Here is a 72,089-nt window from a genome sequence, read left to right as displayed (position 1 = left end):
CCAATTGTATCAATATATATATATCGGATAATTCTCCATCCTTTCTTTAACAATAAAATATTTTAACTCCATGTGTCGATACGAGGTTGAGCTCTTGTTGTTATTTGAGAAGGACACAACTGCTTCATTGTCACAAAAGATCTTTAGTGTTCTCTCAATAGAATCTACAATACTAAGGCCCATAATGAAGTTTTTTATCTAAATGGCCTCAGATGAAGTCTCGTATACAACAATAAATTTTGCCTCTATAATATGAGCAGCAGTTGTAGACTGTTTTTCACTTCTTCATGAAATGACACCACATGCTAGTAGAAAGTTGTATCCATTAGTGAATTTTCTACTGTTGAGACATCCTTCTAAGTCTGCATAAGAGTATCCAATGACCTCTAGGTGGTCAACTTTTCTGTAAGTTAACATATAGTCCTTTGTTCATTGCAAATTGCGCATGACCTTCTTCGTTGTCTTTCAGTGTGCAATGTTTGGATTTGACTGATATCTTCCAAGCATTCTCACAGCAAATGCTATATCAGGTTGTGTGCAGGTCTGCGCGTACTGCAAACTCCCAACCGCTGAAGCATATGAGACAATTGCCATTTGAGCCTTTTCATTATCATCTTGAGGACAATCCTTTAGGCTTATTTTATCCCCTTTCACTATGGGTGCCAAACCAGGAGAACAATTCTTTATCCTATATCTTTAAAGAACCTTAAAGATATAAGATTTTTAAGAGAGGCTAAGGACACCTTTTGTTCTGTCGCAACAGATCTCGATTCTAAGGACATATGTGGCATCACCCATGTCCTTCATATCAAAATGAGAGAAAAAAATATTTTGTCTCATGTAATAGAATCAAATTATTAGTTGCAAGAAGAATATCATCAACATATAAAACCAAAATTATGAACTTACTCTCACTAGTCTTAATGTAAATGCACCGATCAATAATATTTTCAGTGAATTCAAAGTTCATAATTACCTGATTGAACTTCTTATACCACTGATGAAAATCAAAACTCATGCGGGGATGAACTTATGCTTTCTCCCACCTTGCTCCTCTCTGCCTTGTTCCCGATTTTCGTTAGTAAAATAACTAAAATACCTTAAATGATTTAATAAAATTGCATTATTTATATTCCAATTTTATAACCCTAAAGCTAAAGCGACCTTTTTTGGGTTGTCTTTTCTCTAGTAAGCTCTCCTTCGACACAATTGACCCTTTGATGATTTAACCTCTTGTTGGTGTAACCATGTAAACGCGTGCAGGTGCTCAACGTTCTACTAAGCCAGTTGATGCCTACGATGAGCACAGGCCTCAGGTCGACAGTGAGCAGGACCCTGAACCCAATAGATACCAGAATGTGGGCACTATATGGGGTTAGGGGGCTGATTGCTCTCATCATACGTACAATCCCTCTCTCCCTTTTATAAAGAGAGCAGTGGGTAGTTACGTGAATGTGGTCTCTCCACATTCACGTAACCTCCACCCACTTAAAGCTATTAACTCCCCGCTATTAGCAACTAGCCCACTACTTGTAGTGTCAAACCATGTCACATATGGGTTGGACCTAAACCCGAAATATTCAACATTTTCTCACTTGACTTCTTGACACTAAAAATGCACTAAATCAAGGTTTATACTATTATTTTGATTTAATGGGTTCATATGCTATCATATATCACAAGAATGAATCATATGAGTTATGAAGATGAACACATCTTTATGAAATGTCATATTTCTATATACTACAATATAATTCATTATCAATGTTTTAACATGCAAAAAAATTTACTTTAAGTTGGTCTCAAACCCATTCTATTAGTCCTTTAATATTGTTATTCTACTATTCTCTTTATCCAAATGAGAGATCCTTTATGCAAAATCAATAATACACAATTCTATTAATATTGTTATTCTGTTATTCTCTTTAACCAAATGAGAAATCCTTTATGTAAAATCAATAATATTCAAAGTCATAGAGAATCAATTCATTTTCATAAATGTGATCACATATAATGTATTGTCATACATCAGAAGGAATAAAAAAGACCTATCCCCTTTATATGTTGGGAATATAATCCCAATGTCAGCCCTTTAGTAAGGGGATCCACAATCATTTTTTTCTTTCCAATTGTATCAATATATATATATCGGATAATTCTCCATCCTTTCTTTAACAATAAAATATTTTAACTCCATGTGTCGATACGAGGTTGAGCTCTTGTTGTTATTTGAGAAGGACACAACTGCTTCATTGTCACAAAAGATCTTTAGTGTTCTCTCAATAGAATCTACAATACTAAGGCCCATAATGAAGTTTTTTATCTAAATGGCCTCAGATGAAGTCTCGTATACAACAATAAATTTTGCCTCTATAATATGAGCAGCAGTTGTAGACTGTTTTTCACTTCTTCATGAAATGACACCACATGCTAGTAGAAAGTTGTATCCATTAGTGAATTTTCTACTGTTGAGACATCCTTCTAAGTCTGCATAAGAGTATCCAATGACCTCTAGGTGGTCAACTTTTCTGTAAGTTAACATATAGTCCTTTGTTCATTGCAAATTGCGCATGACCTTCTTCGTTGTCTTTCAGTGTGCAATGTTTGGATTTGACTGATATCTTCCAAGCATTCTCACAGCAAATGCTATATCAGGTTGTGTGCAGGTCTGCGCGTACTGCAAACTCCCAACCGCTGAAGCATATGAGACAATTGCCATTTGAGCCTTTTCATTATCATCTTGAGGACAATCCTTTAGGCTTATTTTATCCCCTTTCACTATGGGTGCCAAACCAGGAGAACAATTCTTTATCCTATATCTTTAAAGAACCTTAAAGATATAAGATTTTTAAGAGAGGCTAAGGACACCTTTTGTTCTGTCGCAACAGATCTCGGTTCTAAGGACATATGTGGCATCACCCATGTCCTTCATATCAAAATGAGAGAAAAAAATATTTTGTCTCATGTAATAGAATCAAATTATTAGTTGCAAGAAGAATATCATCAACATATAAAACCAAAATTATGAACTTACTCTCACTAGTCTTAATGTAAATGCACCGATCAATAATATTTTCAGTGAATTCAAAGTTCATAATTACCTGATTGAACTTCTTATACCACTGATGAAAATCAAAACTCATGCGGGGATGAACTTATGCTTTCTCCCACCTTGCTCCTCTCTGCCTTGTTCCCGATTTTCGTTAGTAAAATAACTAAAATACCTTAAATGATTTAATAAAATTGCATTATTTATATTCCAATTTTATAACCCTAAAGCTAAAGCGACCTTTTTTGGGTTGTCTTTTCTCTAGTAAGCTCTCCTTCGACACAATTGACCCTTTGATGATTTAACCTCTTGTTGGTGTAACCATGTAAACGCGTGCAGGTGCTCAACGTTCTACTAAGCCAGTTGATGCCTACGATGAGCACAGGCCTCAGGTCGACAGTGAGCAGGACCCTGAACCCAATAGATACCAGAATGTGGGCACTATATGGGGTTAGGGGGCTGATTGCTCTCATCATACGTACAATCCCTCTCTCCCTTTTATAAAGAGAGCAGTGGGTAGTTACGTGAATGTGGTCTCTCCACATTCACGTAACCTCCACCCACTTAAAGCTATTAACTCCCCGCTATTAGCAACTAGCCCACTACTTGTAGTGTCAAACCATGTCACATATGGGTTGGACCTAAACCCGAAATATTCAACATTTTCTCACTTGACTTCTTGACACTAAAAATGCACTAAATCAAGGTTTATACTATTATTTTGATTTAATGGGTTCATATGCTATCATATATCACAAGAATGAATCATATGAGTTATGAAGATGAACACATCTTTATGAAATGTCATATTTCTATATACTACAATATAATTCATTATCAATGTTTTAACATGCAAAAAAATTTACTTTAAGTTGGTCTCAAACCCATTCTATTAGTCCTTTAATATTGTTATTCTACTATTCTCTTTATCCAAATGAGAGATCCTTTATGCAAAATCAATAATACACAATTCTATTAATATTGTTATTCTGTTATTCTCTTTAACCAAATGAGAAATCCTTTATGTAAAATCAATAATATTCAAAGTCATAGAGAATCAATTCATTTTCATAAATGTGATCACATATAATGTATTGTCATACATCAGAAGGAATAAAAAAGACCTATCCCCTTTATATGTTGGGAATATAATCCCAATGCCAGCCCTTTAGTAAGGGGATCCACAATCATTTTTTTCTTTCCAATTGTATCAATATATATATATCGGATAATTCTCCATCCTTTCTTTAACAATAAAATATTTTAACTCCATGTGTCGATACGAGGTTGAGCTCTTGTTGTTATTTGAGAAGGACACAACTGCTTCATTGTCACAAAAGATCTTTAGTGTTCTCTCAATAGAATCTACAATACTAAGGCCCATAATGAAGTTTTTTATCTAAATGGCCTCAGATGAAGTCTCGTATACAACAATAAATTTTGCCTCTATAATATGAGCAGCAGTTGTAGACTGTTTTTCACTTCTTCATGAAATGACACCACATGCTAGTAGAAAGTTGTATCCATTAGTGAATTTTCTACTGTTGAGACATCCTTCTAAGTCTGCATAAGAGTATCCAATGACCTCTAGGTGGTCAACTTTTCTGTAAGTTAACATATAGTCCTTTGTTCATTGCAAATTGCGCATGACCTTCTTCGTTGTCTTTCAGTGTGCAATGTTTGGATTTGACTGATATCTTCCAAGCATTCTCACAGCAAATGCTATATCAGGTTGTGTGCAGGTCTGCGCGTACTGCAAACTCCCAACCGCTGAAGCATATGAGACAATTGCCATTTGAGCCTTTTCATTATCATCTTGAGGACAATCCTTTAGGCTTATTTTATCCCCTTTCACTATGGGTGCCAAACCAGGAGAACAATTCTTTATCCTATATCTTTAAAGAACCTTAAAGATATAAGATTTTTAAGAGAGGCTAAGGACACCTTTTGTTCTGTCGCAACAGATCTCGGTTCTAAGGACATATGTGGCATCACCCATGTCCTTCATATCAAAATGAGAGAAAAAAATATTTTGTCTCATGTAATAGAATCAAATTATTAGTTGCAAGAAGAATATCATCAACATATAAAACCAAAATTATGAACTTACTCTCACTAGTCTTAATGTAAATGCACCGATCAATAATATTTTCAGTGAATTCAAAGTTCATAATTACCTGATTGAACTTCTTATACCACTGATGGAAGGTCTGCTTAAGTTCATAAATTGACTTCTTTAATTTACAAACCAAATGATTTGAGTCATCTACACTGAAACTAGAAGGTTGTTGTATGTATACCTCTTCTTCCATATCCTCATTTAGGAAGGCAGTTTTCACATCCATCTGATGTAGCTCTAAATCAAAATGAGCTACGAGGGCCATGATTATTCTCAATGATTCCTTAGTTGAGACAGAAGAAAAGGTCTCATTATAATTAATACCCTCTATCTGTGTGAAACCTTTTGCAACAAGCCTAACCTTATACCTCTCCACATGACCTTTAGAGTTTGTTTTGGTATTATAGACCTACTTAAAACCAACAAGTCTAACTCTATCAGGTCGATGTACAAGATCCCACAGTTGGTTCTTTATCATGAAGTCAAGCTCTTCTTTCATGACATTGATCACATGTATTGATCTTTCACTTTCAATAGCTTCTGCAAATATGAAGGGATCATCATCAATATCTATGAAATTATTAGACTCTTACAAATACACATAGTCCAGATGGATAGCAGATTTTTTGGTCCTCGTAGACCTCCATACAAGTGCCATAGGTGGTTCAAAATGAATTTTTGTATCATTTTGTTATTGTATATCCTCATCAATAATTAGCTCTATTTGGGATTGATGTTCATTGATCGAACTTTCTCTTACATTATTCAAAGGAACAATAATAGGAAAAATTGGGTCTTTATCCTTAACAGGTATGAAACTTGAATCCTGTATTTTCTCAAAATCAATATTTTGAGACATATCTATCCTAATTTCAAGAAATTTTGCTTTATCTGTTTCCACTATATGTGGTGTATGAGATAGACAATAAAACTTAAAGCCCTTTGACCTTTCTGGATAACCAATAAAAAATCCACTAGTCGTTCTAGGATCAAAAGCTTTTATATATGGGTTATACAATTTAACTTCAATTGGACATCCTCATATGCGCATAAACTGTATCCGATCTGATTCAATTTTAAATAGTATCTGGACCCTGTTACAGATCCAATCTGATTCAATTTAGATCCAAATTTGATCTATAACAATATTCGGGTTTGACTCGATCCAAACAAGATTCAGGTCTGACCCAATCCAAAACTGAATCTAGGTCTTTCAGATTAGATCCAGACCCAAATTCTTAGTGGGTCTGGATCATAACCTGGTAATTCTGGATCATAACCTGGTAATTCTGGAGCGGATCCAACCCCATGTTCGGATCATACCCTGGCCCTGAACCATAATGGGTTCGGGTCTGGTCCAAACCCACACATTAGATTCAGGTCGATTGGTTTCAGATAATGATGCGATTCAATTGGATCATACCAGACCTGAAGGCCAAATGGATCCAGTTTCGATCCAACAGGGTCAGATCCGATCATAGACCCATATCTTATGTGGGTTCGGATCCTACAGGAGGATTCAATCCCCAGTCTGGATCAGACCCAAACCCTTAACCATAATGGGTCCGGGTCCGATCCTGGAACATGACTTTTCTAAATGGGTTCGGGCAGACCCGATCCAACCAAATTGGTTCGGATCGGGACCGCCACCATGTCGGTATACCTGGTCCAATCCGGGTTACCCAACAACTAAAAGGTTGCATTCAATTTCTCAGAAATTGAATGACCACATCGCCCAACAATGACTTACGTCGCCCACCGGTGACCCACGTTGCCTTACGATGATAGGCGATCATCAACATCGATTGCCAACCATAAGGCCGCCAGCGATAGCGACCTCCACCGATGAATCAACGGGCTAAGGCCACCTCTTTCCGATGACGCATCCCAACAACACCTTTATGGCGTAAAACCCTTTGACAGAAACCCATCTAACGAGGGTTTCTGACGTCTGACAACAATCCAATGAAGGCTTATGCCAGTCAGCGACGCCGACTTTCAACAACCCCATTCACCGGCAAAAGCAAACAGTGAGCCATCAGCAGGTAACAAAATCTGACCCTATCCATCTTTTTTTATATATATACGGTCCCCTATCCCTTGGGTTTTCGATCTTGGTCCAGCGATGTGGGGCTCCAAGTGCAGAGTCACCAAATACAACAAAGATCCAGAGGCGATCATCGATCTGACCCTTGACTACTCGAGATCAAGCTCCCGGACCTTGCCGCTGACCTGATCAACGAGGTCCAGGTGGATCGGATGCACAAGTGCTTGTTTCGGCGTCCGCCCTTACGTTCTTCGTAATGTCGGAAATACCAAATCAAAGATAGTAATTGCGTACCTGTGTGGGTGCTTGACGTTCTCTTCAGCCAGTCGATGCCCACGATGACCCCAGGCCTTAGGTCAACAGTGAGTAGGACCCTGAACCCAGTAAATATAAGTATGTCGGCACTGTATGGGGTTAGGGGGCTGATTGCTTTCATCATACATATAGTCTCCCTCTTCCTTTTATAAAGGGAGCACTGGGCAATTACGTGAATGTGGTCTCTCCACATTCACGTAACCTCCACACACTTAAAGCTATTAACTCCCCACTATTAGCCACTAGCCCACTACTTGTAGTGTCAAACCGGATCATCGGTTGGACCCAAACCAAAAATGTTCAACACCTCATTCTTCTACTTTAAGGATGACAATGGATCATAGAGAAATGAAACCCCGTTTCGCATTGCCCCATTTGGACATGAAACATGGATGGAGGTTAAAAAAACCCGTGAGAGAGTGAAGGCGGGGATGGAGGGCAGAATTTTGAGACGAGGCCAAGGTGAAGACTTTGTCCCTAAGCAGAATTGAATGCCAGAATCGTTGTGGACGATGCTTCCAAACAAAATTTGATTACCTCCAACTCCCTCAAAATCATTTCCCTTGAATTTCAGTATTTTTATTTCCCCAAACTCCTTTCAAATCTCTCCAAGTACGCACTCCCAAACACAGCCTTATAGGATTTGAAGTCACTCATTCCCCTATGTGATTTGAATCCCCATAAAAATTCTTTCACTTATAATTTTTGTTCTCTCTCTCTCTCTCAAAATGTATATAAATAGGTTGGATAAGGAAATTGCCAAAATCAATTTAATCGGTCAGCCATGATTTAGATTTGATTTTGACTCAAGTATTTGTTGAGTCAAAAGACTCGAGAATTTATCGATTGAACATATTTTTTTAAAAGGAAAATTTGAACAGATAATTTTGCACAGAATATATTTAAATCTCGACTTTATCCTGATCGATAACTCAATGACTAATACTAGTTCCAACCCATTTGGATACGAAGTTGAATCCTGTTTGAAGAAAAACTTGGATCTCCAACTTATTAGGACATAAAACAAACGTAACAAACTGAATCATCTCTCCTCAAAACAAAATATCAGAAATCGATACATATGACTCTAATTAGCTGATTAGCATGACTCATTTTTCATATTACATTTACTTTTATTTGTGAAAATAAATTCTGTTTTTCCATGTGTGACCTTGTGGATGATAGAATTGCTCTGTTTGTACTCTTGGGCACGATTGATTCATTTTTTTTATTGTTATTTGTGTCTTTTGGAACTCGTTGCCTAAGTTAATTGTTACAAATGAACTTTCCACCCTGTGTTCTGCCCAAATCATGGTTTACCAAAGGGCACCTTAAAGATGAAATCATGAAGGGAACAAGGATGGAATATTTAATCCTCCTTTATATGCTAATAACATATACCAAAGAGATATTGATTCTTAACCTATATTTTTTGATCAAGCCCTAGAAACATGTTGTACATAGTTTGATTTTTGGTTCACTTGAAAGATGATGTATAAAGATTTTTTTTAGAATCACATTAAAAAAAGACTGTCCAAAATAGATAAAAAGAAGAAGAAACTCTTTAGTGAAAAAAAATCACTTTGGTGTGTGTGTGGGGTGTGTGTGTGTGTGTCTGGCAGGAGCAGTTAGTGTATGTCGCCTTGTGTTGGGACCAGTGGCAGAGCCAGAAGTTTTCGTTGGGTGGGCAGACTTCGGGTGGTGATGATCAACCTCTATCGGTGGTGCAATGACTCGAAGCCTCCATGGTGGTGAAGATCATAGATCGAGATCAAAAGCCTGTTTCGGCAGTTGAGCCACCTCCTTCTCGGTGGTGATCCAGCAGCAAGCCGAAGGTCTTCCAACTGAGGTGCCTCCTCAGCTCCCTCTCGAAGGGGACAGTCCTCGACACAACATGAGGCAGAGCAACTCCCTCGGCTGGCTCCATCCCATGTCCACCGTCTCCTGCGTCTGGGTGCCATAGGGTACTCTGTATTGTAGGGGTCTGCCTAACCCCTGCACCACCCTGCTCTGATCTTCTTTTCGACAAGCATTCGCAAGGAAAGAATGCAACCACCAAATCGTGTGGAATGAAGAAGAAGACCCGAGTCATATCATATTTCGACTCGGTTTCTAATTCTGGGGTGGGCGACCGCCCACCCATGCCCACCCCTGGATCCGCCACTGGTTGGGATGTTGCAAGTTCAAATCCCAAATGGTATGATTGTATAACTGGTAGGGGTCTGCCTAACCCCAGCTTTATCTTTAGATAAAAAAGAATCACGTTCTTCTATTAAACTATATTGGAAGTGATCAACGGGACTCCGAGTGGTTGGTAGGAGCTCTTAGTGCATGTCTCCTTGTGGTGGGACTTTGCAGGTTCAAACCCCTGTGATACGTTGAATAATCCTAGTTTAGGAGTTTTATGCTGCTGGTAGGATGACCGTAATACGTCGGGCTAACCCAGCGTGACCAGGTCTTCGTGCTCGGTGCGGTTTCTTTGGGTTATAAATTAAAAAAAAAATGTCATAAGATAAGATCCTTCCCAAAACACATAGCATAACCGTACTTGCCTTTCAAAAAAAAAAAGTATATTTTGGAAGTGGCTTTTAATAAACAAATGTTGAATATATCTAATGGACATAAACTATGTCACAATGACGTGTCATCTAGAGTGTGCGTCTTGTGTGACCGAAGTCGGGCATGTTATGGCTGGATCACATGATCCTGATTATTTTCATTGTTTTGATAAATTATGAATATTTTATCAAAAATGTCATGTTTATATGTTAAAATTTTAAAAAAATTATTGAATAAAAATTAAGAAGATGTGTCCTCGTGTCTTACTTCTCAAAAAACAATCCAAACTTGGATATAGATCGCAAGTGGCATGCAGGATATTATCCATATCTTTGTGACATGCAGGGATATCAACTGGTTGAATGTTATCTGACATTTAACCAGAATCCGAATCTGTTTAGTTGGATTCGGTAGCCAAAGTCAGATCCTAATAGTAATCGGGTCCGGATTTAGCACAAATTTTGCATCCAAAATCGAGTCTGATTCCAACTAAGATCCAAATATGAGTGTGTAAATGTCAGATTTTAAGTTAGTTGGATCTGGATTAGGTTTTAGATGATTCCATCTGAATCCGAATTTGATTACGTTGCATCCAATTAGTTTGGATCCTGTAATGCCTATATCCCAGCGGTTTACATTCTCAATAAGGAATAAGGCAAAGAATCGCCATGCTAGGATTTGCACCCATGAGATATTGCCATTCTCTTGTAAATTCATAACATAATTAACAAAGCAAATAAAACAATAAATAAAATCATAGTCACAAATATTAGCTGGTTTTTGAAAATCTACCGAAGGTTGTAAAAAAACAATATAATCCTGAAAAATCACGATATGTTAAAAATATTATTTATATGATATTTTAAAAATATTATCATTTTATCGTGACATTATCTTGTTATTGATGTTATATTTATATGTTTTTATATTTACAATGTTTTATATTTTTAACATTTCAATATTTAAAAATACGAAAAATTCCATAAGATTTTTGAAGAAAAAACGGATTTTTTTTTTATAAATATCTCGACGTTTTCCCCTGCCGAGAAACTCCCAATACCGAGTTTTTTGTGACAAATGAATAAAATATTTCCGAAATTCGTTGCTATGGTTTTGTTTTAGCAACCTTCGTAGGGAAGCAAGTAATAAGGATTGAGGAAGCTTCTTGGAGTACGAACAGCGAGAAGCCCTCACCCTCATTCCTCCCTCCCTCCGTCAGATCTGACAACAATCGCAAAAGAGGACCACCAAGATCGAGGGTAACTCGTCACGCGGCATCTCTCTCTCTCTCTCTTCACTGATTCAAAAGCCTCTGAAGTCTCAATTCCTCTCTCTCTCTCTCTCTCATCAGAAACCCCTAGAATCCCAAAGGAAAACCCTAGAATCCAATCGCCCATTTCAACTATTGAACCCACAACGATCGACCACTATCCTCGCTGCAACCCCAAATTCCCTTGTTCATCTGGTTGTTAATATAGATTGACCACCGCCACCATCGTCATCATCAATCCGATCGTTAAACGAGACTCTCTCTCTATCTCTCAAATTCATTTCCACCGCCGCCAGCACTGTTAATCGTTAATCTAATCATCACCTCTCTCTCTCTCTCTCTCATTTCCATTACCACCATCAATCTCAATCATTAATCTAATCATCATCATGGTTCCCCCAATGTATGGTGCCAATTCATCCCAGCTCTCGGTCCAATTCCTCAACAGCCTGCTCTCTCAGAGAGGCCCTTCCGCTCTGCCTTACAGCGAAGACGTGAAATGGTACATCAGGCAGCACCTCGTGGCTCTGGTTCAGGAGTATCCCAGCCTCCAGGCGAAGACGGCCGTGTTCACCCACAACGATGGGCGGACGGTGAACCTTCTCCAGGCCGAAGGGACGATCCCCATGTTCTACCAGCAGGTCACCTACAACATCCCCGTGGTCATCTGGTTGATGGAGTCCTACCCACGCCAACCCCCTTGTGTTTATGTTAATCCAACGAGGGACATGGTCATCAGGCGCGGGCACCCCCTTGTGAATCTATCCGGATTGGTCTCCGTTCCTTATCTGCACAGCTGGATCTTCCCCAGTTCGAATCTCGTCGACTTGGTGAAGAACATGAGCCATTCGTTCGGTCGGGATCCTCCCTTGTACACCAAGCAGCCCTCCGCTGCTGCTGCTTCTGCGGGGCACAGGATTCACAGCCCAACTCGAGGTTCTTCGTCTTCTGCGGTGGTCGGACCGGCCCCATCTCTTTCTTCTTCCTCTTCCTCGGCGTTGAATCCTCCGGGCCCTGTTGTAAGACCAAGTGCAGGTCCTATTCCCAATCGGCTTCTATCGCCCTATGGCCGGCCCATGCCGCCCTCTCCTCAACGACCGGTAACGGAAGACCCATCCGAGGTTTTCAAGAGGAATTCCATCAATAAGCTGCTGGAGATGCTGCATTCCGATATTGTTTCTTTGAGGAAGTCGAGGGAGGCAGAGATGGACTCACTTTTCAATGTGCAGGCGGCATTGAGGCAGCGGGAGGAGCAGCTCAATAAGGGGTTGAGGGAGATGCTGGATGAGAAGGAGGGGTTGGAGCAGTTACTCCAGATAGTGCTTATGAATGGAGATGTTCTTGAAGCGTGGGTGAAGGAAAATGGCAATAAGAAGAAGTCGGAGATCGATATATTTGATGATGTCTTTGAGCCCTACGATGCTCTGTCGAGACAGATGCTGGACTGCACTGTTGCTGATCTCGCTATTGAGGATGCTATTTATTCGTTGGATAGGGCAGTTCAGGAAGGCGTTATCCCCTTCGATGCCTACATGAGAAACATAAGAGCGCTCTCTCGTGAGCAATTCTTTCATCGGGCAACTTCTGCGAAAGTGAGGGCAGCACAAATGCAGGCTAGAGTTGCCAGTATGGCATCTAGGGCTCCTCCATATGGTGTTTGAATTCCGACCTTGGGTGGCTTGGGTAAACGTTTCCTACAAGTGTCTATGCTGTTGGGAAGAGAGGATTCATATGATGTCTGGTCCAAAAGAAATGAATCGAATGGTGGGAGATTGGATTCTTGGAGATATTTTCAGTTGCTTCGATGAGGCATACTTGTACAAAATTTCCTGCTTCTATTGGCTATTGAGGAATCTGTAGGATTTTGGTACTTGACGCTGCTGCTGCTTCAAGTATTCTCTGAGTCATCCTTTTTATTGTCAATCATATTGATGCTTTGACATATTTTTTTTGTGTTAACCGCTTATAGTACTTGAACAGCATGTATCTGAAAATATATTCTTTGAGACTCTTTGTCTTAGTTTGTCCTTAGAAATATGAATTTTATGATGTTAATTCAAATAAATATATCAGTGTCTTCTGCAGCATGCCAATGATATGTTGTTCTCCTTTTCTTTTATTTTTTCCCACTTATATGGACCCAAATGAAGCTTTGTAACTATCCTTTTGATTCTACAATATTTTCCACTGGTTTTATTATTTGTTTTCATCTGGGTGATTAATGATCAATAATCTCTTTTTTTTTTTAGATCACTAGGATTATCTTGGAGCTCATCATTATTGGCACAAGTGTCATCATTTAAGTTTAGAGCAGAATTTGGATTAGTTCTTCAAGAAGTCATCAACTCTAGTTCCTTCAATTTGCGTATTCTGTTTCCTTTTTACTTTCTGAATTATGGCATTGTTTTGCAATGTTTCTCATATTAAAAAGAAGTGCTGATTTGAGAATTCATCTGAGCTAGGAGATGTTCTGCTTTTGAGTGATTACAATATTGTTTGTATGGAACTTTTATTTTGGATTCTATTAGATGATTCCAATATTGTTTTAGGTTACTCCATATTCCTGCAGTGGGCTTCTTTCATGAATAATTTTGGCTTTCTAAATAAACACAGTGTTGCAAGACTATACTATAACCTGTGGGAAGGGCCTAAGATATATATATTTATGATGCCATGTTATATGATATTGTAATATCAAGCTGCACGAAAAAAATTAAAATTAGAAAAAATGAAAACATTGTAACTTAAACTCGTATTAAAAAATAAAATTTAAAAAATTAAAGTGTATATTTGACATTTTTACCACAAGAAGATGATAATTAATAAGCAGTTGATTTGAACACTCATAAGCGAAGTGGCATATTAACATATTATAGAAACTGAATTGGGGGAAGTTTTTTTTAAAGCCATTTTCTGTGATGTGTGAAAATTTCCATGTCACATTATCACATATATATGGCACTATTATCATTATCATCCTAGAATTTCCCCTTGTCTCTCTCTCTCTCTCTTATGGTTTTATTATAAAATTAGCATATCAAACTAATAACCAACAAACAAATTTAAACTTTATCAACAGCTAAAGCTTACCAATTCTTTTATGATGAAGAACTTCCTTTATGTTTATATACGTTAAAAGTTTGCTCATTTTATAGGTGTTGACTGATGCACCCAACTTAGCTGGCCGCCGCTACTAGTAGCATAACAACTGATACACCTTAGATTGGCCCAGTCACTGTCCATCTGCTTTGTATTCTGAATCTGTGGTGCCCTGCTTCTAGTTTTCTAGATGTGATCCATGTGCCTAAACTCCAGGGAGTAAGGCTTACTCTGCAGTTCAAGCAATCACTGAAACATGTAGACGGGAAAAAATATATGATCTTCTGCATCTCTTTCTGTCACATGGTTGTTTTGGTTCCGTCTTCTGATGAAGATAGTTGGTCTTCCTAAATGTTTGGTGCTGGTGGTACCTTGCAAGATTAATTTTAACTTTTGTATGTATGTAGTTTAGAAGATAATAGACCAGCATGGCCTTATGAATTACCTTTCACCCAAAATATAACATTTCGACCTGTATTTTTGACCTTGAATTTTAGTGGCATAAAAATGCTCTATCTTGTCCTTTTCAATGGGTACACAAAATCCCATGTCAAGTCATAATATTTTGTCTTGTGCTCCAGTTGCTATTACTATCTCTCTCATCAAGCATACAATTTTTTGTGCATGAATTGAACCTCTGTTTCTAGTTTCATAAATTGCACAATCAGACTAGGGAAAAACCCACAATATTGGATTTAGTGATAGCAAACCCTTAAAAGTCGGTGTAAATTTGGTTTTAAAGATTTTGATTTAGATCAAGTCTCTTACCTCACGGTTTTCACCTCTTCCTCCCTTAAGCCATATTTCTAGCATCTTCATGCATGAATCAACCTTCCAAATGTTGGAATATGACAGACCAGTAAAATCCACAAATTTTCAAGAGTTGAAATGTGTTAGAGGGAAAACTCTCTTCTTGTGATTTGGGTATGAAAATGAGGTTGATTTTCACCTCTTCCTCCATTAAATCCAGTTATCTAGTGTTCTCATATATGAACCGAGCATTCCAATGGTCCCATTAGGGTGATATTTCTGAAATATCTAAGCTCCAATAGGTAAAAAAAAACCTAAAACAAGAGGGAAAACTGTTTTCTCTTGTATAAATTAATAATGTCAAAATGAACCTATTTAATCTAAAAAGTTTGGTAAAAATGGTCAGAAATTTAAGAAAAGTATTTGACAAAAGGTCTTGGCTCCAGCAAGTATCAACTTGTACAATATATGCCAATACTGTATGATATACTATTCTTCCAAAAGGGTTGTACCATATCATGGTCTGATACACCACTATAGCATATCAAAGCACAGTTTCTTTGGATACATATGTTTGATTAAATTCTGTTAAAGAGAACCGACTGTGCTTTGTTGGTAGCCAGCCACTTCATTGAATTTCTGCGACCTCTTTTTTATGTACCAACAACTTTTTTGTATCAAGTCATGTTGGGCTGTTGTGCGTACAGTGTAAAAAGCTAGAATTGTGATAAGATTTGAGTGCTGAAAAAACTTAGACAGCCTGAACAGGTCTAACATATTCAACGTATGCTCGAGCAGACTGATTTGCCAATTCAAGCACATTCATCCAAAAGATTGCGATCCTTTTCCTTTTCAGTACTTTTTTTTACATATTTATGGAATTGTTGGAGTTTTATCTGTGAAAACAGCAAACTAGTTAGAGTATATAATATAGTAGGTCCCATACTTTGTTGCCATGAGACCCTATTTAGGGCCACACTTTGATTAATCAATGTATTCACATGCACTCTTCTGCTATTTCCGTTTTTTAATTCAGAAAAGGTTCAAACATGTGTTGTTTTCAAACCTAGATACCCTTATAAGGAAATTATTTAGTCTATTTGCCTTTGAACATCTTGATCTGGTCCACATTAATTAGGTTTTTGAAGTATTTTTTTCAAAGTTCCTATACACTGGAGGCACTAATGAAGGGTATTTCTTGAAAGGAAGAAAAGGAGTGTATGACGGATCATACTCCCCCTTCAAGATTGAAATAGTATGTCTGCCATGTGATCACCCATCTTGGGCATTGATAATTTTTTTTCATAACTGCATATCTCTCCTGCTAGGGAATAGGCTTATCTTTCTTTTCTTCAAATCATCAACTTGTCTAAACCATGCATGAACATAGTCCTTACAACTACGTTGCAGCAAGGGCCAAGATAAGCAACTGCTCAAGATGTCACCTCATCACCTTTTGTAGATGTAAGAAATAAGAAAGACAGAATATTGTACTTAATGTTCTAACATGATGTTTGGTCATCCTTATCCAGTTCAAATATTAAGAATAGAAATAAGAAGACAGGGACAAATATGTTCTAGCATCAAAGAAGGTCTGATTTGTGACACTTATTTCTACTCTTATTCCTGAACAAGTTTTTGTGGGGAGTATTCTTTCTACCAAACAGAGTTCTGGTTTACTTTCCATGGAAGATATTATAGCTTGTTTAAGTATCATACAGAATAAATGTCTCTTCAGTTTTCACTCAAATCAACTTACTCTCACCTTGGACCAACTTCTTTTGCAAAGGGTTGTCATCTCCTTACAGAGGGTTTATATACCAACCAACTTATTAGTGTTTAGCTGGGTATGGTCCCTTACATTATCTTGATTGTATAGATGGTTGAATTTGGATGTATATTCAACAGGAAAATCCTTTATTCAAATCTCAAGTAAAATGAGATATGTAATGGGTAAAAGGATAAACAGATCTGGATGTAACAAGTGTTTTTCCTATCCAAGTTCATATCCGAGTCTATATTCACTTGTACTATGTCTAATTACGCTAGATTTCGACCATTTAGTGTTAAACAAAGAATGAACTGTTAGCATCCTTGTCTCTAGGACTGATTCATGTCTTCGGCCTTCTATGAACCAATGATACCCATGTTTTTCTTGCTTGTGTTGCTAATTTGGATCCATCTAGGTTACTTCCCTTTCCATATCAGGTCATATCACAACCAAGATCTTTTCACTTTGAAAACATTTTTTATTCTATTTGAGAAAACATGAAGTCATACTAATTCTCCTCTGACCCACAAGCACACATTTATGATGCTTGGTCCCCCCATGGGAGATTATACACATAATAACAGCTAAATTGGCAACATGTACATCAACAATTTGGTGGTCTCAGGAACATCTACTCAAGGAAAAAAAAGGGTTGTTCCCAATAATCCAGCAGGCAGGCACCATGAGGGCCAACATTAATGATGACTTCATTAAGAACAAAAATCCGGAATAGAAAAATGTCTTCCCTGGACAGGACTGCTGATTTGCATCTGTGACTTCCCAAAGGTAATTCCCATGGGATACTTGACAAAAATTATGGGATTCTGGTGATAAGTACATCAATTTTAGGAGAGCTTAAGTGGATATCTGAAAACCATAATTTACAAGTTCAAAATGGGATTTCATGAGGAAATATCAAGTTAAAAGTTTAGAAAAATTTACGCTTCTTAAGAAGTTCATAGAATCAAACCAGATACAGCCAATGAACTAGAGAAAACTCAGATGAGCATTCATTTCTCATCCATGCAGTGTAGTACCAGTCATGTGCTTGTGCTGCTGTGCCTATCTATGAGGTCCTCGTACCCAATGGCCCTGGCTGGAGAAACCTGAATTCTCTGCCTGCTACAGCATCAGTTCTGCATCTTAGGGCGAGCGACCTTTATTCTTCCCATAATCATTTACAAAAAGTAATGAACCTGTGTTAAATGCTGCTTTTCCTCATGACAATAAATCTAAGATTGGGTTTTTCCCTGAATTAGAAGAGGCATCTCAAGATGCTCAAAGCGACAGCTGTCTCTAAACATCAGATGGATTTGTAATGATCCATTTTGGCTTGCCATATTTAATTGTCAATAGCTGATCTACTTGTCACTGAAACATTTAGATATGTCTTTACCAAGGTTGCCAGACTAGGAAGCGGAAGCGGAAGCGAGAAACAATACGGGAAGCGAAAGCGAGAAGCGATACATTTTAAAATGTATAGGAAGCGGGAAGCGAGGAATAATATATATATATATATATATATATATAAGAATTGAATGGGAATCAAAATAAAATGCAAATAAAAGCTAAGATAAAAGTGACTAATATTAAATTTCATGATTCTTTACTGTAAGAATTAAAATTTTAACAAAATCTAAAAGTGATGACTACCAATTTAGGGAAAGCACTTGGAAGTGAGTGAGAAGAGAGAGAAAACACATAAAAAACATGAAAAGTTGAGTAAGAGAACATATAAGAAGAATAGATAAAGCATGTGGAAAGCATAGGAGAAGCATGGGGGAATCAAGGTTCTCATCAAGTTTCGGAAGCGAGGAGTATCGCTCTTCCGAAGCAAGTTTCCGGGAAGCAGACTTCCCACCTATCTAAGAAGCTTCCAGTAACTCTGGTCTGAACAATCAGTTTAACAACAATTGAGGGTGAAGGAAATGCAGTAAAGCTGTAAATCCAAGTGTCTCTGCCATACTGATAGATCGTCTTTGATTTGATCGATCTTTGAGAGCAAACAAATGATAAAGGTAGAAATAGTGTTCAAGAACAAGGCACATCTTTAATTGTCCCTATGTTAAATTTATAACAAAAAATAATAAACTCCTTAGCAACAAAATTAGACCTAAGCCGCCAAAGGGGTCGAACTACATCTTATGATTATCACCTTGTTGGTGTTGTAATCAAGTCCCTCGGGACATATCTTCAAAGAATGGAGGCGGAGCTAATTGTCACATGGCTTTGAAGTGCCTGCATGCAAATGTTGCAACTAAAGATGTTTGCAGGCTTCTAAGATTCAAGAATATACCAATTAGTACTATATGAAGAATTTTAATCTTTCAGATGTGTGACCCCATGGAGACTGGGGATGAGCAGCACTTACTATGCTTAAGGTGATGATGTTCTCATAAAGATTCAAAAGAAATCAATAGTCGGTGTAATATAGTATGGGATTTTATGTGCCAGGATATTGCTGTAATTTATTAGGAGAGGCATCCTGGAATCTATTATGCATTGGTACTTGTGGAAGGGTTTTGTACCCATGTGGACAATACCCATACTTCATGGGTATGGGGCATGCTAGTGTTGGATGTGGCCTCTTCTAGACCCAATTCATTACCCATTATATGAGATCATTTCCATCTGTTTCTGAAGGTGCATAAAAAGGTTGTTTATATATATATTGGTAAGTTGGTAGAGTTAGTAGATGTTATGTGTAGGAGAAAGATGGATATTTTATGTCTACAAGAGACTAAATGGGTAGGTGAGAAAGCAAAAATGATAGAACCTTGAGGATATAAGATTTGGTATACAAGAATAAATAGAAATAGGAATGGAGTAGGGATTGTTATTAGTCGTGAGTTTATAGATAATGTAGTTGAGGTCCGTAGGAAGGGTGATAGGATTTTACTTATTAAATTAGTATTAGGTACGGATATTATTAATATTATTAGTGTTTATGCACCTCAAGTAGGTTTAGATGATTCCATTAAGCGTCAATTTTGGAAAGATTTAGATAGAGTAGTACAAGGGATATCTTATGGAGAAAAGCTTTTCATCGACGGTGACCTTAATGGACATGTAGGCATTAGTAGAGATGAATTTGAGAGTATCCATGGAGGCTATGGTATAGGAGAAAGAAACGAAAGTGGAGAAAGGATTTTAGATTTTGGTTTGTCCTATAATATGATCTTAGCAAACACTTGGTTTAGGAAGAGGGAGTCTTACCTAGTAACATTTAAAAGTGGGCTTAATACGAGTCAGATAGATTTTTTTCTACTTAGAAAGAGAGATAGGGGTTGTTGTATCGATTGTAAGGTTATACCGAGAGAAAGTGTAGCTATATAACATAGAGTCTTAATTTTAGATTTTAGAATTAGAAAATGCCGGAAAATGGATAGACATAGGATAGATCCTAGAATTAAGTGGTGGGCACTGAAAGGAGCTAAACAAGGAATGTTTGTAGAGCAGGTAGTTAAGGAAGCTAATTGGTGTCTCGAGGAGGATTCAGAATCAATGTGGAATAAGATAGTGGGTGGCATGAAAAAGGTGGCTAAGAAGGTATTGGGTGAGTCTAAAGGCGGTGCACCACTAGGTAAGGATACATCATGGTGGAACGAGGATGTCAAATTAGCTATTAAGGTTAAAAAAGAGTGTTATAGAAATATAAGTAAGAGTCATGATAATGAGAATTTGGAGAAGTATATGATAGCAAAAAAAGAAGCTAAAAAAATAGTTCGAAACGCGAAGGATAAGGTATATAAGGAGGTTTATGACAAATTGGATACCAAAGAGGGCGAGAAGGATATTTATAGGCTTGAAAAGATGAGAGATAGGAAATCGAGGGATCTGGGTATGGTTAGATGTATCAAAGATGAAACACAAATGATTTTAGTCAAAGATGAGGAGATTAAGGAGAGATGGAAAGATTATTTTGATAAGCTATTTAATGAAAGTCATGCTCAGGATCTTGAAGACTTCTCTATTCCTTTTCATGAGAATCGTGACTTCATGCGCAAGATCCAAAAGAAAGAAATTGCAGAGGCTTTGAAGAAAATGAAATCAAGAAGGGTAGTTGGCCCAAATGGTATGCCTATTGAGGCTTGGAAATGCTTGGGTGAGAAATGTTTAGAATGGTTGACAAATCTTTTTAACAAGATTTGGCAGACAAATAAGATGCCTAATGAGTGAAAGACGAGTACTTTGGTGCCTCTATATAAGAATAAGGGTGATATACAAGATTGCACAAATTATCGTGGTATAAAACTCATGAGTCATACTATGAAACTTTGAGAGAGGGTGATTGAGTATAGGTTGAGGAAGATTATCATGATATCGGAGAATCAATTTGGTTTTATGCCTGAAAGATCAACTATGAAAGCTATACATCTTCTTAGACAACTTATTGAGAGATATAGAGAGAGGAACAAAGATTTGCATATGGTTTTTATTGATTTTGAGAAGGCATACGATAGAGTACCTAGGGATGTTCTCTGGAGGACAATGATGAAGAAAGGTGTTTCTCTCAAGTACATTAGTATAATTAAAGATATGTACAAAGGAGTAGTAACCAATGTCCGCACTTGTGGAGGGGTGACAACCAATTTTTCTATAACGGTTGGGTTACATCAAGGATCTGCATTAAGCCCTTTCCTATTTGCTATAGTGATGGATGAGCTTACGAGATCAATTCAAGAAAATGTGTCGTGGTGTATGTTGTTTGCTGATGATATTGTTTTGATTGATGAGTCTAGAGCTGGGGTTAATGCTAAGTTAAAATTATGGAGACAGACATTCGAAGCAAGAGGTTTTAAGTTGAGTAAGAGTAAGACAGAACATATGGAATGTCGGTTTAGTAAGCAACGAAGTAGTGATGGGAGTGTAGTGAAGCTTGGTGAGCAAGAAATACCGGTGGATGACTGTTTCAAATATTTGGGATCTATCATTCAAAAGTATGAAGAAATTGACGGAGATGCAAATCATATGATAAAGGTTGGGTGGATGAAATGGAAAAGTGCAATTGAAGTGTTGTGTGATCGTAGAATACCATTGCGGTTGAAGGAAAAGTTTTATAGGACAACGATTAGGCCTACTTTACTATATGGTACGAAATGTTGGGCTGCCAAGAGACATCATATTCAAAAAATAAGTGTAGCTGAGATGTGTATGCTTAGATGGATGTGTGGAAATACAATAAAAGATAAGATTCGAAACGAGGAGATACGTAAGAAGGTAGGCGTTGCATCCATTGAAAATAAGATGAGAGAGAATCGTTTACGGTGGTTTGGACATATTCGGCGAAGGCCTAATGATGCTCCAGTTAGAATGATGGAGAAATAAAAAAATATATTAGTTAAAAGAGGTCGGGGTAGGCCTAAGAAGACTTGGATGGAGATGATAGGAAAGGATATGAATGCTTTGAACCTCACCGAGGACATGGCATTGGATAGAAATGATTGGAGGAGAAGGATTCATGTGGAAGACCTAGAATGATTTTCTTTTTTGGTTCATATCGCCGACCCCAATTGTTTTGGGATGAAGGCGTAGTTGTTGTTGTTGTATATATACTTTTAGTTCTCGTGTCATACCCTGCATACCTGCACTTGCACCAATACCTATGTGACGGCCTGAAATTTAGTTTTTCAGGCAATTGTAAGATATTTACTGGTAAAAGGTGGTTGGGACACTGTGTTGTAGCTGTACAACTTACGCTTCTTATGTTCTGAGCATGGTGACAAATATCACGATATTTACGAAAATCTTGCGAAAAAATGCGAGAAATACTCTAAAAGTTTTAAACGACTAAATCTTGCAAGATTTTTTTTTGTGACAATTTCTCCCATAATATCACGAGATTTACTAAATCTCGCAATATGTTTGTCACACTTTTTTTTTCCATGGTTCTTTCAAAACTCCTAAAACCCTAAGTTTGCAGAAAACACAAAAAATGCAAAAACTCTGTTCTGCAAGGGGTGACAGCCGGCGACTTCAACCGGTTCATCTCTCTCTCTCTCATTGTTTGTCTGTTCTCTGTTTTGGGCATCACTGTGCATCTCTCTTTATATTTTTCGATTTTCCTTCGATTGGGTAAAAACCTATAAAAAAATGTTGTTTTTCGTATTTCCTTAGTATTCGGAAAAAAACCCATCTCTCATGTACATTTTCTTATTGCACCATTGATTGTGCGTTTATGGATTAGGCGTTTAGTTGGTTTATTTCTTATTACATGCTGAATATCTCCTTAAATTATGTAGTTTTTAGTAGAGGAGCATGTGGCCTTTTTTGGTTTGAGTTAGCTCCATTTTTTTTAATCTATAATACTGAATTCCTTGTGTTATTTTCTTGCTTTGTTTCCATTAGTTTTTTCTCACTGTTAAAATTCCCCGTTTTGTTGGTGTAATTTATCTGCGGCACATCGAGCCAATGATTTTTGGCCATAAATCCATGAAATAGATTTTATGCTTTTTTTTGCATGTAAAATTTAATTAGTTTATTTTATTTTTTAGTTTTTTTGAGAATTTATTTGATTTTTTAATTTGTTCTCGAGATTTTGCCGAAAAAACTTGAGAAATATTAAAAAAGTTGAAAATCTCCTGAGAAATTGCCATTTTAAACTTTTGTCACTATGGTTCTGAGAATGAAAACCTGTCTTTCAGTTTTGCCTGATGCAAATTCAGACAAACAAACTTGTTTTTCTTCTCAAAAAATTCACAGAAAAAAATGGGTGTATCATTTTTTGGTTATGTAGGCTCTCTCTCTCTCTCTCTCTCTTGCGGATCCTCTATTTTTAATTCTGTTCTATATCTCCTTGTATAGTACTCACAATGTAGAACTCCACAATGATGGTTGTATCTTACTTGGAATGGCATCATCTTATTTACCGTAAGTTAATGGGAACATTTTGAATAGGTTGTTCTTTTGGCGTGGTTATTCTTTTATTTTCCTATGATGTTTGTGTATAGGAACTTGATTGCTATAGTGAAAAATTTATTAAATCTGTGGACATTTCAGGAGTTCAAAAAGTTTCAAAGATTATTACAGTAATTTTTATCCCTAACAGAATGAGCCGCTCAATTCTTTTGAGGTAAAGGCAGTAGAAATGAGCTTCTCGAGAGTAGTTGTTAGCCTTAGAACGCAGTACCTATTCTCAAGAGTAAACATGAATTTAGTAATTCTGAACGAGGATCATTCGAACATTTTTATCATGAGTGCCAATGTTCTCTAAAATGAAGAATCGTGCTATTTATACAGGGGGGGGTGTGGATGTGTAAAATGCATGGCTACTAAATGGGATCTCCTTGACAATGGGTCTTACTTTTGCCTCTCTTATCGTGGTAGAAATGGTTAAAAGGCTGAAACAAGATCTAGTCCTTCTAGGTTTAGCCATTGTCAAAAACACACATTTAACAATTAGGGGTGCACAAAGAGCGGAGCTAGCCTGAGCTTGGCTCTAATATACATGAGTCGAGCTTAACATAAGACCAGGCTCGGTCTAGATAAACAAGCCAAGCTTGATCAAGTAATTGAATTCAATTAAGCTCGAAAAGCTGGATTAGGCTAGTATAAGTCATATGTAAATTTTTTATTTCCAATATAACACAGTTGTCGTTGCTTTAATGGTTAGGGTAGTATTTTTTGTCATAAGGTGGCAGATTTGAATCCCGTGGGCAGTCAAAGTTTTTTTTATTGTTGTTAATCCAGTCATTAATCTTGTATATGTTTTCTGCACCCTCTTTAGCAGGAAAAGGGTGTACACTAGCGGTGAGGTCTTCTGTCAGTTTTTTAGTTGGTCAAGCGAACAAATCCTGCCCCCATTGACCTAAATCATTTTTTTTTTTATGGATTACGCTATAGCTTGACACCCTTTTTTTTGTATTTATAAATCGAAGAAACCTAACCCGGCACCAAGACCTGGTCACGCTGGCTCAGCCTGCAATACCTATGGTCATTGTGTCTGCAGCATAAAACTCTGAGGCTAAGACCCCTGCCCCTGCGGCCTATGTTACGTGTTGGCTTGCGCAGAGGGGTGATGTCCATGAGAATCAAACCTTGACTGCCGGTCTAGCAGCCAAGGCCCCACTCTACTATGCCAACCCCCCTTGGGGCTATAGCTTGGCACTTGAACAGTGTTCTTCAAGCTCAACTTTGAGCTCGAGCCTAGATCGAACAGATTCACTTCTGGCCAAGCCGGACTTGAACAGCCCAGGCTCGGTTGTGTCTGTCCCTGAGATTCATATACTAAAAATCGAATCATTTTTGTTCAGATGCTTAGGCATCTCTTAGTCACATCTAGCATAGGGTTCTGTAGACAAGTCACATTTCCCAATTGAATTGGATTTCATCACAACTACCTCTGCCATCAATATGGGTGCGGTATAGCTAGTATGATCTTGATGACAGAAGGTGATGGGTGGTCCCCAAGGGTTAAATTTTGCTATGAATTATCATGTCTTCATCACAATCAAATTAACATCAATATATGAGAATGTTGGTGTATATTTGGGCATATGCAGTGAGTTGCCGCAAGAAAAGGGGGGGCTTGGTGATGTTATCTTCACCAACCTGGTGCCACCCTCATCTCACAATAACTGTTCATCTGGATTTTTGGTTCTTATTAGGCTTTCCCTGTCCAAAATTTAACCTATATATTGTCACAATACGGTTAGGGATTTCTTCTTGGTGTTTGATTTGTGTGATAGAAGTCGTTGAGAGATTCCTTTGGTAGTTTTTTGGGAGGTAATGACCTAATTCCATGTGAATGTTGAACAGTTTGAATTGTTAAGCAACATCATTATGAAGGTAATCTGAATATACAATACCATCTTTGGGGCACCTTCCACAGCTGAACTGGTTCCCTTTGTTGAAAGTACAAGATCTGAAGTTGGTGCAGTGAGCTGCTAGCTCATTGGTTTCCATGCAAAACCGAGTGTTAGATGTCAATCTGGAGCACCAACATCTATTGACCTAGAGAGTTAAGTGTGCAAATGGATCGGATATAGTCAGATATCTGATCCGAGCCTAACATTTTATTTTTGGATTTGGATTCTTAAAGTAAGATCTGCATGTGCATTCACATTTGCTAAAGCAGATTATTTTCAGATTCTGACCAACATTTTAAGTTGAATCCAATCTGAATTTGGATCAAAATCCAATATGATTGCATTTTTTACATTTAAAGAGCTCATTTGGTTTCTTGCCGAATCCAATATTACCGCATATATTCCAAATGGACTCAACACTCCCTCGTCTGTGACTCGGATCTGGATTTACTATTCAACAATTTGGATTTGGATCTGAGATGATCTGGCTCATGTTTGACCTGTGTCCCCTATCTATTTCATGTGTTAGCTTTGCGAGGCTCCTCTAGCTCTGTCTAAGCTCATACCAGCTCACAGAGACTGCATGATTTGGTTTATGTGCCGGTTGGTTCAATCAAAATACAAAAGAATTGGAGTTAAAAATTGAAGTTTTGAATTGATCATTTTATCTGTGAGCATCTGCCATTTGAAGGCTATGTTGATTTGAAAAGGGTCATTGCTTGCCTAGTGTACAAACACAGGTTCTAATCCTAAAAGCAGTCGACTTCATGCAAAAGGTTAGGACCTTCTTCAGTATGCTGAGAATACAAGGCTTTGCAACAAGCTCAACATGACTCGGGCAAGATCTAGCGGCGTGCTTGAGTCTGTTTGTGGATTTGGTTGGATCTGTTTCCAATGTCCAAACCCATTGGGCTAGCAATTTTGTGACGAGGGCAATACATGACTAAATGTGTTCTTGATACATAGATGCACAGACTTAGATGTTATATATATATATATATATATATGCTTGATTATATCAAACTAAGAGATGCTGACTATGCGAGATGGTTCTAAAAATGAACGATCCAGATGCTTTGCCCAATCCATTTTCATTGCTGGCTCAAACATCTAATGGAATGTCCAGACGACGAAGTCACAATTGGCAGGGAAACCACGTTATTTATACTATAAATCCCTCAAAAATTTAGCAAGAATTCTGAATAGGGATGGCAGTGGACTGGGGGGAAATGGGCCCCTCCCTGCTTCGCCCCGTTTGGACCGGGGATGGAGGACATGAAATGGGGATGGAGGTTAAAATCAAAACCCATGCGGGGATGGACTTTCGCTTTCCCCTGCCCCGCCACGATCCATGCCTTGCCCCGCCCTGCCTCATCCCCGATCCTTCTTTACAGATGACAGTGGACCGAGGGAAAACGGAGATGGAGGACATGAAACGAGGATGGAGGGCAGGATTTTGAGACCGGGCGGGGGTGGAGACCTTGTCCCCCACCCCCACCCTGGTCCACTGCCATCCCTAATTCTGAAATGCTTAAAACACAAGGAATGATCTAAAAAAAGACATGGAGTGCCCATTACTCTAATCCTTTCATATGATAAACTATACTTGAACAAGATAAAACGACATTTTAGACGAGCGATAAAAACCATGGAGAACTTCAAAAGAAAAAATAGCATTCTATATGCTCATTATTTTTGGTCTTGAAAGGCAAGCTGGGGTTAGGTAGACCCCCTACCAGTTATACAACTATTCCATTGGGTTTTGAACCTGCAACCTTCCAACACATGGTGACGTGCAAATAGCATTCTATATGCTCATTATTGCACAGACAAAAATTAACAATAAACAAGTCCTATTTTTCGATCAAGAGCGTAATTTGTGGGGTTAGATTTGTTTGTCCAATTTGGCTAGCTCCAACATGATTTGTGGTGAGGTTGTGAGTGTAAAGACTTATCTCCAACTTGATTTGTGGTGGGTTTGTGAGTGTAAACACTAAGATCTAAATGGATCCAATATTCTCTTTGTTGGAAGTCACTATTGAGGAATCAGATTTTTTTTTCTATGAAAATAATTGAAAGAAATACAAAATCAGGTTCATCTAGAGACAAAGTCCATGCCCCCTGACCATGGGATCTCTTAAAAATAGAATAATATGAAGAAAGAACAAGTTCACCTAATTTTTCCTTCAGCAACTCCTGCAATAAGACTAATCTTTCACATCTTGGGTCCCTGCGCTTGGGTGTGCTGTTGTGCTCGTTTATTTTATTATTATTTTTAAGGAGAAAATCATAAGAAAAATATCTAACAATGAGAGGCTTGCCTAAAGTCCAAGGTGGATATTAAAAGGCTACGAATATATTTTGAAATATTTTAAAAAGTTTTTAAAAGAAAACATATGGGATTGCCATTCAATTTTGAATGTTTTTAGAGTTGATATAGAGAAAAAATTAATTTATTAATTAATAAAGGTTCTTAACTTTCAAAATTTACCATAAAAGTGTTTTCAACTACCAGGACAAAATTATGAGCGAAAATATCATGTGGATGACACTTACCAATGTCATTCTAGGGAAAATCTCGGAAAAAGGCAAAATCTCTCAATATTTTGAAATGTTTGATTTCTCTATAAGAAAAATCTAACCAAAATATCAGAGTAGATAAAAAATATAAAGATTATATACAAATAAATAAAAGTATACTAAAAAAACATTGCAGTTTCAAGATAAGAGGTACCTTAAAAATATTGCATTGTTTTTCGCATTGCATAGATTTTGAAAATATCGCGATATGAATGCTTTGAACCTCACCGAGGACATGGCATTGGATAGGAATGATTGGAGGACAATGATTCATGTGGAAGACCCAGAATGATTTTCTTTGTTGGTTCATATCGCCAACCCCAATTGTTTTGGGATGAAGGCGTAGTTGTTGTTGTTGATAGATTTTGAAAATATCGCGATATATTGGCCATATTTGTGATATAGATGTTGACAACCACCCATGCCAGCCCTGAGGTCTGAACAGAAGATGATGGCGTTTAGTGGGCATCCAGTTTTTCTTGAATTGAGTAATATAAGAAATTAATCAAAGACCCATAACATATAGAACAGTGCCTGATAATGATGATGGTGGTTGTGGTATAGGTTTCACAAACTCCACTAGTGATCTCAGTACTACAAAAAAAATCTGATTCATGTACATGATCCATTTAGGTCGAATTAGGTGGGAAGTCTCCAAAGAAAAAGTCCAAATCCAAAAACCATTCACATCAGTGGGCACTAAAGCCCACCCTAACAGGCCTAGAATGACTTTGGTAAACAGGGTAAGTAAAAAAACACCATTGCCTGACTCAATTATATTGGCTTGTAAGTTTGACACGATCTAAAAAACTGGTAAACAAATCGAATGAATCGATTAGAAGGTGTTTAAGCTCATGTTACTCTTATGATGAGCCGAGCCGAGCCTGGCCGAGCTGAGCTTGAGCTGACTTATTAACCAAAACATATATATTTTTTTAGAATTGGAGATAATAGAAATTGAATTCTAAAACTGCTGAACCAATATCTCAAACTGGTTTATTTGCAAAACTGACAAAGACATAAGTGGCACTCACTTTTGTAACTATTCCATGTTTTTGGCCGAGACCAAAAAATATGACAAACATAGCCAATTCACGACTCAAGCCTACCAATAAAAAAAAATCTGACATGTTCATGTTTTTGCTTGTTAAGACCATTTTACAAGCTGAACATGAGCAGCTTGTCTTGTTTCTCAGTACACAGACCTTATCCAAAGCATTTGGTAGGGTGACTTGCTAATGTCACTAAGTTGAGGAGACGTCATAAGTTCGAAACCCATGGGTGACATCCCTTGCCACAAGGTCGAAGCTGGGTGTACTAGGCAGGGGAACCTCAAAGGTTTGGCCAACTGAAGGTTAGCCAATGTGCAGTCGATGATGGGGTTTTTCTTTTAAATTACCCATAAAAAAACTTGGTCCAAAGTAGGCCCAGGCATAGCCCACTGGAAACCGTAGGTATTTTTGGTGAGACTATTCTATTAATGCCCACCGATTTCTGCATATGTTTAGGACTTCAAGGCAGGGTTGCAAACGGGTCAGATTCAGGAAGCCAAATTTGCAGTCTTGGGATTCGACTTTCTAATGTATTTTGGGATCTGAGATCCGATCCGTTTGCAACCCTATTTGGAGGCACATTAACAAAGCGAGGAAAAAAGGATCTCTGACCTACTGTTGCGAGGTATTAAATGAGATCAGATTGTTTATAATGTGCTCCATACGGGAAGAAAGCAGTAAATAGTAATGAGTGGTAATCATGTGTTCTCACCCACAGTAATTAACATACATGTAACAGTAAATAGTAACGGATGACCACCATATGACATATGTGGCTATGTGGGACACCAGCCTCACACCACGAGTCACAGTCACAAAGTTGGTGCCTGGTGGCTCTCACTCACTCAATCCATTGAAGCCCTTCGTTTATTTGAGTATTTATTTATTTAGTTGGAGTCTTCTTACCTTAGACTAGAAACCGGAGGGGAATGCTCTCATGCTACAATTCCCAAAAAATTCACTGAACCCACTTACTGAATTTGCTAGCAAACGGCTCTTGACATTGTTTTTCTCCCTCCCCCATTCTCAGTTAATTCAATGGCAGGCAGGCAGGTCCACATTTTTTATACTGTTTGAATTTTGGCCTTTAAGAGTCTGGTGCACGCCATTATTGTTATCATCGATCATCATGCGAGACCAAAAGAGTAGATATTAATGACAGTAACTTCAGCCCCCTTGTAGGGATGGCAGTGCCACCCCGCCTCGCTCCGTTTGGACCGGGGATGAAGGGCATGAAACAGGGATGAAGGTTAAAATCTATCCCCGTGCAGGGATGGAGGCAGAGATGGATTTACACTTTCCCCGTCCCCGTCTCAATCCCCGCCCCATCCCCATTTGGACCGGGGATGGAGAACATGAAACGGGGATGAAGGCAGGGGTGGAGGTTAAAATCCATCCTCGTGCGGGGATGAAGGTTCAGATTTTGAAACGGGGAGGGGGTGGAGACCTTGTCCCCTGCCCCGGTCCACTGCCATCCCTACCCCCTTGGGAAGAAGATGCTGACTTCTTCATCCCATGGTGGGATCTGTAAGGGCTTAGGTGTTGGTGATTCCACTCTAGGTTTACTTCGCAAAGGGATGACCTCATTAAGTGAGCCGGTTCTCGACCAGGGTTTCTCATTGTTAAAAAAAGAAAAGAAAAACCCTAGTGTGATCATTTCGACCAAAAACTCTATGGGCATGTTTGATACCGGATCTGTTTCAGATATGAGGTCCAACACAACTTACCTAGGGGAGGGCAACGAGCACGGCCAGCCCAGCCTGCTAAAGGACCAAGCCGACTGGGCAGGCCCAGTCAAAGACCGGTTTGGGCTGGTGCTTGGGAAACCCTTGCCCCACGGCTCTCCCATTAGGCCAGTGTCTCTAATGAGACCCTGCTTGTCTGATAGGAGCAGCTGGTGCCCGTCACCTTGTGTTGGGACGTTGCAGGTTCAAAACTCAATGATAGTTGTATAACTGGTAAGTGTCTGACTAACCCTAGCTTGCCTTTCAAAATATATGTACATATATATTTGTAAAACTTGTCTCTCTCACACACAGTAAGCTGACCCGGGTGTGCTCCGGGCTGGTCCGAGCTTGGGTCTAATTTATAGACCTGGGCTGTGGCAGGCTGGCCCGCAGGGCGCCCAGCCAATTACCCACCTGTACCTACCCCCCAACAACCTCTCATCTTCCCCTCCCCCAAATCTCAGATCCTATCCTCGCCAAATAAAGATCTTAGATATGAGGTAACCTCGGATCTGAGATCCAGAGTTTGACTGACAGACGTCGAATCTTGGCATGGGGCCCATGCCATATCAGCAGCCCCCATAAGTAATTCACCCAAAGAAATTATTCACAAAGTAAAAAAAAATGAATTACAAAATTAAATATAAGTACATTTACCCAAGCCACAAGCGTACCTATTTCCTATATGCACAAAAAACAACTTTTTATTCTGAAACTCGAGGATATTGGCATCATATTCACCACCACTAGTGTTTTCTCAAATTCATCATGCAGTGTGATTCTAAAAGAGACAAGCAGCGTTAGTGGCAAAACCATAACGTCACCGTAACAACCATCTAATCCACATTATAGCAGATGTGACTACAGGTGAATGACATGGTTTTTGCCCAAGGTGCACCTACACCTACCTAGGCAGAAGAAATCATGTGGGTGTAGACTTCATCTTCCATCTCAATCAGATCTCACAATGTATTCAATACAGCACACAACTTTTGTTTGATAGGAATCACATTTTGGATCATGGCCATTGAAGATCTTTCAAGATGGTAAAAAACTTACATGCACCTAACAATCACATGATCCAAAATTTCTCTTCTGCTAATGAAATCATATAGAACATATTTGTGAGGGTTAATTGACAAAAAAAACTCAAAAATTATGGTCGTGAGTGTAGATCTATTTAGAGAGTTCGGATTGAGCAAAAAATACTTGAAAATCTATAAAAACAAAGAAAAAAAAAGAAAAAGAGGGTAGGAACAAAATTGGAATTAGGATGCAACATATAAAGAGAAATTATAAGAAATGAAGTTAAGGGCAGCGGGGATTGTTCCCGGGTCCACCAAAGTAGAAGTAATAGCCCCAGACATTGCTGTAAGAGCTCTTAATGTTGTAACAGTTGGTGTCCTCTGCAAGGGTGGAGAGGGTGGAGACGGGGCTGAGGCTGTTGTCGCTGTCCACAATCCCTATGTTGCGGAAATAGCTGGAATGGCGGAAGCCATCCTCAGCAAAATGCCCGCTCCCCATCTGAGTGGAGGTGTGGTGCTCGTTCCACTTGGTGTTGACGATTTCTCCTCCCCATTCCACCATGTCTGCGTGGTCGGCGAGGTGGGTAAAGAGCTCTGCGGGCCAGTACCCAACCAGTGTGTTGTCTCCAAAACCCATCCACCAATTCCCCAATTTGGGATCCTAAAATTAAATATTAGAACAGAAAAAAAACATTGAGAAACAGAAGAAAAGCATGGTTGGAGAGAGCAAAAAAGTTATCAACAATTCTAATCTCTTTTGAATACCCAAAATTCTCAATAATCAAGGTAGATGGTATAGTGCAAGTTACAAATTTAAAAAAAAATAGAAACAGAAGAAAAGCATGGTAGAAGAGGGAGAAAACAAAAAAGTTATCAACAATTTTATTCTCTTTTGAAGGCCCAACAATCAAGCTAGATCGTTTAGTAGCTCGTTTGGATATATACATAAACATCTCCATGAGAGAGAGAGAGAGAGAGAGAGAGAGAGAGAGAGAGAGAGAGAGAGAGAGAGAGAGAGAGAGAGAGAGAGTGTAAGGAATATCTAAAAACTCTCTCGTTTGACCATGTCGTTTTCGGGGGTCAGAAGAAGTTTTAAAGGCCTTATTATGGGGCTGGTTCATGTCAATTTGTCTTTGTAGTTTTCTAGACTGGTCGTGTAAGTTTGAAGCTTCTATTTCACTTTAAAAAAGAAAAGAAAAGAAACAAACCTTCCAGATGAGAATGGTGATGTCATATTGATTGCCCGAATACGAAGAAATGGGGGATATAGCAGCTCCAATGGCTATTCTGCTGTTGGTCTGAACAAATCCAGAGCATAGGAGGTTGTAACATCCTGTTTCTTGGTATGCATCACTCTGCAATCCAAAGTAAACCAAATGAGAGAGAGAGAGAGAGAGAGAGAGAGAGAGAGAGAGAGAGAGAGAGAGAGAGAGAGAGAGAGACGAAAGTAATTCAACATTACCACTCATGAAGATCAACAAAATGTTGAACCCATGAACTGAACAAGAGCAAAAGCCAAAACAAATAAAGAAAGCACAACAGAAAAGACCACCAGATAAACGGGCTCACGCGGAGCCGCTTGCCCAGATTGCGGCAAAACAGAGGTAGCATTAGCAGGAGGGAGGGGAAGATCAGTAAGATGCATACGCAAGATCGCATAAGAGAGAGAGACTATGAAGAAAAATGCCAACCGTCCAATATGTAAATAGCCTCGGTCTGCTATCACCGTAAAGTTCAGGGCTAACCTGACTAGAAGAATAACATCATCAGTATCCGTCCCATTTTGTGACAAAAAAGAAAAAAGAGGGTATGAGAAGAAACATACCTGCCATCCAGCTTCAATGCTGTTGAGATCAGACCCATCAAAGGATCCGGAAATAACCCACATTTGTGAGAGGCTGAATTCATTGTCCAGTTGAATGGAAGGATCCCAAACATTGATGGTAGCCTTTGCCCCATAAAACTCCCCAGTGCCAGTGTATGCAATGGCATGCTGCACATACATTTTCCTTCAGTTTGATTCATATGAAGCAACAAAAATATGAAATTGGGGCTGCATGAAACTTGTGTTCTCACAGGAGAGTATTCAATTTTCATGCCTTGGTTAACGTACTTCATGTCCATTGCCGCTAACAACATCAGGGGGCTCTGTGAATCTGGATGGTTGACTTATGAAGCGGCGCACTCTCTTCTTTCCATAATGGTATATGGATTTAGCTCTCAACACATCATCCACAGAGCTTCTCCTGATTGGTACTGTCCCCCTTGGGCAGTGCCCCGTTTTGTGCCAAGTTTGCCATGCCCCTCTTGAAAGTCCACTGCTAGAGTAGTTGTTATGCTTTAAATTCATCTTTGGTCTGATTGGAGGCACATTCTAAGCAAATACAACAAATGAAAAAATGGGTTTAAAAGGTAACCAAGAGAGAATGGAAGATCATTATGAAAGAAAAAGAAAAATAACAAATACCTGAATCTTATGGTTCTTTAGTAATGGATGGTCTAAAGCTGGTTGCTTGTGCTTGTGAACACAGTCGATTATATCCCCGTCCAAGCTCTGCAAAATTTGAATCACTTATGATGATGGATGGTGATGAGGATGATTATGAGAAAGGAAACATGCCATACCTGTATTGTCCTTGATGTAGGCTTGTTGATCTTGTCCAAATGCCTCTGTATTCTTGCTAATCTGAAGCTGCTAACATGGTTATACTTGGTGGAATTGAACTCTGTACTTCTAGCAGCCGTTGGACTTTCAAGGAGAAGGAAGAGGGCGATGAACGCAAAGGTTGAAGAAGAAGAAAGAAGATAACTCCCTGAAAACTGACAAACACCATTTTTTCTGCTCCTCCTCCTCTCCATCGTCAGCCCTCTCAGCTCACACACCTCTTCCTCTTCCACTCATGAGGTCAACACTCGTGTAAGTGGAAGGAGACAAGGAAATGAAACTATGAGAAAAGGAAGAAGAAGAAGAAGAAGAAGAAGAAGAAGAAGAAGACTTGAAAAAATGGTACAATTAAGAGCAGTATTTAATGCGTAGTCTGCATTGGGAAGGGTGGTTTCTGCATAGGAGTTGGCCGGAGATTTTACAGACTTCAGAATGGATCCGGCGACGTCGGTTCCTGTCTGAATGAGAGAGTGCCCAAGCACGCTTTCATCAGAACAATAAAAACGCAAACCTACCGGTTTCCCTCCCCCTTTAATGACCAACTTAAATTTGCATCTGCCACTCCACTCAATTTGCCTTTATTACAAGTAAATAATATCCCCCCTCTCTCTCATCTTTTTTTTCTCTCTCTCTCTCTCATCTTTCTTTTCTTCTTTCCTAGTTGCCGTTGAGTTTGCTTAAAGAAACCTCATAGTTGACAAGATAACAATTAATTATTTGGACTGCAGACCAAAGCGTACGTATGACCCGGTAGCACAAAACAGGGCAAGGCCTATGAGTAGTGACAATCTTTTAAAACTAGAAAATAACGGCTGCCAAATTCTCGTAAGAAATTGAAAATGTTCATTTCATGCATTTTTGTGTAAAATATCAGCAAAATAAATAAATTAAAATAATTAATATATATATATATATATATTTATAAGAATATGTGTGTGCGTGATTGGTGGTAAAGGTTATTGTGGTACACAGTAGATTTACATAAAACTAAGTTTTAAAAGCAAAATTTCTGAAATATTTGTCTTATAAAATCTTTACCCACAAATAAAAAAAAGTTTGATCCAAGACTCTATTCATATGTTTTTAACGGTGAAGATCACATTGATAGAATCAGATTTCTCAAAAACACATAACATAAAGATTTTGAAGGAGAGGACCATCCTCCTCACACACACACACACACACACACACATATATATATATATATATATATATATATATATATATATATATATATATATATATATATATATATATGCTTTTAAGGTGGTACAGTAGCATCATAACTTACACACTTGATTTGCATAGATCCAAACTCCAAATGCAAAATCTAACCTTTGAAATATGATGTTTATATCATTTTTAGACTACCCTTATTTTCATGAATGGTGAGCCGTTGATTTTCATTGTCCCAAAAATAAGATCTTACAACAAGACATGTTCAAGACAAGTTCTTTTTTGTTTTTACCAAACAAGCCATAATCATGCCTGTAAGGCTTGTATGGAGCAGCAGCTAGTGCACGCCACCTTGTGTTGGGACGTTGCAGGTTCAAAACCAATGGTATAGTTGTATAATTGGTAGGGGACTGTTTAACCCCAGCTTGCCTTTCAAAGAAAACCTATAAAGCTTGATCCACAAAAAAAAGAAACAAATGGTTTTTACTTGAAGGATAAGATACTCACGAGCGTGGCCAATATATTTCCTCATTTAAAAAATATACCAATAAGTACGGGATATTAGAACATTTATGGAAACAACAGCCTCCCCAAGATCCCCAAGATTCAACAAATCAGTTCACAGGGTTCACATAAAAAACCAAGATTTCACACAAGCCAAAAACTTCTCACCTCTCTCCTTGGATTTTTTTCGCCCTCTTGGTTGCGTTAAACCCTGACACTTGACTCCTGCGGTGAAACTTCTGAGAACTCTTCCAGGTTAACACTAGATTTCAGAGACATGGGTCTCCATTTTAAATAGCAAAATATCATGATATTTTTGTTAAATTTAAATATCATTGTATCGTGATGTGATGTGATATTTTATGTTTTTATCGGTGATTATATATATAGTTTTTATTTGCCTATTCAAGAACATGATTATTTTTAGGGTTAATATTGGCTACTAATAAGGTAAGAAACTAATGAACAAAAATCACTCTTTTCTTCAAAAAATTTCATTTTTTAGATCAAATGTTAAGGTTAAGGATGTGATCAACATGGTTTGCTTAGTAGGAACTTGTTTTGAATCATGCGATTATGGCAAGTAATTAGGTTTTTAAAGGGGTCCAAAAATCAACGGTACACAATGTGCCAAATTTTCATAACTTAAAATATCAGCATGATCCAACGCTTGATCCTTAGCAAAAAACCATGCTGAGCACATTTATGTGGTTAGATTGAATCGATACAACTTGCACCTATGATTTCTAGCTCATTAGTTCCATACCTTTAGCCAATATTTTACCCTTATTTTTTTAACAAGTTTTTTTCGACATTTTAGTAAATTGTTATAAGGATGTTTCATATTTACTTATTTTGTATTTTTATAATAAATAGTTTCTACATTTTTTAATGAAAAATCCTACAATACCCACACAAACTGTCACAAAGATATTGTTAAGATCAATAATGATGACGGTGGTGCTAACTAGAATCCGTCAACTGCACCAACGGGAGCTCCACTTGTCTGGTAGGAGCAGCTAGTATACGTCACCTTGTGTCGGGACATTGCAAGTTCAAATCCCAATAGTATCGTTGTATAACTAGTACCCCAGCTTGCCTTTCAAAAAAAAAAAAAAAATCTGTCAACTGTTCTATATATTGAAAAGCTTGTCTGGATTTCATGGTGAAACATTTGTACTTGCCTTCTATCTATGCGAGATTGGCAGTACTTGATTGGAGAAAAATACGAAGTTTTAATGGAGAAAGTATGGGGCCTCACTTGCACCTCAAGTCCATCAAACATGCAGAATATTTTACCCAGAAAATATCCTAGAGAAATACCATTTATTAGAATTTCCCCACCGCCAAAAAAATCATGTTTTTTTTTTCTTTTTCTGTCGAAACTATTTTATTCAAAGTTTAACTAAGGAGTCAGCTGGATCAGGGCATGTCGGACCCAAATTCATGGTCATAGGGTCTCATCATAGTTACATATATCGTTATCAAGATTTTCCCAGCAAAGGAAAATTCTCGTGATAAATAAAGAATCTGTTTTCCCAGAAAAATTTCTTAGGAAAAACTAACATATATTTAAATTTGAAAAATATAAAAAATACAAAAAATATTAAAAATAAAAATATAAATATAAATATAAATATCATGTTAATAACTTGATAATATCGTGATAAACCCTGATATTTTCTAAATAAGTGATAATTTAAAAAGACTACATTTTTTTGGGATTATATAGGTTTTTAAAAATAAAAAATGGCCGATATTTTTTTAATACGGGTCTCACAATATGAACCCCAAAAGCCAGCAAATGATGGTCCCATTATCTCTTAACCAGACAAAGAAGGAATCTCTAACTTTCACTAGAGAGTACAGAACAATCAGAGTGTACCAAATATAATCCCTTCAAACGATTATGTAAAAACATGGCAAACTGCTAAATAAATTATTTACATGAAAAGTTTGACAAGTCCATTTTCAAAAGAAATGTTACTACAAAGTTAAAACAAGAAACAAAAGTGACTTTTTTGCTCTTTTACTGTAACATTTTCTTTTCTTTAATTATTTAGGCTTCGAGTTTTTTTTTTGAGGGAAGCTTCTCGGTTCTTTTGAAACGTGCAATTCTGACTTTGAGATTAAAAAGGCCATATGGTGAACAACTCATGTTACAGTTTTACCTGCTAACCTTGTCTCCAGAGACTTCTATTCTATTCCTTTTCCTATTATTTTAATATTGACATTTGTTTTATTTTGACTACCTTGTTCTTCGGAACAAGCAATCCCTTTGAGCTCTGTTCCAATGCACCTACTTTCATGAACAGTGTGAAGAAACAATAAAAGATTTCTCTACAGTAATTTAATTACTGCACTTGAGAAACTTAGAATTCAGAGCCTTAGCGCAATGAAGCATACATGTGTGCATGTGCATGTGCATGTGCATGCGCTCACACACACACACACACATTTGCAACACCATGTAAAAGTTGGATTTTCTCATCTTCTTGTGATTACAAATTTTAGAACTTTTACAGGGCAATATAAGGCCTTCGTGAAGTGAAGTGGAATATCTCTGTTTGTAATTGTCACCTGTGATTCTATACACTTTTTTTTGACGAGGGCAAACCCTCACTGAGAATCGGGTCACTTAATGAGCCCACCTTTCTGCGAGGTAAAACTTCGGGTTGAGGATACGACCACCGAGCTTTATGTGCCCCCAACCATAAACAATTGAGAACCAGAACCGTGAATGTGACCAAGAGACACAAGCTCAGTCATGCTATCGACCAACTTTTACAGGATTCAAAGGAGAAGCATTCTCGAATGCCAATCACAGGTCATCTCATATCTCTTTAAAAAGCATACTTGCATGCATTTTTTGCTCAATCCAAACTTGTAGATATGTTTATCATTGTTATTTATTAAAAACCTTGCTTTGAATCAAATCAATTTAACAAGAATTTTTGAGTTTTTTTTTTTAAATTTTAATCAGAGAAACTGTCCCCCACAATCATAGACCTAGTCACGCTGGCTTTACCTAATTGTCATGGTAGAGTAAAACTCTAAGGGCTTACCCCTAGCCCACATGAATCGGGCAAGATTCTGCTTGCACAAAGGGTGATGCTCATGGGATTTGAACCTAGAAAGCCCGCCTAACGACTGAGGCCCCGTCCCACTCCGCCAAATCCCTTGGGGCTAAGAATTCTTGATTTTTAGTTAATCAAGTTTTTGGTGCAATATGTACCTTTGATTTTTTTTATTGAGTTAAAAACATATCTAAATAAATTAATATATATCTTCTAGTAAATAAAGCATAAAGATCACATATAAGGGGGCTCAGATTAAACAAAAAGCACATGCAAGGATGCACCTTAAAGGTGTATGGGATCATCTGCGAGACAAGTGCTGTGATTGTGATAAGCAATCACAGGAAATTGAGAAATTCCACGAATCATAGGGCGCTGCAAACGTGCCCTAATTCATGCATTGATGCTACCCCTTCTGCATAAACAAATCGATGTATGCCCCCATGATATTATGAGTCTCGTTACACCGCTGCTGCATAGTCATTCTCCATAGAAGATGGCCGCAGTACCACACGTCCTTCCATGTATCATGGGACGGACAATTCATTAATCATTACAGCTACTGAACGTAGGAGTACCATATTAAAAGCAGATCTTTTTAAGATATATAGTGCAAACGTGTCAAGCAAATGAAGCTACCAAGTTACTGAAGGGCATTCCTTGCGTAATTGAATTGTGTAATGGTAGTCATGAATGTCGACAAGGATGCGTGCATTTGTCATGTATCATGCTTTTAACATAGTAGATTTCATCAAAGTAAAAACTCGGCTGGCAGCTTTGTGCAGTTGCATAAAATTGTTGGAAAAAATAGTATGGGCTTACTTACGAGAAATCACACGTCACAGGTTCTCAAAGGTTTAGGCTCATTTTTGGTCATCTAATTCGGTTGGGTCACGGTAGTACGATCTTATTATGTTAAGATGTTTTTTATGTTCTTATCTGTCCATCTCCAATTTTATGATGGGCTGATTAGATTATAAAACTCAAACCTTATATAACTCTTCGTTATTTACAAAAAAAATCCGTCCCTCTTTTAAGACTCAGAAAAAAAGACACTCATCAAAGATCTGTCAAAGCACCAATGAATTCGGGTATACTTTCACATAGTCTTTCTTATTTAGCACAAACATGTTTGATGGGCCTTTTGGTTTTTCAGTGTATTTAAAATTTCAATAATTGGTATCAGAGCGACTTGTTCTCGTTGAATCATTAAAAATTTTGATTTTTTCAATATATTATATTTCTTTTGGTGGTGTCAATCTGGTACGATCAACATTAAGGCACATGCGGAGGAGGGCTGATCGACCCTTATTGCGTTGTTCAATCATGCCCAAACACAGGGAGGGTTGATCAACCCCCCTCTTTTCAGCATACTGAATTGTGACCAACCGTATAGGGGTTTATCCCTATTCGGACGAAAAGGGCCACCAAACCCTTCCCTTTCAGTTAACTAGATGGAAAGGGTCAAAAGGTCCTTTCCCTTCCGTGGATCAGACATGAAGGCCCTTCAGAAGATCGAACGAGAGGGTTGTTTGGCCCTCCCATGACTTTTCCTCTGTTCGTCAGACGACAGAACGATCATTGCTCACCCGATTCATCGAACGACATACTGTTTCATTCATCAGGCATTCCGATGGGGAGTGCCTTTGCAGGTCTGATCATCGGACGACGGGAGGGCCCTCCTCCTCATTCAGATCGTCGAACAACCAAGGATCTTTCTTCCTCTGCACATCAGACAATGGGAGGGAGGATGCTCAGCCAACTCATCGATTTTGGGTTCGATGGTTATTCAGAGATGTTTCTAGCCATCTCCATTGTCACTTCGGTGCTGGCGGTGACCATCTTTTGGTTTGGTCCTCCGCAAGCAATAAACAACGTTCGACTTGGTTGTCGACCAATGGGGACCAGAAACATTATCAAGGTTCGGCCGTTGTAATTTTTTTTCGCAGGGCCGGTACATGCATCTGCTGACCTAAATCAGGTTCCTAAAACGTTTCATCGTTTCACTGGGCCAATCTGATCCTCAGCCGACCCACGATCTGGGTGATTCATTTTAGCTGGCTTGATCGGACAACCCTATTTGGTTCGGTATTTAGTCGACTTGACCAGAGTAATCGAATCAACCGTAAGGCCTGGTTTAAATTTTATTTTTAATTGACCGAACCAGGGGTCGGTTTGGCCTCCATTCGACCAAGTTCGACCCCAATTGCTAAATTTATTGCCCAGGTCAGTTCGGATGCCGATTATAGTCCGGTTTGGCTATTTGGAACAAGCAGTTTTGGCCATAATGTGTAGGGCCAGTTCATCTCTGTGTTTGTTGGGTTCTGATCTCGCCAACGACCCGAGCCATTTTAGTGCCCAGTATGGGGCCGAACTGGCTGAGATCACATTAGGGGGTGAGAGGCCTGATGACCTGGTTCAACCTCATTCAGTTGAGGAGCTAAACCGAGTTAAGTGGGGCTTTGTGCGAGTCAGGTCTGGTTAGATCCGACCCAACAACATGAGCCCACACCCAGTTGCAGTATGGCTAGGTTTGACCGATCCAGGTCAGACCAGTTTTGACCCACAGGTGGGTCTGGCCAAATCTGATGGGTCGAACTCGTGCACAAGCCTTAAAAAAAAATTATGAGGATTTTATTATTTTCAAAGGCTATTTGGTGTGCTTTATGGGTCACTTTGGAGGGCTATTTTTGGTTATTTTTTCGGTCTCATACATATTATAATTATGTTTTCTTTATGTTCATATGCATAGATTAAAATATTTAAACCTTGGTATTCTTTTAATTAAGAGTTTGATATTCTAAATTGAATTGATTGAATCAACATGTTGCCAAAGTAATCTCTACTGTATAGATTAACTTGTTTAGAATATTGTGATGTTTATATGTTTGTGGTTCATGCGAATAGTGATTGGCACAAAAGAAGATTATTGTTTGACCAAACTCAAATATATAATTTATCAGTAATAAATATGTGACAATTATATGATTTTTTATATAAATAATGAGTCAGTCTAAAGAAAGGCTCATTGTTTGATATGACTTACAAGTTGATATTTTTGTCAAACGACTAAATGTTAATTTTGTACTGTGTATCTTGTGATGGGGTTCACCATAGTTTAAATATGTTATTTTATGTTAATACATATGAAAATGTATGTTAATTGTGAGTTTATCTTGTTTTTGATTCAGTTAATACCTCTGCTTCTATGATATTGTGAGCAATTATGAAAATGTTAGTGCTATTTTAAATATTTGAAAGCTGAGTAGCTAAAAATAAATTTTGGGCCTGGTTCTGGGTGAGGGTTTCTCGTCATAAAAAACATATTGAGCCTATTGAGAAGATACGACACAAAGTTGATTTGGATTACTTTTAAATTTTTTTAAAAATGATTAAAAGTATTTTTTAAATATTTATAATATTTATAATATTAATTTAATATTCTTGTGATGTCATTTTGTTAGCCGATTTAGTTCCATTCAGATCCAAATCGAAATATGTCAATTCATGATATTAACAACATTGGTCTCATGACAAAGGATGTGCATCCATGAATGAAACTCGTGGCATCTAATTTTTTTTTAGAGAAAACCCATGGTATCTAATTAACTTGGCGACATTCACAGGTTGCCCTTATTAGATGAGTGAAACTATCATGGGTATGGATGGGGTGGGGGCAGGAGACAAGGTCTCCACCCCCGCCCTGTCTTAAAATTTTGCCTTCTATCCTTGTTTTTATCCTCGCACGGGTTTTGATTTTAACATTCATCCTTGGTTCATTCCCATTTTGTGTCTCCCATCTCCGTCCAAAACATGGTGAGGTGGGGCAGGGTCTTGTTTCTCCGATCCTTTTGCCTTTGCCGCCTTTGGTTGCTGCCACCTTTCATCGTTAAAAGAAGTTAAGAGAAGAGTTCATGCAGCTTGTTAGAGGAAGAAGGAGGAGAAAGGAAAGATTTGAGAAAGAGTTTTACATTGGAGTTAGAAATCTCTCTCTCTCTCTCTCTCTCTCTATATATATATATATATATATATATATAAAGGGTATAATAGTAATTTTTTAACGAGAATCAGGGACAGGGCAAGGCGGGGTGGGGGTAAGACTAAGTTCATCCCCATACGGGTTTTGATTTTAGCCTCCATCCCCGATCCATTCCTCATTTCATTTACTTCATTCCCGGTCCAAACTGAGCTAGGCCGGGTGGGGCCCCGGCTCCTCCCGGTCCACTGCCAGCCCTATTCATGGGCAATGCAATAAACTTTTGCTCAATAGTTTGCTAATTTTTTTTTTACTTGGAGAAACCTCCCCAGGTGCAGAGACATAACCACGATGGCTCAGCCTGCCATACTTACCGTCATTGTCTTATCAGCTTAAGACAACTGGGCTTACCCCTTGATCCCAAGGAGTCGCCAAGCTTCGGCTTACTCAGGGGGTGATTCCACTGGGATTTAAACCTAGGTTGCCCGTCAAACAGCCTAAGCCCCATCCCACTACGCCAACCCCCCGTGTCTGGCTTGCACTTCTTTTGCTTTAACTAATAGGAAGCACTGTATATATCTCTTTCCTATTAGTAAATTATTTTTGGGTAGGGTTTACTCCCTTTTTTAGCTTTCTTTTAACTAACTGGGAACGCTGTAAATAACTTATTCTCCCTTAGTAAAATTCATTTCAGGGAAATATATATTTGGGTACAGCTTGTGGAAACTCAATATCAATATCCATGGACTTGTTAGTCAGATGGCAATTGGTGAATACAAGAAACAAAATTTCCTGGGTTCAGGGTCTTTACGAGTGACAAAAAGCTTGAGAACTCATAGAATTTCCTAAAAATTTAATTTCCTTAAACCATGAGAAAACAACTTTTATTAGCAATAACTACATTCAGCTCTTTAACAAATCGTGGAATTTCATAATCATATATCACATTTCATGCACTGTTCTTTTATTGAGTGGAAACTCGGGTTAATAGGTGGGATGGCACGACTCCAGACGTATTTCCCTGCACACCAGCGATAGTTAGCTCCATTGTTTGTCATTAGTATGTTAGTATTGATAAATAAGAAAATGATGAGAAGCAAAATCATAGGCACAATGATTTTACTTATTATGTTCAAAGGCAAAGTCCTTTGCATTGGAATATGGATTGTATCCAACCTTATATGACCCAGTTTGACATGGGTACATCACGGGATGACATGACTCATGAGAATAACCACCGATACTCCCACTCCATGCTCCTCTTAGAAGTCTATATAAAAAAAGGTCTGGTTGCTTGATGAGAACAACCAAGGGGGTGTTTTCTTTCTCTCATTTTGGGTTCAAGGTCCTGCTCATCATCGACATGATGGTTGGGCACATCATGGGCCTCAATAGATTGACGAGAGTTCCAGAGCAGTTATTGCAACGGTTCATGTAGAATAACCACCGGTACTGTAATAAGCAAAAAAAAATAATTGGATCGGGTCGGATCCAGTTTTGGACCCGACCCGGATCCAAAGGGGGGACAGGCGGTCGGGCACCCCGACCGTCTCTCCCATGCCTCTTAAGGTCGAGGGAAGAGAGGTGAGGGAGGTTCACGAACCCCCCCTCCTCAGTGTCTCTCTCCCTCACCGCCTCTCGATCTCTCTCGTCTCTGCACCCTCTGGAGGCCCCTGTCGACCCGACGTCAACGCCGCCGCCACCTGCGACAGCCTCCGATGCCGACGCTGCCGCCGTCGACGACCACCAGGTACGCCCCCTTTTCCTCGCAGTCTCTTCTCTCTCCCTCACCTCTCTCTGTGGCCACAGGAGGGGTCAAATCCCCTCCCTGTGCCCCCTTTTAGTAGGGGAGAGGCACGACACCCCTCCCTGCTCTCCGTTACGGCAGAGGAGGGGCTCGCCCCCCTTCTCTCTGTTGCTCTTCGTTACGGTAGAGGAGGGGTTCGGCCCCCTCCTCTCTGTTGCTCTCCGTTAAGGCAGGGGAGGGTCCGAGCCCCTCCTCCCTGCCTCCTGTTACGGCAGAGGAGGGGTTCGGCCCCCTCCTCTCTGCTCCCTCTGTCAAGGCAGGGGAGGGGCCGAGCCCTTCCTCTCTGCCTCCTGTTACGACAGAGGAGGGGCTCGACCCCCTCCTCTCTGTCCCCTCTGTCACGACAAGGGAGGGGCCAAGCCCCTCCTCTCTGCTCCCTTTTAGGCAGGGGAGGGGTTGAGCCCCCTCCCTGTTCTTTGTTTTGACGGGGGAGGGGTTGAGCCCCTCCCTGCTCTTTGTTACGGCAAGGGAGGGAACCGAGCCCTCCCTGTGCCTCTTTTCTCGTTAGGCAGGGGCATCGCCCCTGCCTTCGCTATTTTTCGGCAGGCCGAGGCAAGCCCCCTCGCCTCGATTTTCATTGGCATCGGGTGGGCCTCCGTTCGTTGTTGAAAGGCAACGTGCGGCCTCCTGCTTCCCCCTTAGTGGCTCGCAGGGAAGGGCCTCGCTTCCTTGCTCTCTTGGCTGGCAGGGCGAAGCCTCCCTCGTTGTCTTCTTCGGGCAAGGGTGCGACCCCCTGCCTCCCCGTTGTTCGCTGACAGCATGTCAGCAGGGGCTCATGGCCCTGCCCCTGCTTCTTGCGCTTATAGCAGGTGCACATGTGCACAATGCCCCTGCCTTTGCTTCCCTTACGTCAGGACGGTGATAGTGCCCCTGACTTTCTATTTTGGTATTAGCTTGCTAAGATCGTTACTTTTGCAGCTCGTACGACGGATCCTGCTCGCGCTCCACGACCCGAGTCGCCAATCGCGTACATCCGCGGATGACAGCAAGCTTGCAACTCTCAAAGGTAGGGGAAGATTGCACAGAAGACTTGGACAATTGAATTGAGTTCAATTAACTAAAAAGGATAATTAAATAAATATATATGCATATATATATATATATATATATACGAGTACACATTTAACTCAAGGACGCAGTTTCGCGATCCTTGTCCTTTACTTTGCCGTTGCGCATCGCGCACAGGTTTTGTGTTGCACTCCTGCTTACAGTCTTTACTTGCCGTTGCGCATCGTGCAAAGGTTCTGCGTTGCACTCCTACTTACAGTCTTTACTTGCCGTCGCGCGTTGTGCGAGGGTTTGCGTTGCACTTCTGCTTACTGCCTTTACTTTGCCGTTGCGCCTAGGCTCTTGCTTTTGCATATGTGTTGGTATTGCCTTGCTTTTGCAGATGACGTGCAGGTTCTTGCTCTTTGCGTATGCTTTAAAGGCATCCTCGTGGAGGATGCAAGAGACATCTATCACTCACTCTTGCGACAAGAGTTCAGTTGGGAGCTGGCGATACATCCTCGTCTAAGGAGAGGGATACCTCGCAAGGATCCTGGCTCTTCGTGCGTGCAGTCCTGCAGAGTCGACTTGAGGTTTCAGAGAGCTGCGCAAAAGCATCAAAGACTGCTCCAAATCGAAGCATTTGGAAGGATGTGACTGGCTGGTTCTGCTCGCCTTTTTGTCATATCTCGGGTAATCCCGAATTGGAGGTTCAAGCAAACTTCTTAGCGGGTGTTCTGTTGAGAGACCTGTATCCCGTCTATCGAGGCCGGTATCGAGTCATGCGAGACATGTAGATACCCTGATAGCGGATGTGATTCGAGATAATCACATGCATCATGTTGGCACAAGGTACTGCTGTTTCAAAAGATAGAGTAAAGTTGATAAACTTTACATCTTTGTGAAACACTCCTGTTGAGGCTTCTATTGAGGAGCTATACCCCCTTCATTCTAGAGTACTTGTAGTCGTGCAGGACACGTCTAGTACTGCGATGATCGGATGAGACGGTCGTGCGACCTCGAACAACGCTAAATGCAAAATGCTGTAATCACATAAATGGCCTCACATTCGCCTTCACAGGCAAGATGCTCGAGTGGTTTAAATACCACAACATAGAATGGGTCGTTAGTTAAGCAACCCCTAACGCACCCGTTCGCTTCTGGTTGTCTGTCAAGGGAGAAGACAGATCGATACAAAAACTCCAATGGACAGGTTGTTAACAACCACCACACGGGCAAAGATCCGGCCTCCCCAGTCATTAAAGTTAGGGGATAGGGGCTACACAAGTTAGCTCAACACTTCTGCAGAAGTTGGATGCATCCGTGGCACTGCTTTTCAGCCTCTGGGGAATCCTCTCTCGGCTAATGTCGTCCCCTTTGGAGCGGACTCAACTAGCTATTCGGGTTATCAAAAATACATAGAATAACAGACGCCCGAACTAGTCTCAGTTGTTTCTATGTTTTGCCTGCGCGTACCCGCAAGCCAGTAATTATCAAAACATAAGGTCTGTTCACACTGGTCATGGGTCGTGAGATTCGCTTGCACTACAGATTCACTTGCACTACTGATTCACTTGCACTACTGATTCGCTTGCACTACTAATTCGCTTGCTTGCTCGATAGTTCACTATGCTACTTGTTGAACTGTGCACGCCTGTCAAGGCGTTACTCTAGTTGGCTAAACTGCTTACGCAGTTCTTTGCGGAGTAATAAGGAGTTTCTCATGCTAGTTAAATGCTTATAATAATAGCATTATACCAGTTGCTACATATTAGCATGTGACTTGCTTTATCCCTTGGTCGAACTGTTTGGTGCTTATTGTAGCGTAACAATTGTTGGCTTGCATCTCTTATGATTGATGTGATTGCATACAGCTCATAATCTACGAACTGGTGGCAACTAGGATTGATGTGGCCGCTTGTCTTATAAGCTGCTTACGTATTGTGATATAATTGTTGTCGTATGATTGCTTATGAATGGCTTGTGATGTAATGGTTTATGCCTTACGATTAATTTAATTACTTGTTCATGGACTGAGCCATTTTATGGTAATTATATGTTTTACGAGCATTGTTATAAGTGCTTGTCTTATTCAGTTGTTTTGTTTGGCTGACGGGTAGAGTTAGTTACCCTTCGCCTATAGAATCAACTGAATTGCCACATCTGCGCGTTCTCATGTGTCATTTACACATGCTTTGAGGGCCTATTTGAGGATTGCAATATTCCTCGTGGCAATCATACGATGCGTAGGATTATATGCTCCTGCGCGGAGTGATACAATGTATATTGCTGATATACATGTTTGTGCCCATATTGTGGCTACTGACCTCGAGAGCAGTCAACTGTTCGGAGCAGTCGATTGTATAGATGCGTGTATCACTGAGCAGGGTGTTTGTCGAGCACCTGATCTCCAAAGGATTATCTGCGAGGGCGTGTATGATCAATACCAGGTACCCGACTAGAGTGGTAGATTCTCTGTGAGGATGTACACTGTCCACGAACGGGTAGCCGCAAAGACGGTGAACTCCTATGAGGAAGTGTATGGTCCAAGACCAGGTATACCATCTAGGGCGGAATTCCTTGTGAGGTTATACATGTCTCAGACCAAGTGATCCGGGCGTTGATCATGTTGTTCGTATTAGTGGCTATCTACCCCGAGAGGGGTCATTTATGTTGATGCGTGTATCGCAATGATTTTCATTGAATATAGCATCTGTTGGGGACCGGTTTCCCAAAGGTTTCGCTGTGAGGTTATACTTTTCCCAGATCGGGTGATCCGGCTAGACGGAGAGATTCTCTGTGAGGATGTACACTGTCCACGAACGGGTAGCTGCAAAGACGGTAAACTCCTGTGAGGAAGTGTAGGGTCCAAGATCAGGTATACCCTCTAGGGCGGTAATTCCTTGTCCGGTCGTATATCTCTCGGACCGAACGATCTGACGTTGATCTTGTGTTTTCGCTTACCATAAAAAGTTATGGTGAGCTGTGACGATCTTCTGAGATTGTTTGTGATAGCCAACTATGAATTCATAGTTTTGGCTTTCTGTTTTAGCATGATTACGTGCATGACTCAGATGTGAGAATCAGATCGTTAGTGATTTTAGTTAGTGATCATGTTTTGGACCATCTACGGAAGGGTGAGCTTCTCTGAGAAAGTATGACACCTTAGTGCGTCATAACCGGTGATGGTTAGCCGCGTAAGACTTTGAGAGATGAGGATAGATTAAGGTTGTTCAGGACAATGCGTTTGTTAGAAGTAGTAAGCGACAAACGATGTCCTGATGGTGATTAGATGCAGAGACCTCGTTCTAGGAAAGAGGACAAGCTTGTTGCGTAGTAGTTCTCAACTTACGATCAAATGGATCGTATGCTGCGTTGGTCAGTTGCACTGCTTACTTGCTTTGAACTGCTTACTTGCGTTGAACTGCTTACTGTTTGCACTACTTACGCATTTGCACTGCTTACTCGCTTGCACTACTTACTCGCTCGCACGCCTTATTCGCATGTACTGCTTACATGTTTGCACTATTCACCTGCTTGCATTGCTTACCTGTTTAACTGCATATCTGCTTTAAACTGCGTAGCCTACTGAATTAAATGTACTTAATTCAGTTCCTTGTAGTCTCTCTTGTGCACCTACTAGTTTTTCGCGAAACTAACCCATTCTATGGGTACATGTGTTTATTAGGTACACTACGGGCGATGGCGGGATTGCAAGATGGCTTCAAGACTTCTTCTTCCTGCTCTTAGCTCGCGTCCTGGACGCTTGGGGTTCGTATCGGATTTCCCTTAGGATGTCTGAATCTTGTCAGTTTTGGTTCTTTTAGCTAACGTGCCCAAAGTTGTCAGCTTGCCTTATGATTTATCAAAGACAAATCTTCCGCTGATTTCATAAACAAACTCTGAAGGAAAGAGATATTTCTAGTCTCTTGCTTGTTTTTCTGAAAAGGGTTCGCAAGTTTGAAATTTGGGGCATTACAGGTACTCCGACTCCAGGCTTCTCTTAGAAGTCTATATAAAAAAAGGTCTGGTTGCTTGATGAGAACAACCAAGGGGGTGTTTTCTTTCTCTCATTTTGGGTTCAAGGTCCTGCTCATCATCGACTTGACGGTTTGGGCACATCATGGGCCTCGATAGGTTGAAGAGAATGCTGAGCACCCGCATATGCTAGTTTCATCTATGAAGTCTACCGGTATGTATTTTTGCTTTTACATTCCGTTTCTATTTTGAAGAATGCCAACAGTTTGTCCTTATGACGGTTAATGTTATCATTACAATGCCAAAGTTTTTTTTTTTGGTATTTTTGATAAGCAAAATAGGTACAAAAGAAATGAAAAACTAATACAAATCCAAAATTGGCAGGAACCACTCCGATGGTTTGTCCTTCCAAATCCTATTAACACCCGAGGAAGCCATCTTAGTCAACCTAAATGAGGTGTAATTGTTTCATGTGGATAAGTATCTGCACTTCACCCTCTTGATCAACCAGATGGAATTGGAGAAAGAACCCACTGGAAGATCGATTGATAAGTAGTCCTCCAGCAGTGAATTTATAAAACTTATCCTATCCAAGCTTGATAACTCTAACACGATTTGCTCAGAATGAGGAATGTGCTGCAAAATTGACTGCTTCAACTTTGAGAGTAAGACTTGAGGAAGTTGACCAACTTACTAGCAGAGATTGTGCAAAGGAGTCATGAATGACAAAGCGGACCTGCCTGTGATATGTAAACATAGAGTAAATGGAAAGTGATAGCCACCTCTGAAAAAATAGCCCCTGTGGCCTAAAATGAGAAGAATTCTCTCCCGGATTGCATTTAAAGCATCAGTCTGAAACTTCAAAGAAGAGTGACAATTATCAAAGAGAATATTGTTCTGATAAGCCCAAATAGATCTGACAATTATTTGATAGAAAATTAACCTTACACCGAGATATGTGCTTTTCAGGAAACTTGTATTGGTACCACTGCTTAAAATGAGTAAAAAAAATGTGAGAACTTTGCCATTGTTTGCCAAAAAAATGAGCTATTTGGAACCAAATAGGAGCAACCGTCAAACTGGATGTAAAGAGATGGTCTTGTGATTATTCTTGAGATTGGCATAAGTAGCAAGGTTCCAGACAAATTTAGCCTGCAAGACACTATTAACATCGTGTAGACTTCTAAGAGCAAACCCAGCTTCAGAGTGAGGTTTACACACGGAGTCCCATGCAAGTAGATGGATTTTATTGGAATGTAAATCATTCTAAAGGAATTGCTGCATAATTATCTCCATTGTATCTATCACTTTAGATGACAACTTAAAACTCATCATCCAATGAATAAGAAATGATGCTAATACCAGTTTAATGAGAATAATCCTACCTGTCATAGAGAGGAGATGACCACTTCAAGACGATAGTGTAGAATGAAATTTATCCAATAATGGAGGGCAAAGAGAAAATGAAAGTTTACCTGTGAAGATAGGTACACCAAGGTACCGAATGAAAATAGTACCAATCTCCCAATTTATAAGTTGATGGAAAAATCAAATCCTCTGATTATTAACCTTAAAGGGAAGAATCAACGATTTAGCAAGGTCAGAAGTCTATAATTTGCTTGAAAGTCACACGTTATCTGAACAAATTTGCATACATATCCCCCTTTATCCTTGATAAAAAATAATGCACAGCTATCGAATGTAGGCATTCATTTTTTCTCAAGATACTCAAAATACTAATGTCTTTTTAAAAAATCAAGCTGCAAATTAGAGTTTACAAAGAGGTCAACATGAGAAAACCCATAAAATTTGTTGGACGGCTAAAGCAGTTTAGCTATCTACCTCATGAACGGCTATCTCAGTTCAGCCCTCCGTCCTTGGGTGATTATCTTGAATGAGCCATCCGGTCTATCCGACATTTGGTTTATCCTGTCTCTAGAAGACGACCAAACTTGTTTAGTCATCTATTTGGAGATGAATAAACCAGTTTAGTCCTTAAATCAGTTTGAGCAAATGAGGCACATTTGCCTCATTTGTTTTTTTGAGTTGTTTTTCATAAACTTTGCAAATATATTTGGCATGATCAATTTTCTAGTTAATGACACTTTGATCAGTTTTTTTTTTAAATATGATTTTCTAAGCTTTGAATATTTATGTAAATCTTTGACCATTAATTTTTAAATCTTATAAAAACCTACTTGTGTATTGGAATCAAATGATCCAAGAGTCTATTCTTATAAAGTCAAGCATGTAGAACACATTTGTATGTTAGAATTCAAAAAAAAAAAAACCTTTCAAATATCAATAAGCTGACAGTAAGCTAAGCAACTACCTACTCTTTATATATATATATATATATATATATATATATATATATATATATATATATATATATATATATATATATATAACTAAAATTAAGGGAAAGAAAATTTTACCAAGAAAAAGGTGTCCGACTTGTGGAGCATGTGAATAATCACACACTTTGTTAGGTCCGTATGTTGAATTGCTCCTTAAAGAATGAATAGGGAATCCTTCACTTGACATATGATGGAATCCATCCAACATTCAATCCTAGCCGCTCAACCAACAGCTTAGGATTAGTTCACATTCTTACTTGGATATAAACTGATCCCGACCATCCACATGTAAGATCCTCTGTATCATATGTCGAGGATAGAATCTCTTGTCGAGGATAGAATCTTTCTGCACGACTTGACTTATATTAACTAAAACTTTTGACAAGCTATATCATTAATTACATCCCAAAATTGAATGAAGCCAATCCTAAACACCTCCAAAACCTGGGCTTGTATCTTTGTCTAGCTATGGACTGGTCCCAGACTTAAACTAATAGCTAGAACAGAAAATTTGGATCCTAATCAACCAAGTACCCAAGGGAGCATTTTTATTGCTTGGATTTCTAAGCATTAATATGTGATCCAAGGATCAGAGATATACGTGTCTCCAGCCTGACCCCTCTAGAGTTAGACATTGGCATATCTTTAGAAAGGTTTGCTTGGCTCCAAATAAAAACTGTTCTCTCATATCTATCTGTGAGCAAACGATTCAAACTTATTCCATTTTTCTCATGTCGAAACTAATAGGAAAGAAGTGAAAAAAATGAATCAAATATAATTCATTTACTTACGTCTTGTGAAAATTGAAATGGCTGGTCGGCACTGTGGTTCCAAATCACTTGACTTTAAATCACATCAATTTTATTCACATTGAAAAGTGCAAGCAAATATGCCCTTAGCATAAATTTGAATTTGAAATCCCTTGTTTTAAAGATTTTTAGGCCTCATTTGTTTCAACTTTCATGCAACTTACGTGGGAAAGTATTGAGTGGCAACCCTTATATTGTAATCCTTTCTCATCATGAATTAAACAAACATCAAATCATCTTGGTGGGAAAGTGTCATGTTGGATTTGATTTTCTTTTGTGTGTGTAAATTCATTCATACCTCCCCTCATATGAAAGCTTTCACATGGGTTGAGCTGATAAGATTTTTTACAAATCTGTGTCGATTAACAGATGGTCTTTCCTTTACATGGGAATGAAGAGGCCTTAATATTTGGATACCTCGGAACCTTATGTCGAAACTAATGCAAAACGGTTATGATAATTGATAATTGATGTACAGTAGCCATCATTCTACTTAGTCTTTGTTTGGGAGCCTACTGTCATAGAAGAGCTGGGGAATCCCTAGAGTCAATTCTTGTTTGGGAGAGTGGAAAAGTAGGCGAAGATGCACTTGCGAGTACATTTTTCATGTGCCAAGTTCCACATTTCAACAACGCCTATAAAAACGAGGTGGTAATTAGCAACTGCTGCACCAATTGCCATTCCAATGAAGTTTCCAACGGTCCTCATGCAGTGACCTTTCCAACAGCCTTTACTGTGTTATTTATTACTACTCAATCTGCATCCTAAACAACTTGAAAACAGAAGTCGGGAATCCTCGTCTGAACTGTAAGACGCCTGCCTTCGAAACAACAGTATGGATTTGACAAAGCCATAAAAACCATAGATTCCTCACTTGCTTCACTAGCTGCCGGTTCCCAAACAGCCCTGTTTGGAAACTAGGAGCTGGGATAAGAGTTAGGGCCTGTTTGGAATCTCGGCGCTGGGATGGGCGTTTATGCATTTGATGTTGATGTTCCCAAAGGTAAAATCTTGATCAAACACCCATGGTGGTTCCGTTTGGTTAATCTCGATTAGGATGGGTGTTTATGCATTTGGGATGGGAAGTGAGGCCCTTTCTCTTTTGTATTTACACTAAAGGATGGATTTGGCAGTTACCACCTCCTCCTAGAGGTGATAGCTACAGCTGCCACTTCTTCAAATGCATAAACTCCACAAACGGCCATCCCAGCTACCGATCCCTTAATGCATTTGGCAAAAACTTGGTCAAACTACCTTGTGGTGGTCGTTTGGAAACTGGTAGGTGTGATGGGTTTTTACCAGCTACTAGTTTCCAAACAGGGCCTTACAGTGAATGGTCAAAGCCTAACCGAGTAGCTTCTTCCGAGGTTTTGCTTATTTTAGTCTTTGCCACACGGTACAAAATCTTAACTAAGGGTTAAGCACAATAAAGAAAAGATGCAGGCGACCTTCAATTCAACTGAAAATCACATGAGCATTCGTAAATATAGCTCGCAAAACTGAACACACTTTTGCAAGCACCCCTAATAAAAGGGAAGCCTAAATCACATGAAACTCCAAACACTTTTGCAAGCACCACACACTTGACCCCATAAAATTGCCTTGAAAAGGCACTCATTTTCCATATACCCACTTGTTCGCGTCGCTCAGGACTAACATTGCACGCAAGTTGTAGTCAACCCTTGAGGGGCATCCACCACGTGATTGGATTCAATAGCAAGGCAGAACCGAACCAAGGAAATTTGCAAGAACATCGTTTTGACATAACACATATTCATAATATCTCACATGTATAACAACCGTTTTCTTTATATATATAAATAAATGAAATTCATCTTTTCAAGGGAATCCCTTAATCTTTTTTTTTTTCTTTATTTGTTCGTTTTTGAGATAAAAATCCTCTTATATTTTTGTTATGCCATAGAGACTAGACGAGAGAGGACGACGACCCACATGACGATCTCACCTAAAAACCCGTGAGACACGCCGAGACGCGCGCACCGACCCACATCCACATGGTTTCTTTGTTTATTTTGTACATCACGACACCGAGTGGTGCACGCTATCGTATATGCACAGAGATAGCGACCGGACCGAACCAAACCAAAGCCAACATACCAAGCTCATGTTCGATCTCTCAACCGTGCACGAGTGAAGCGGCAGCCTCCAGCACCAGCGGCTCGGTGGCGTTCACGAACCACTCGGCCTCTCGCTGCACCTGCTCCCAGCACCCACCCGACTCGCCCATCTTCTTCACGAACGCCACGAACAGCCTCCAATTCTCGGGCTCGAACAGGTGCGGGCCCATCCTCAGGTAGGTGAACGCGCACATGGCGGCTCGCCTGTCCTCCAGTCGATTGTCCTTCCCGTCTCCGGCGAACCCTCTGAGGGACGAGGCCCGAACAATCTGTTCGTGCGCTGATTCGTCGAAACGGGGAAGCGCATTCTCGCCGGCAAGCGGCACGCCGACCTCCCGAGTTGCGAGCACCACCTGCCGGACGAGGCCCTCGGGCGAGCACTGTGCCTCCTGTGGCTGCTCGAAGTCCCGCATCTCGATGCAGGTGAAGTTGAACACGACGCCGTGGCGGGCGAGCAGCTTGGCGATGGGGACGTAGCCATCTCGGAAACGGGTGTTGTAGTAGCCGGCGGTGAGCTCGGGGGCGTGGGAGCGGCTGCCGTAGTGCCAGTGGATGCCCGCCACCTTGGCGGAGAGCTTGGCGCCGGTGCCCCGGAAGACGGCCTCTGCGGAGGAGAGTACCCGCTCGCCGTGGTTGAGCAACATCTGGGAGTACCAGGAGAGGAAGAAGTCGCCGTAGGGGCAGTTCCACCCGCCATTCTTGCAGAAGAAGGGGGTGTCCTCCGGCCAATTGTTGTAATGACCGGCGTCGCTCGGCCCTCCGTGGCCCCACTCCGGCTTGCCTATCGCCTCCGCTGCTGCCTTCAAGTTGCTCAGCATGTACTGCATGAAACGTAAAATACCGTCTTATCATTAAGATTTTCAATTTGCGAATGCGTTCACTCAAGCAATAAACTAAACACACCTTGTCATAGCATTGAAATGCACCAATTCCGGGGAACTTCCACGTCCCATTCAACTCAGGGTACGAAGGGTACCTCAGCTCGCCAGCTGGTCCCATACCCACCTGAATTTCCTGCAGGATTTCAATATAATAACTTAGCGCAACAATAAGCCCCAACGGGTTTGGGTTTTGGCATAATAATGGGAGGGGACGAGCCTTGGTGGACAGGGTTCCATTCTTAAGGATGGATGTTAGTTCCTTGCATTATAAAGGATTCCATCATTTGAAATAGGATGGATTTCATCAAACATTCAATCCTAGCCATCCAGCGTAGCCATCTAGCCATCGATTGGATGGCTAAGATTGAATGTATGATGAACCCATCCTATTTCAAATGATGGGATCCGTGGCAAGCGTGGACCAACTGGAGCGTTATTTCCAAGGAAGACACAGAGAGATGGGCCTTATCATCCTACCCTATGTCATTAATCCTGACCATTTGATATCAAAGTTAAGAATCACACCACGTCTCCAACACAATCAATAGGATTGAAACTTTTTCAGGGGAGGGCGACGTGTCAAAATTTGAACGCGAGTTGAACATGGAGGCCCATCTCCACGTCAGTAAATTGACCTGATCCGACTCCGGGAGATAACGTATCACAGATGTTCCTAAAATGGAGCACGAGAGAGAGAGAGAGAAAGAAAAAGCGGAGGAAGCAGAAAGTATGACGGAGGTGCGGTGCATACCACGATGGTATCGCCGAAAAGGTGCGAGAAAGTGTCTCGAAAGGCCCTCATGAAATCCGCGTAGCACTGAACCGGCGTCCTACCCTTCAGCACGGGCAGCTCGTCGCACCCCAACGACACGTACTCGTAGTTCCTCCTCCCCCACTGGTCCGTGTACGCCAGGCCAGGGTCTCGGTCAATCTCCTCCACCACCCACTTCGGCAACGGGATCCTACACATTCCCCAAAAAAACCAAAATCAGAAAAAAAAGAGAAAGAAAACACCGACCGTTGGATTTTGAGGATGAAGGGTCTTACGTGCACGAGTCACCGACGTTGCCTCCGCATTGGTGGAAGGACATGACGGCCTGGACCTTGAGCCCGTGGCGCCGAGCCATCTCGAGCAGCTCGGCGTAGCCGGACCAATTGTAGCGCCCGGGCTCGTCGCCCTCGACCAATCCCCACCACACGTCCATCATCACGCCCTCGACTCCCGCGCTCTTCAACGCCATTAGGCTCACGTTCATAGCCTTGCGCCGGTTCACCTGGTGGCTCGGTGTCACGCTGTCGAGCGGAAGCATCACGTAGACCGGCACGCCCCTGTCGCCCTCCGTAGGAGGGGCGGCGTACGATGGCAGCTCCTCCGACACCGCCGTCCCCTGGAAGGCCATGCAGGCCGCGGTTAGGTCCGGCCGGATCTGACACCGCCGGAGCCACTCCTCTCCCGGCGGAGACGAGCACTGAGGGCTCACCGGCGGAGAGACCAGGTCGGGATTCTGGGATCGGAAGCGAATTCTCGCCGGAAGCTTCCAGGCCGCCGAGATTGGGGTGGTCGGCGCGTCGGAGACGGCCTGCGACCCGTCAGATTGAGGGATCGGAGCGCCGCAGAGCGTTCCAATCTGGTGGGCGAGGCCGAAGGACGCCATGTCCATATACGAGGGACGTATCGGATTTCTCAGACGATCTCCGGAGAAGACGAGGGAAACGATTTCCTGGTTATAGATTTCCTGCTGCTAATTTTGGTGCGGGCTTCTCAGCTCCGTTACGAGCGGTATTTATAAACGTCTGCCGCCCGTTCACGACGCATCTTCACCCTCCACGTGTCTTTCATTGCTACGTGTCGTCTATCCTTTCCGTGCACAGATTTTCGACGGTCCCGATCTCTCCCGAATATCCGTGAACGGCCGGATCTGAAGAACGTGAAGCTTCCCGGTTTTCGGCCCGCCATCCAATCCTGGAGCGTCTATCTGTCGCTTAGATCAGTTGATATTTTGACGCGTTTCATTCTGCACGGACAGGATCTTTTGTCCATTTTGTACATTGGATTTTCTTTTCCACATTCCAAATTCGTGTAATCAACTGACGGCTGTGCATGAGACACGTGTCACTCGCCTGGTGTTCGTGAAGACGTGGTTGTCCCGAAAATCTTTCGTGTAACGTACACATTTCGTGATGCTTCGCGGACAAGCCTCCTGAGGACACTTTTTTTATATGGCCACCAGCGCTTTTGTCCTAATCGGTATATTTTCGATAAATGTGATTTTTGGTTTTTAAATATCCACCCAAATTTTTTTGCTTGGGTGGTAAGTTGGTAACTACTACTAAAAATTTGTATCTCAAAATTAGCAAATCCACCTCTACAAAAATAACTAAAAAAACAATTCTAGTTTTAACCATTGAATTGAACTAATCCACATCGAATTATCTTCAATATATATTTTTATTTCTTACAAAAAATAAAAAACACAACCCAAATCAGAGACCTAGTTGCGCTTGTCTTTTACCAGCCGTGTACCTATATATGGTGGCCATTCTAGGCGTGTAAAACTCTCGAGTGCGAATTATTAGTTACAATATATCAATAATTGATTTTTTTATCTTTTCAAATACACATCTGAGCACCAAGATAAGTGTGATTAAATACATGTTGTCTATATATATATATATATATATATATATATATATATATATATATAATGTGCTTGTTTGGCTCATTAAAAAATCATAGTATTGGGTATTTTTTCTCACATCTAACACTATAGATGTGATCTATAGTTTTTGTTTAGTGGGAAGTAGCTTTTGGATCAACTGGATCTGACTTGTATACAAGGTTTTTAGGTGATCCAAAATCAATGGTTATAAAGGTATTTTTTTTGGCTCATAAAATACATTTTTTTCTTCAAAAAAATATGATCAAAGAGTAGATTCTCACTAAATTGAACATGCTAAACACATCTACCGGTTCAGATCTATCATAAAACACTTCAAACTATAGAGCCTAACAGGGCAAAACTAGCAAAAAGGGCCTAACATACTCTCTCTCTCTCTCTCATATATATATATATATATATATATATATATATATATATATATAGTTTTTACAAAAAAAAACTGGCAATAAAAAATCTTGTAATAATTTTAAAGATCTGTTTTTTCTTGGAAGAAATAGGTATATAAAAAAATAAAACTGATTAATATAAAAAGAAAGGCTGAAAAAAAAAACAATTTTAACACATTAATATCAAGCTAAAGATCTGGTAAAAGCATGACACTTTTAAATAGGTGATCTTTATGAAAGTACAAATTTTGACAGTATAAATTTTTTAAAATCTCGAGTTGGTATCGATCACAATACAGCTATAGTTGGTTGCTTAAAGGTTGGTCACGTGAAAATTTGTAAACGACCTGGATTAATTATAAAGCTTTCTTTCCTAACACGTGACACCCCCCTTTTTAATGGGTTAATACTTCATTGTGGAGACTCGAGAAAGACCAAAAAAGTGATTTCAGCTGACTTGGGTCCGGACTCATCTAAGGGTGGGCATCAGGCGGCCAGCCCGGTAATGAATTCCGGACTCATCAAATGTTCCAACAAGTGATTCCTATAAAAACAAGCATATAGATCACATCTGCATGGTAAGAATTTAAATAAAGCACTAAAAATTCATGAAAATCAAATAGCAGGTTTTATTTAGTAGGTTTTGTATTTTGTAAGTTTTCATTTTCATAGCGATTCGATTCGTTCATGCTGTCATGATGGTCCAAAGAGTTTTTTTTTTTTGTGAAACTGATATTACAGATGTAATCTACGAGGGAATTGAATTTTGAATCGTTCAATTGCAATGCAAACACGATTTTATGAGCCTAAAATGTGCACTATTTTCTCAGTTCATAAGTAGGGGTGCAAACGGATGAGATTTGGGTCAGATACTGCTAGATCCGAAGAATCTGAATCTTAATACCAACAATAGATCTGAATCCAGATCCGAATCCAAATATGAATCAAATCTAAGGAGGTAAGATTGAATCTGAATCCAAAATCCATGTGGTAATACTGGATCCGAAAAAAATAGAACAAAACAAGTTTTTTACATTACATTGGGTCGGTTTTTTATTCGGATCAACTACAGATCCAAATTAAAATGATGATATGAATCGGACCGAAAACCGAAAGTGATTCGATTGAACATATCTGAATCCGGTCTGAATTAACATTTGGATTTTACTTAAAGGAATCCATATCGGAAAAATTATGTCAGACTAGGATTGGATATTCGACCATATCCGATCCATCCAAGAGATCAACGGCTGCTAGTTAAGCAGCTGATGGATGATGTCATGCTGGCCATCACATGGGCCCCACTTGTTTGTGCGAGGATGGTAACCATCACCAAAAATCCACGATTTGTTGGATCACTAGGTCGGTCCCCAACTAATGTCCACTCATTTTCGGATATAAACCAAATATGGTGCATTAGCTTAGTTGGACTCCAACCGTTATCAGGAATGGAATATCTGATTGCCTTGCATCAAGTTTGAGATAATATTATGGGCCCTTACTAGATCTGCTTAATTATCTAACTGGAGATCGGTGTTGGGACTTACCGGATCCGACTAAACACATCCATAATATCCTGCTGCGATCCTCCTAATTGAAGAACAAAGGTTTGGTGAGGACACTGCTGCATGCTGAATAATTTAGTAGGCACCTAACATATCATGTTCAACACGTTTCCCATGGGAAAGTCTATCTTTTGGAACTCTTTTTAGGAAGAACTTGTTTGGTATGATCACGATGTGCGTGTCAAGAGACTGTTATAAAATCTGAAGAACACTCAAGAGAAAGAGACAAAAGCTAAGGCGTTTATTAGGTTCCCAGAAGAAAGAAACGGTTCCAAGTCAATTCTAAAACACCAATAATCTAGAGAAACGCTTGATTTTGGCCTGGCACTAAAACTAGAAGATAATTTCAAAGGTTGAATGCCCCTTACGTATGAAATGCTGAACAGAACACGTGGGTGCTGGATATTATGTTGAAATCTGTTTCTTTAATCATTCTGTCACATCCCAATATGGATTTTTTTTAAAAAAAATTAATAAACAAGAGTTAGGGAAACAAATGAATGAAAATATGTTTCATCGTTCCTAAAGGGGAACAGTAACAGTACAGTATTTACTTGGCACAGAGAACTGCATGATTAAGAATTATTGAAAAAAAAAATATTGTTTTGGAGATAGAAGCAATAAGATATCTCATACTTCAATCATTTGATTCACACTCTATTATGATTTCCTATGTTGTATCTAGCAGCAGCTTTTCAGTTCTTTACGTTGATCACATGCTTCATATTACAGGACTAATCTTAATCAGTAATTATTAATAACGTTACAGAGAACTGCATGATTAAGAATTATTGGAAAAAAATTATTGTTTTGGAGATAGAAGCAGTAAGATATCGCATACTTCAATCATTTAATCCAACGATTTCCTATGTTGTATCTAGCAACAGCTTTTCAGCTATTTACGTTGATCACATGCTTCATATTACAGGACTAATTTTAATCAGTAATTATTTAAATCACATAGCCTCATTCTCATGTATGAGAGTTTCGATTTAGCGTGTATGTCTGCGATAAAATCACAAAGCGATAAATAAATAAATAAAAATAGGATATCCTGTGTTTTTGGAATTCTCATTTGACCGTTCTTTAATTCTTTTTATTTGAAAAAGAAAAGTCCACGAGGACTCAAACCCATTGTTGAAAAATTCAGAGGGACCGGCCAACCTTCTTACTTCCACTTCCACATGGGATTGTTCACATAAATACAAGCGAGAGTTGCACGATATGTTAGGTGTTGATATGTATTTTCCACAACATTGATGCACGTGATAGGTAAGGTGCCATAATTTCGAGGTATAGTAATTATTCAGCCTGAAGCTGTGTCCTCACCAGACCACCAGGGATCCGTGATGCTATGCCCTTGGGAATAAATGAGAAATGATCCTGACAAATGCATTTCTCTTTCTTGTTGGATCTTGGTACTGATTTAGTGTGGCTATTGAGTCTCACACATGAAATCCATATGTTGAATCTAAGTATCGGATCCAAAATGAGATCCAAGTATTAGATTCATAAATTATCATTGGATTCTTATCACAAGAGAATCCAATGACTCAAAGTAGTGAGTCAGTAATCCTAGGACCCACTTATATAGTGAGTCATTGAGTTAGTGATATGCCCACAACTCATTGGATTTTCAACATGTTTGGGAATCTAAGAAAATTGTTAAGATTGGAAACCGGTTACCCAGGAAAGACTACTAAACCCAGCCTCTGCCTCTATAGGAAATATGGATGTGAATCCAAAAAAATTCTCCTGAAGCAGGTCGGTTAAATCCAATTTCATTTTCTTGTCCTCTATATATATATGGTCCCTCACCCGCACTACACACACCATCGGTCCTAAATTCTAACAATGGTATCAGAGCTCGATTCTGGTGTGCGCAAAGAATTTACAGATCACCGCACGAAGATCTGTGCGATCAAAGTCATCACTGAAAAAAATAGGAATTGTCGAGCTCGTCCAACAATGCTGCTTGAGAAAATTGACTGCAGCGTAATGACACTGCAGTCGAAGAGAGACTATCGCAGAAGAGAACCCATCATCAGAAGGGATTGTCCTTCACACGAATGTGTCGGTGGTTCACGTTGCAAAAAGGGGCGGAGCCCCTTCTCTATCGTAGTCATAGATAGAGTCAAAGCCAGTTGAGACTGACAGAACCGCTAGACCTTGATGGTTGTTGTAACACTTGTGTTTTTTTCTAAATTTATTAAATAATAAAAATAGGAGTTTTTCAAATTAAATTAGATGAAAAAAATAGAAGTGCAATTGATGTTAACTTGAAGTAAATTCACATGTTAAATAGAGACAAGATTAAATTAGTTCAAAATTGTATTTTTAAAAGTGAAGTTAATTAGAGTCAATTTACATGTAGTATTCAATTTACATTCAGATTTGGAATGAATTTAAAGTTGGGAATTCATTTTGAATCAGGTTTTTATTTTTAATCAGTTTTATTCTGAATTTAATTTGGGTTTAGTTTGAATCTAATTTTGAATTTTATTATAAATTAAATTTTGAGCTTTAATTTAGTTTGGATTTGAATTGAGGGTCCATTTGAAATTAGAGTCTTATTGAATTTGGATTTCAATTTCTAGAATTTAAATTTGGATTTAATTTGAATTTAATAAATGGATCTCAGATATTATAATTAGATTTAAATTTGTTTCAAATTTTTATCTAAATTATAATTAAATCGAATGTCAATTTAAAAATTGAATTATACAATAAATTGAATCTTTGTTGAATTGAATTTAGAATTGAAATTGAATGTAAACCCCGTGATTTTTCAGTAATTAATAAATAATTAAAAATATAATTTTATATTCTAAATTAAGTAAAATATAAAATGTGTCGTGGTGTATGTTGTTTGCTGATGATATTGTTTTGATTGATGAGTCTAGAGCTGGGGTTAATGCTAAGTTAGAATTATGGAGACAGACTTTGGAAGCAAGAGGTTTTACGTTGAGTAAGAGTAAGACAAAATATATGGAATGTCGGTTTAGTAAGCAACGAAGTAGTGATGAGAGTGTAGTGAAGCTTGGTGAGCAAGAAATAGTGGTGGATGACTGTTTCAAATATTTGGGATCTATCATTCAAAAGAATGGAGAAATTGATGGAGATGTAAATCATAGGATTAAGGTTGGGTGGATGAAATGGAAAAGTGCAACTGGAGTGTTGTGCGATCGTAGAATGCCATTGCGGTTGAAGGGAAAGTTTTATAGGACGACAATTAGACCCGCTTTACTATATGGTATGAAATGTTGGGCTGCCAAGAGACATCATTTTCAAAAAATAAGTGTAACTGAGATGTGTATGCTTCGATGGATGTGTGAAAAGACACTAAAAGATAAGATTCGGAACGAGGAAATACGTAAGAAGGTAGGCGTTGCACCCATTGAAAATAAGATGAGTGAGAATCGTTTACGATGGTTTGGGCATATTCGACGAAGGCCTAATGATGCTCCGGTTAGAAGGACAGAGAAATGAGAAAATATATTAGCTAAAAGAGGTCGGGGTAGGCCTAAAAAGACTTGGATGGAGATGATAAGAAAGGATATGAAGGCTTTGAACCTCACCGAGGACATGACATTGGATAGAAATGATTGGAGGAGAAGGATTCATGTGGAGGACCCAAAATGATTTTCTTTTTTGTTCATATCGCCGACCCCAATTGTTTGGGATGAAGGCGTTGTTGTTGCTAATTTGAGATTGAATTTGCATAATAAAAAGAATCAAAATTTAAATAAGGGCTAAAGTTGAATTTAAATTCAAAGTTAAATTGGATTTAAATTATATTTAGAATTTAATATAATTCATATACAATTTAATGTGAATTTGGATTTTTAATTTGGATTTGGATTTTTGTAACTGGACATGGACTTGATTTAGATTTTCTTAATTGGGTTTGGATCCTAACTGGATTTGAAATCCAAATGAGAAACCTATATTAGAAAATAAATGTTAATTGATTTATGAAATAAAAAACAAGTAAATCAAATTTAATAGTGGTGTATGAGTCCATGGGCTGGACGCCCCCCTATGTGGGCCCAACCCAAGGTGTCTCCTACATTTCTAAAAGAAAAATTAAAATCTAAAAATTTCCTACGCTAAGTCAAAGGGATCTTAATTTATGGTTTCCTGAATGAAATTTTGGATAAGGTGACACTAAGCTTAAAAAAAATTTAGGCTACATTTTGGGAAAGAAGCCATCGTAAGGTGGGACGTCCCACCCTAGTGGGCCCTATCAACCATAGTTGGAACCTCTTTAAGAGGCAAGCTACTATATGTAAACATATACACAGTATATACTATATAGTATATATTTGTTATATAATATAAAGTTAAAGCTACACAAAGCTTTAATAATAAGCATGAAATAAGAAATTAACTAAAATATAGGATTTTGGAAAGATTTGTGGGTTGAAAAAGATTGGAGGAAAAAAGGAAAGTTTCTTAAAAAAAAAATTGTAAACCTATAGATAGGAGAGCTCACCCCCCTTATTTTTCGCTCTTTGAATTCCTACTCTCTCTCTCTCTCTCTCTCCACTACTGGGCTGGGACTAACCGAATTAAAAAAAAAAAAAACACTAGTGGTGAGAACGCCCGGTTACAGGCATTGTTTTTCAGAAAATATTTGTGAAGCTGTTTGAGAGGCTTACCCACCGTGGATCAGTGATGAATAATGACTGGGAATGGTCCTGATCAGTCCCTGTCTAAGCAAGGACTGATCTGTTCCTTTGACCATAAATAAAGTGAAAAAAAAATTATTATGTGGACGGACCCGATTGGGATAGCACGGATCCGTTTATGGATCAGTGCAGGACAAGTTTGCAGGGAATTTTCGATCAATCCCTGCTAGCACTGGGACTGATCACTCTCAGCAAGAATAAGGGGAAAAAAAATAGTTGGGACGTTGGGTATGGTTTTGAGTTTGATCTGTTAGCTGACCGGAACCTATTTGATGAACCAAATCAGACCAGTCTTGGACTGGGTCTGACTGGTTCCAGTGATTGATCCAATGAGAAATATACATATTCGCTATTAGTATGGCATTGCGGGACTGAGCTACTGAAACGGACCAGACCCGTCCCTATTGGAACTGGGTCTGTCCTATTTCAGATTCAAAAAGAGAAAAAAAATGGTACGTTAGGTATGTATGTTTTCAACGTCAATTCCTTTGATATATATGCATATAGCCAATGGCTTATGCTTTTTGCTTCGCTAATCTGGACCTATGAACGCCAGTTGAAATACTGATCGGTATTGCTTGATAAAGAGCCAAATGAAACTAATCCAGAAGTCCACTTGAAAAGCATGAGTCTCAACTTGCGTTACACGTAAAAGCACAAGGATCAAATTTCTACACATCTAGTATGTATGCATGTTGTCCAATGTCACCATAATAAAAAAAATACTTGTTATTTATCATCTCTGATTCAAATAGTTTGGCCCCTTAGGATGTTCATTTAACCAATAAAAAAATTTAAAATTTATAAATTATAAATGTGGCCCCTTAGGATGTTCATTTAACCAATTTTTTTTTTGAGATAAAATAAAAAATGGCTACAATTATTAATAAAAATCTATTTCATATGGACAAATCAAACTATTTGCTGCAGTCAGGGCTGGGCTAGGACTGGGCTAAAAAAACGGATAAAAAACTATTTCATATGGAATCAGGGCTGGGCTTTTAAAAAAAAAATAACTGTTTCGGGAGGCAGGACTGGGCTACAGCCACCCCCACCCCCCGCTCCACCTCTTGACACCGATGTCGCCAAAAGCGAAACAAAAAGAGGCTACCGAGAACTGACCCATCTTACAATGGGACCAAAGGCGTAGCTACGGGGGGCAGGACTGGGTTGTAGCCTAGTCCTGCCTCCCGAAACAGTTACTTTTTTTTTTTTAAATCTCAGTCCTAGCCCAGCCCTGATTCCATATGAAATAGATTTTTATCCATTTTTTAGCCCAGCCCTGACTGCAGCAAATAGTTTGATTTGTCCATTCTTAAATCCGGATCAGTTTTGCGCTTTCCAGTCATAAATCATACATGTAAATTGTTGGGTTTCACTCCTTTGTAGGACCCATATGTTTGCTAAAGTAGATCCTTTGTTAATTGATAATTTATGGCATGCTCATTGGAACCACGCATATTCATTATTGCGAGGTTTCCCAAGCACGATCTTTAATTATCTCAAGGTCGGTTTTTTGTATTCACTAAATAGTGATTTGTAGTGAAAGACAATTCGCTGAATAGCGATTTGTGGCTGACGATTCAACTCGATGTATTGTTGGCCATTTAGCTGTATTGTGATTTGTCAACAACGTTTTGGCTACCACATTAAATGTGACGCTCATTCTTTATTTGGTGATATATATGAGAGAGTGTAGAGAACTTTATAGTTGCTGGCTAGAAGTGTTTTCGTCATTTCTTTTGAGACTGCTTCGTGTGGCTGGTCCTTCAGAACATTTGTTCTTTTGGTGAGGTCTTTCATCTTGTTATCTCTCTACACTGTTGTGTGTTTGTAAGGCTTATGCCTTTTGATATTTGTAATCTTTAGTTGAAAATAGTGGAAGGAACTGACCTATCGGTTGCCATGGACGTACCTCAGTTTGAGGGAACCACGTAAATCGTGTGTGCTTTATTTTCTGCTATCATATTTATATTGCTTTCATTGATTTTCACTTGTGAGAGTCGGTTTTTCTCAACATCTGGTATCAAAGGAGGTTAATTCAGTTTTGATTCATTGTATTTTGTCTGTGAAAATTATGAAAAGCAACATTGGATGCATGATTAATTTGAATGGCACAAATTTGATGACTTGGAAAACAAAAATGGAAGATCTTTTAGTTTGTAAAGATTTGGATGAACCCATAGAGGGTGATAGCGGCAAACCAGAAGAAATAAAAGATGACGAGTGGAAAAAGTTAGACCGAAAAGTTGTCGGTTTCATTCGACAATGGATTGATGATAGTGTTTTTCATCATGTCTCAACTGAAAATTCAGCACATGGTCTTTAGACCAAATTGGAGAGTCTTTATGATAGAAAGACGACAATGAATAAAGTTTTCTTATTTCGAAAGCTTATGAATCTCAAATATAAAGAAGATACATTTATTGCAGAACATTTGAATGAGATTAAGAGCAATGTGAATCAGTTGGCCACCATGAAGATTACTTTTAATGATGAGTTGCAAGCTTTGTTACTTCTTAGTTCACTTCCTTAAAGTTGGGAAACCTCGGTGGTCACAGTCAGTAACTCTGCACCTGGTGAAATATTAACACTGAGTCAAGTTACCAGTAGTCTGCTGAATGAAAAGACAAGAAGAAAATCATCATGTCCTTCTCACTCTAAAGCTCTTGTGATGAAAAATCAGGGGAGAAGAAGAAGTAAGAGTAGGGCTCTGCACAATCGTGATAAATCTAGAGGCCATTCAAACTCGAGTTCAAAAAAAGACATCAAGTGCTATTATTGTCATAAGAAAGTGCACAGGAAATGGGAGTGCAGAAAACTCAAGTTTAAAGAGTAGAACCAAGAGAAAAATTCAGAGAAAAAATAAAATGATATAGCTGCAGTCACGGATGGTCAACTCATGATTATCTGTGAAGATACTAACATCAATTTAGTTGGACAAGAGATAGATTGGGTGATTGATTCTAGAGCTTCATTTCATGTTACCTCGCGAGCTGATTTCTTTACTTCTTACTCGCAAGGTGATTTCGGTAATGTTCGAATGAGAAATGAAGATGTGCCAAAAATTATCGGTATAGGTGACATTTGCATGGAAACAAATATTGGATACAAATTGTTGCTTAAAGATGTGAGGCATTTATCGGATATTCGACTAAATTTAATCTATGCTGGAAAGTTGGATGATGAAGGCCACAACAATAATTTTAGTGATAGAAGGTGGAAGCCATCCAAAGGTTCTCTGGTGATAGCAAAAAGAAAGAAGACTTGCTCTCTTTATACTATGCAAGCAAAGATTTTCAAGGGTGTTGTAAATGCTGTAAAAAATGACTCGTCCATCGATCTGTGTTATAGAAGGCTCAGGCATATAAGAGAGAAATGATTGCAAGTTTTGTTCAAGAAAGAGCTTCTAGCAAGGATAAAAGGTACGTCTTTAAAAACATGTGTTCATTGCTTTCATGGTAAACAAAATAGAGTATCATTCCGTAGAAATATTGCATCTAGAAAATCTCATGTTCTAGATTTGGTACATTCTGGTGTATGTGGTCCTTTAAAGGTTAATTAAGACTCTTGGTGTTTCACTATACTTTATTACTTTTATTGATGATCATTCTAGAAAAGTTTTGGCTTATACACTAAAAACTAAAGATCAGGTGTATTTAAGTATTTTCAAGCCATGGTTGAAAGAGAAACTGGTAGTCAGTTGAAATGTATTCGCTCGGATAATGGTGGTGAATACATTGGGTCATTTGATCAATATTGCACCAATCATAGCATCAGGCATGAAAAAACAGTAAAAAAGATACCTCAACATAATGGGATTGCAGAGAGAATGAATCACACCATTCTTGAGAGAGTAAGATGTTTGTTGTCACATTCCAATTTGTCAAGATCTTTTTGGGGTGAGACAACGAGGACAACAGTTAATCCTATCAATTTGTATCCTTCTATTTCATTGAATGACGATGTTCCAAAGAAAGTTTGGACAGGGAAGAAAGTCTCCTATGATCACTTGAGAGTATTCGAGTGTAGCGCTTTTGTTCATATTCCAAAGGATGAGAGGTCCAAGCTTGATCCTAAAGCAAAGCAGTGCATATTTCTTGGCTATGGGCATAAAGAATTTGGCTACAAGTTGTATGACCCAATTGATAAAAAGGTTATCAGAAGCCAAGATGTTGTTTTCTTAGAAGATCAAACAATTGAAGACATTGACAAGCTTAAGACAACTGAGTCTAGCACTGGACATCTTGTTGGCTTAGATCCTCTTGATTCACATATTGTTCAGGATATCATTGAGGAGATGCAAGCATCTCATGATAATGTAGATGAAGAAAATGTTGAGTTAGAGATTAAGGGGGAACAGTTACCCCGAGAGCCACATCTACAGTCACTGTTAAGGAGATCCACCAGGGAGCAACAACCATCTAGAAAATACTCTTCACATGAGTATGTGATGGTAACAGATCAAGGTGAGCCAGAGACTTATCAAGAAGTTTTGGAACATGAAAACAAAACTGAGTGGTTTAAGGCAATAAAAGAAGAAATGAACTCATTGCATGAGAATCACACCTATGATTTGGTAAAGCCACCTAAAGGAAAGAAGGTTTTGAAAAACAAATGGGTCTCCAGACAAAAGATTGATGAGAACAACTCTCAACCTAGATTCAAAACACGACTTGTTGCAAAAGGATTTGGTCTGAAGAAGGGAGTTGATTTCGATGAGATCTTCTCACCAGTTGTAAATATGTCCTCCATCTGAACTGTTCTTGGTATAGTTGTAAGTGAATTTAGAAGTTGAGCAGCTTGATGTGAAGACTGCATTTTTTCATGGTGACTTAGAAGAAGAAATTTATATAGAGCAACCTCAGGGTTTCATTGACAAGGGTAAAGATCAGTTGGTTTGCAAACTGAAGAAGAACTTGTATGGATTGAAGCAAACACCAAGGCAGTGGTACAGTTAATTTGATTCTTTCATGACTAAGCATGGGTATTTAAGAACCACCACAGATCACTGTGTGTGCATGAAGAAATTTCCAGATGGTAATTTTACTATTCTCTTGCTTTACGTTGATGATATGTTAATTGTGGGTCAAGATATAAGCAAGATTAACAAGTTGAAGTTAGAGTTGAGTAAGTCCTTTGTCATAAAGGACTTAGGTCTAACAAGACAAATTCTTGGGATGAGAATCGTTCGAGACAGATCACATGGGTTAATCTGGTTATCACAAGAGAATTATATCAAAAAGGTTCTTGAAAGGTTCAATATAGACAATGCAAGGTCTATTAATTGCCCACTTGCAGGTCATTTCAAAATTAGCTCAAGACAATGTCCTACAAGTGATGAAGAAGAAAATGAGATGCAAAAAATTTCATATGCTTCAGCAGTTGGTTCTTTGATGTATGCCATGGTTTGTACTCAATCAGATATTGCTCATGCAGTCGAGGTTGTTAGTCATTTTCTGTCAAATCCATGGAAAGAACACTAGGCAATAGTGAAATGGATTCTGAGTTATCTTCAGGGTACTTCTAAAATGAGTTTGTGTTTTGGAAAAAATAAGCCTATTCTTGATGGGTTCACAGATTCTGATATGACTAGTGATATCGATAGTAGGAAATCTACTTCTGGTTATTTGATTACTTTTGCAGGGAGAGCAGTTGCATGGCAATTGAGATTACAGAAATGTGTAGCTCTCTCCACCACAGAAGCTGAGTTTATCGCCATCACAGAAGCAAGCAAGGAATTATTATGGTTGAAGAAATTCTTACAAGAGTTGAGCTTAAAACAAGAAAGGTATGTTCTTCATTGTGATAGTCAGAGTGTAATTCACTTGAGCAAGAATTCTTCTTTTCATTCAAGATCGAAACATATTGATGTTAGATACCATTGAATTTGTGATGTCTTGAATGATAAACTGTTGCAACTTCAGAAAATTCACACTGATGATAATACTTCAGATATGATGACTAAGGCATTGCCTAAGGACAAGCATGAGAAGTGTTGACTCCTGGCAGGAATGGTCGAAGCCTCCACATAAGTCGGGAGGGGGAGAATTGTTGGGTTTCCCTCCTTTGTGGGACCCATCTGTTTGCTAAAGTAGATCCTTTGTTAATTGATAATTTATGACATGCTCATTGGAATCACGCATATTCATTATTGCGGGGGTTTCCCAAGCACGACCTTTGATTGTCTTAAGGTCAGTTTTTTGTATTCATTGAATAATGATTCGTGGTGAAAGGC

General features: G+C 39.2%; 3 protein-coding genes and 1 pseudogene across 4 annotated transcripts; 1 reads left to right on the top strand and 3 right to left on the bottom strand.

Annotated features, from left to right (window-relative positions):
- The first annotated feature begins 11,251 nt into the window (after nt 1–11,251).
- LOC149813781 (protein ELC-like pseudogene) lies at nt 11,252–13,452 on the top strand (annotated as a pseudogene). The gene has a single exon (XR_016428300.1). The product of XR_016428300.1 is annotated as a protein ELC-like pseudogene (transcript).
- Nucleotides 13,453–32,222: 18,770 nt separating this feature from the next.
- Nucleotides 32,223–34,273, bottom strand: LOC149813780 (protein neprosin-like). Its single transcript, XM_089991306.1, has 4 exons — nt 33,996–34,273; nt 33,862–33,915; nt 33,379–33,525; nt 32,223–32,831 (listed from the first exon to the last, which is right to left on the bottom strand). The coding sequence occupies exons 1-4, from the start codon at nt 34,173–34,175 to the stop codon at nt 32,454–32,456; spliced, it is 759 nt and encodes a 252-aa protein (XP_089847432.1). The 5' UTR covers nt 34,176–34,273; the 3' UTR covers nt 32,223–32,453.
- A 1-nt stretch (nt 34,274) lies between these two features.
- Nucleotides 34,275–35,029, bottom strand: LOC149813779 (uncharacterized). The gene is made up of 3 exons (XM_089991204.1): nt 34,796–35,029; nt 34,638–34,724; nt 34,275–34,544 (listed from the first exon to the last, which is right to left on the bottom strand). Exons 1-3 carry the CDS (start codon nt 35,027–35,029, stop codon nt 34,275–34,277), a joined length of 591 nt encoding a protein of 196 aa, XP_089847330.1.
- Nucleotides 35,030–55,282: 20,253 nt separating this feature from the next.
- Nucleotides 55,283–58,303, bottom strand: LOC149813778 (beta-amylase 1, chloroplastic-like). Its single transcript, XM_089991862.1, has 4 exons — nt 57,576–58,303; nt 57,280–57,490; nt 56,551–56,661; nt 55,283–56,468 (listed from the first exon to the last, which is right to left on the bottom strand). The coding sequence occupies exons 1-4, from the start codon at nt 58,187–58,189 to the stop codon at nt 55,647–55,649; spliced, it is 1,758 nt and encodes a 585-aa protein (XP_089847988.1). The 5' UTR covers nt 58,190–58,303; the 3' UTR covers nt 55,283–55,646.
- Nucleotides 58,304–72,089: the final 13,786 nt, after the last annotated feature.

Source organism: Nuphar pumila, chromosome 16 (assembly GCF_984573655.1).
Source record: "Nuphar pumila chromosome 16, dmNupPumi1.hap1.1, whole genome shotgun sequence".
NCBI classification, from domain to species: Eukaryota; Viridiplantae; Streptophyta; class Magnoliopsida; order Nymphaeales; family Nymphaeaceae; genus Nuphar; species Nuphar pumila.
Note: the sequence above shows the minus strand (reverse complement) of the source record. Positions and strands in the feature narration are given on the sequence as shown.

What these genes read in the sequence shown, in the direction of transcription:
- LOC149813779 (XM_089991204.1), bottom strand. Translation starts at nt 35,029, where the DNA reads ATGGAGAGGAGGAGGAGCAGAAAAAATGGTGTTTGTCAGTTTTCAGGG. An exon ending in CTACATCAAGGACAATACAG is followed by an intron (nt 34,725 to 34,795) that starts GTATGGCATGTT and finishes CAAATTTTGCAG; the next exon opens with AGCTTGGACGGGGATATAAT. An exon ending in TAAAGAACCATAAGATTCAG is followed by an intron (nt 34,545 to 34,637) that starts GTATTTGTTATT and finishes GTATTTGCTTAG; the next exon opens with AATGTGCCTCCAATCAGACC.
- LOC149813780 (XM_089991306.1), bottom strand. Translation starts at nt 34,175, where the DNA reads ATGTATGTGCAGCATGCCATTGCATACACTGGCACTGGGGAGTTTTAT. An exon ending in GCATTGAAGCTGGATGGCAG is followed by an intron (nt 33,916 to 33,995) that starts GTATGTTTCTTC and finishes TCTTCTAGTCAG; the next exon opens with GTTAGCCCTGAACTTTACGG. An exon ending in TCACCATTCTCATCTGGAAG is followed by an intron (nt 32,832 to 33,378) that starts GTTTGTTTCTTT and finishes ATTTAATTTTAG; the next exon opens with GATCCCAAATTGGGGAATTG.
- LOC149813778 (XM_089991862.1), bottom strand. Translation starts at nt 58,189, where the DNA reads ATGGACATGGCGTCCTTCGGCCTCGCCCACCAGATTGGAACGCTCTGC. An exon ending in TTTTCGGCGATACCATCGTG is followed by an intron (nt 56,662 to 57,279) that starts GTATGCACCGCA and finishes GAAATCCTGCAG; the next exon opens with GAAATTCAGGTGGGTATGGG. An exon ending in CATTTCAATGCTATGACAAG is followed by an intron (nt 56,469 to 56,550) that starts GTGTGTTTAGTT and finishes CGTTTCATGCAG; the next exon opens with TACATGCTGAGCAACTTGAA.